Genomic DNA, 72,089 nt, shown 5'->3' on the forward strand with positions numbered 1-72,089 from the left:
GGATTTCACCGCCATGGTCATTTACACTGCACGGCAGGGTTTATTCTGGGTAAGAAAACTCTAACCCAACTTGGACCAACCAGCTTCGAGCAAACTGATATAAATCTGATGCATCAAAGTTAATCCTTTAGTGGTTGTAGAGGTGGCTTCACCGTTTGTGGAGCTCAGAGCGTAAATAATAAAGCCACTTTGAAGGGAAAGAATTTTAGGGACAGACACAATCCCCCTGACCATCTGAAAGATATGGATTTTCGGCAGATGGTATAGTTTATCTCTACCAGCTTCTTGAGCCGCATATTAAAAAGTCTGACATGCTGAAGCCGCTCTTATTGTACCACAAAACTGTGTGTGTTGCATGTATTGTTTTGCGGTTCTTTGCGAGTGGTACATAATTTCATGCGGTTGCATTATTCCTGTCCTAATATATTGTCACAAATTGATATTTAGTTGATTAATATTAGAGATGCACCGATGTATCGGCCGATACCGATTATCGTGTCTATCAAAAGAGGGCGGTAAAACACATCGATTTCGTGCTGTGTGTAAAGATGATGTCTCTTGTGTGGAATGATGACAAATCTGCAGTTTGTAATCTCTGTAATCTCTGCACCACTAAAATTTTACACCGGACACTGCAGCAGTGAAGCCGCGTCGAGTCTAATCCGCTCCTCTCCGCTGAATTAAATGGTAAATGGTAAATGGCGCACTTATATAGCGCTTTTATCCCTTTTACACTGTGTCTCATTCACTCATTCACACACACACACACCAATGGTAGCAGAGCTGCCATGCAATGCACTAACTTGTCATCGGGAGCAACTTGGGATTCAGTGTCTTGCCCAAGGACACCTCGGCATGTGGAGTCACGTGGGCCGGGAATCGAACCGCCAACCCTACGATTAGTGGAAAACCCGCTCTACCACCTGAGACACTACTGCCCCATTAAAGGGCCAGTACATGGTTGAAAGATTTAAATGAAGATGAGTGACAAAAAAAAGTAGTATATATTGCACAGAAAAATATATTTGTATAATATATTTCATATGCAGTTAATGTTAATGAGATAATATCATCAAAAAAAGGTTTATATTAGGCCTATATATTACCAGTTTGATGTCAGTGATGAAGTAGAAATGCTTGTGTTTGTGGTGAGTGAATGTGAGAGTAACAGGAGGTTTTTTAGACTTCAGTCAATGTTAATATGAATTAATAACATTCAATAAGTTAAGAAATCTTACTTTAATCTTCAGAATGTAGTTCATGTGTTAATGTTAATTAGAGTAATGTGTTTTCTGTTTATGAGACCAGTTACTGTGAAACAACTTGTTGAAATGGAGAGAATAAAGTTTTTATTTGCATTTCTTTCAGAATTGTGGAATTAATTATTATTCATTTAAAAGAAGGTATAAAAGGCAGAACTATCGGTATCTGTTATCGGTATCAGCCGATATCACTCCGAATAATCGGTTATCGGTATTGGCTAAGAAATATAATATAGGTGCATCTCTAATTAATATGTAATTAAAATAATTTACATTTATACTAAATGAAATGACATGAAATACATTGCGGTTATAAGTTTTCAAATCGTTTATTCTCATTGTGAGCCTATAAAAGTAAACTTACGCATTTACACAATGAGCAATTTTCCAGCGCTTTGGCCATGTTGACCAATTGTCCACGTTGAACGCTATTGGCTATTTGCTACAAACGTCTGGCTTTTATGCACACGCAGTAAACCTTGATTCTGGGTTAACACCTGGGTCGACTGAGAAAGTTGATAACCAACGTCATGAAACCTGTTACCCTTAATTAAAGCTTACTCTGCAACTCGCTTCATGAAACAGGCTTCAGGCAAGAGATAGGCAATCAACAAACAACAGGTCAGGCAAGAGCACGACGAGAAAAAACAGAATTTTAACTTCATCTGAAGCTCTATATACAGTTTGAGTCTATCGGCTATTAAGGGTTTAATGATTTTATCCACTAGCTTGACTATGACTCTGCTTGAAATATTATGACAGAAATATGTGTGATTAAGCTAACAAATTTATATAACATATAAAACTTAAATATTTTGACATTTTAATTTTTGGTGAGGTTTTATAACGCAAGTATGTAGTCATGTCACCAGAAATTCAGTTATCAGTGTCCCAATGTGTAGTGAGTCTTTAAGTCGTTACCAGTGCCCAAACGCGTGTACATAATATACTGATTCACCACCTACTGAACTAGGGAGCTGGTTGAGACATACCCAGTGTAATGGCTGTGAGTTGTAGTGCTCGGCAGCCACGTGTGTAGGCCACGCTGTACTCTGGGAATTGTAGTTTGACACCGATTCTGATGTTGACATGGCACATATAGACAGTAACCTGAGCTCAGGATCAAACCGGGGACCCTGGAGCTGTAAGGCAGCAACGTTACCCACTGCAACAACATACCACAAACAATCCTTAATGAAACTGTGAACATAAGTGAAACTCAACATAATTGCTTAAACAATTATAATGAGATAAAAATGTAATATTGTACATGGTTAAACTGGAAAAGTGAGTTTTAAGTGGAGATGAGAAGACCTTGTACCTAGTGTTGTCTCCTACTCCATCATTCATTTACAGCATACCCTTATATGGGCTTATATTATAACTGACAGTCAGAGAGAACCGCCTCCCTGCCTAGAAGTTTCCTGACTGTGTTTTTAAAAATGTAGGTGTTTATTAAAGAGCACAGGACAGTCACAGATGTAAAATATTTTTTACTGATCTCCTTAATTTAGGATATCAAATAAGGATGTCTGAGAACCCTGTTAGGTGTTATGGCTGGTGGGATTAAAGATTCTCCTAAAGTATGCACATCGACATACTCAAAGACATACAAAATACCATTTGACAAAACTGTACTGTATATAACTGCGCAATGGTCCATAAAAAACAACAATAAAAATAGTATTAAAACATGTTAAAAGGAAATCACAATATTTGCAATATTTACAGAGCAGTGCCTATGAACTTCAGTGGTTAAATTTTTTCGCCAGTAGTTTCAATGTGCTATTGAGCGTGTGCTTATAGGTCATGTTGACTCTGTGACGGGTTCAGCTTGGTCTGGAGTTTCTCCTGGAAGACACACACATGCAAAGAATAAGCATAAACTGTCTCTATATGTAGACTTTGCACTGCCGTGCGTGATAATAGCAGGATTTAATATTAAAGTAATACAATATTGTAGGAGTGTGGATGAGGGGCAGGTTTGATGTGCTGGCCTTCACACCCCTGACTGCAGGCATGTGAGCCAGAAGGAAATAGGTTCCCTCATCAGTGAATATAAATCTGATCATTTGTATTTATGATGCACAAGTCTACAGTGGTGCTTGAAAGTTTGTGAACCCTTTAGCATTTTCTATATTACTGTATAAATATGGCCTAAAATGACTTGGAGGAATTTTAGCCCATTCCTCAGTACAGAAAATTTCAGCTCTGGGATGTTGGTGGGTTTCCTCACATGAACTGCTTGCTTCAGGTCCTTCCACAACATTTCTACTGGATTAAGGTCGGGACTTTGACTTGGCCATTCCAAAACATTGACTTTCTTCTTCTTTAACTATTCTTTGATAGAACAACTTGTGTGCTTAGGGTCGTTGTCTTGCTGCATGACCCACTTTCTCTTGAGATTCATTTCATGGACAGATGTCCTGACATTTTCCTTTAGGATTTGCTGGTATAATTCATAATTCATTGTTCCATCAATGATGGCAAGACGTCCTGTCCCAGATGCAGCAAAACAGGTCCAAACTATGATACTACCACCACCATGTTTCACAGATTGGATAAGGTTCTTATGCTAGAATGCAGTGTTTTCCTTTCTCCAAACATAATGCAAGAAATTCTATTTTGGTCTCATCCGTCCATAAAACATTTTTTCCATTAGCCTTCTGGCTTGTCCAAGCAATCTTTAGCAAACAGCAGACAAGTAGTTTTAGGTCATATTTTGCAGATAAATCTAACAATTCTCACTCAATTCTCACAATCTTTCAAGCACCAGTGTATTTCTTTATCATGTTTGGTGTCGGGGAGGTACAGCGGGTAGCATTGCTGTCTCACAGCTCCAGCATCTCTGGATCCATGTTGAACATGGGTTACTGTCTGTGGAGTTTTGCATACCCACCTCCCAAAACATATTTAAGTGCTATACTATAATATACTATACTATACTATACTATACTATACTATACTATACTTAGCTATACTAAACTGCCCCAGGTGTGAATGAGTATGTTTGCATGGTGGTCTGTGATGGACTGGCATCCCATCTAGGATGTATTCCCCCCTCATGCCCAGTGTTCTGGGATAGGCTCCGGCTCCACTGCTAATCTGTCCAGGATAAAGCAGTTTCTGAAGATGAATGAATGGATAATTTTATTAAAATAACACACTCATTTGTATGTTGCACCTAGTTCCATTGTTGGTCATAGGTAGCAGAGGGAGAACTTACAGTACCCACAGTATTACTGATTACATTTACATGGGTTGGTATTTGGGTTAAATACAATCTTAAATTAGCATTTTTTCCATTTGTAAGAAACTTTCTCTGTACTTCTGTATAAAAGTGATTCAGGGAGGGTTACGTAAGGAATTCAGGAAGTCATTAGATGTTACCAAATAATACCCATGACTTTGGATGTACCACTTCTGAGGTTAGAGGAAGACATACTCAGAAACCTGCATGCTAAATTAACTAGTTAGCTAACTTGGCTAATGTGAGTGATATGAACAAAACAGTTTTGATTGTTATGGAATACTATGACAGGTTTAGCTAGCGTTAAATAAATTGCTGAGACTGTCACGCAGATCGAGACTCAGATACTGAAATCTCACTCATGTCCATCTTTAACAAAAGCTAGCTAGTTTACTAGCAGTTACCTAGCTAGCTAGCTGTTTGAAATGGAAGGAGAATGGCATATTCATGTAAATTCAAAGTCTAAAACTTGTTGTAAAGTCTAAAACAAGTTATTGTTTTACTTTAATACATTTTTTTTCTCAACACTGTTGAATAATAATAATAATATAATTATTATTATCATTATAATTTGTATTATTATTAGTATTATTATAATAATATAGGAATGTCTTATAGTTTTTAATATAGACTGTAAAGCACTTTGAGCTTCCTTTTACATGTATAAGCTGCTACATAAGTAAGTTTCTTAGTAGTAGTAGTGGTAATAGTAGTAGTAGTGTGTGTGTGTGTGTGTGTGTGTGTGTGTGTGTGTGTGTGCGAGTAAAAACAATTATTCTTTGTATTTATCTATGAATATCCATAAATTAAAAAAAAAAAAAAAAAAAAGAATGAAAGGGCACATCCATAAATAGTGTGCAGATCAGGTTGCAACTGATTGTCAAAAATCAGCACACCTCTTCTCTTCCTGCTGGCCTGATAAAAAAAAAAAGAGCCTCAGGGGAGAGAAAGCGAGGAAACGACAAAAGCTGGATCATCTCTACAGAGAAACAGATGAGAACAATGCTCTCTTTCAGTGGTCCCATACCAACATTTCTCACTGGCTCTCTATTTCTGTCCCTTCATTCATCTTCACGCACAACATAATGTAATTAAGCTGTTAGGGCACACCTAGCTCATCGCTCTTCACAGCTGAAACAAGGACACGAGGGAGGCACGATGTACTCTACACATAAAAAAAATATAGTGCTATAAAAAAAATTTGTGTCTTCTGACACGGTGTGTAAAAAAATGGCTAAGGTAACAACATGTCCTTTAATATTTTATTTAGTTTTAGTATTTAATACTTAAGTGCATTACTGCACGTTCTCTCTATATATGCCACGGTTTCTTCCTGGTTCTCTGGTTTCCTCCTACCCTCCAAAAACTTTCAAGTAGCTTAACAGACATCAACAAATTGTGCCTAGGTATGAATGTGTGTGTTTATTGTCCTGTGATGGATTGGCGTCTCATTCAGCATATACTGTATATTTGCTTCTCGTGCCCGGTGTTCCCGGGATAGGCTCTGGACACACTGTGACCCGGACCAGAATAAAGCAGTTACTGAAGATTCATGAATAAACATATTAGTTAAGTGCAAACGACAGAAAAAGAGAGGCTGATAAGGATGGAACTGTTTACAGCTGCTATAACATAAGTGATACCAGCAACTAAATTGTTTCACAGATGTTCCACAATTGGAACATGAGGCGTAAAAACACTTTGGGATGTGCAATTATTGGAAAATAATCCATTTCAATTTTCATTAAGAGTAACTCGGCTTTGCATTGTTTTGCATCACCTTCATTGATCGTTTTCCCATAACAGCATGTCTCTTCATGTTTTATTCCTTAATAAACATTTGCTGTAAGTGGTAGGTAAGGTTTCATTCAGATGTTGTCTTCTGCTCTTTGTGTTGTGTGTAAGTATGTGACTATTTATTATGTGTACGTGATATCTTTTATTCACTACTCCAGCCTCCAGATTTCCCCAACAGAATCAATCAAGTCTGTCCATTGGGCTATCCATCCATCTAACTAAGCCAAAATGACTAATAATTTGAGCAATCATGAGGGTGTTTTTTGTTGGATTTCATTAAAAAAATCCTTTCACATTTTTTCACATAACATTCACACCACGTTGATCACTGCACAACTCCATCACTACACTCTTTCATTCTTGATCTGAAGTGAGTAGAACTGGCATCCCAAGCAAAAAAACAAACAAACAAACATATACACTCTCTCACACAATTTGGTGTTACCTTTCATCAGCATCTCGGCAGCTTTCCTGTCCTCTTTGATATATAGGGCAGTCAGGAGGAAGAAAAGGCCTCCCAGAACACCGATGAAAGGGCACAGGATGACGCTGTACTCTAGACTGCGGAACCTCCAGTCAGCAGAGTCGGGTTTAAGCTTACTCAGAGCATCTGAGACCTGAATGGTAAAAGTCACAGACACTGGTATGCATTTCATAATTCTATGCATACATTTCTCATACTCTTAGGCTTTTTTAAATTTTATCCTATAAACTTGCAGTATGTATGTATGTGCAATATGTACTTACTATGCCAATAAGATATGGACTTCCTGCATCACCAAGTAGGTGACATGTTAAAATCTGTAAAGCTTCCGCTGTTGCCCTTCGGGTTGGTATGACAACATACTAAAATATAAAGAAAAGGAAAAGTTTTATTGGAGGTTTTTTTTTCCAACTCCACAATTTGTTATGCACCATGAAGCAACTCTTACCAGTAAGATGTCAGCTAGAATGGCCCAGTTCAGAGAAAGTAGGATTTCTCCAATACCAATAAAAGTCTGAAAGAAAAAATATGAAAAAATGCTGGTTGGAGATGATATACTGCAAGTGATTGAAAAACTGCGATTTATATGACAGTCCCTCCAGGATTCTGTGATTGCAGAAATGAATGCAAAATCAAGCAAACTCCGTAATATTCGGAGGAGCGTGCAATTATTAAAAATTACGGCAGATTTTCCACGGATTTGGGCCAAGATGTGTCGAGTGACATCATCACAATCTGCGTTCAGCCAAAGCAGTCTTCGATTCACATGCGTCGAACATGAGTACAGCTAAAAGGTCTCATTTCCAACAAACATCACTGAGAAAGACTGCGCAAAACAATTTTGTGCAATTGCAATTTAGCCAATTCAAGTAGTTTTTCACAAAAAAAAGGCACAATAAAATTAGCAAATTACATCACAAATTTTGAACAAAAGTTGCAGCAAAATCAAACATTTTTGGCCGCAACAATCACAAAAAACGCTGCAAAATCCTGTTTGGACAGACATGAACACAGTTCTCTAAAACAAAATTTTATGTGCAAATCAGTGAAGGCTCGTTAGTTTCAGAGTCAGACAAATTGTTTGTACGTGTTTCTGGCTACTAGCTTTAGAATCTTGAAAGTTACAGTTTTATTGGTTCTCGAACAGGAAAAAGAACTTTCGAACGCCGTGATGCAATGATGGAAGACATGGTCATTGGGTTGAAAAAACATTCAACATTCTGTCCTGTTTACTGAATAAATGTACCAGGCCCTCTCTCTCTCTGTTCAGGTCTGGCTCACAAGACAGTATAAGCAAACTGTTTGGGCCCCAGTAGCAATCTGTGGGCCCCCTACCAAATCTTGAGTTATGACTTTACTTTTGTCAAAAATTGTCCAGGCAGTTGGGGTCAGAGCACAGAGTTAGCCATGATACAGCACACCTGGAGCAGATGGGGTTAAGGGCCTTGCATAAGGGCCAAACAGTGGTAGCTTGACAGTGCTGATGCTTGAACCCCTGCCCTTAACCGCCGATCCACCAATGAAACCACTGAGCCACCACTGTTTGTGTATATATGTCCATAATTACATAATGGTACCTAATTAGCTAACTAGCCTGTACAAAAATGCTAACATTTGCTGAAGATACTTTACTTTACGATACCTCATATCTTTCTGAGGACCTTCCAAAAGACCTCCCAGTTAAGCCATCAGCAATGTTTGAAGTAAGCAGAAAAAGTTGATCAGGTCTAAGGTTACTTACATATGTGGCAGGAATGCTGATGGATGCCAGGACCATGGCGATGTACAAGCAAGGAGCAGAACTGAGCATTCCCACAGCACATATGAGAGGGTCAGCATTGGCCACTTTGTCTCTCAGCTGCCTAGATATTAAGGATCCGATGAAAACGCCAACAATACCCGTCACCACCGTGATTCCCCCAAAGACAAAACTGTGCCAACAAAGAAACAACAGAATACAAAAAAACCTCTGAGTGACTTTTGACCATGCACACTTCGATACACATTCTCAAAAGTCTAAAAAGTCTGACTTTACAACCCAAATGATTTATTTCATAACTTCATCATAACATGTATATTGAATGAAAGTTTATTGTAGCATTTTGTACGTTTTAATCATCATTAATACTTTACCTGAACAATCATATTACTTTTTGTCCCACTAAGGTTTCTGAGTCTTATTCTTCTTTTATACATGCTTACACTGCATTCAAAGGAGCTGCTTTAGAAGATGGAGGTCTTGATGTGACCATGCGTGTACCTGTCCGAAGGGTCACATGGTTCTTCTGAGCATGGAGGAGTGATGCCCTGGATGACTCGAGCCCGAGACATAAAGGTGGGTGTCCAGAAAGCCAATGCACCTGTGACGAAAGCCATGGCAGTCACTCCCAGAGTGGACCACACAAAGCTCCGGCTAATAAAAACAACAACAACAACAACCGCACACTCAAAATGGGTGATTATGGACCATCTGGGAACTTTTCATAACCTTTATGCTTTCATTTGTCTTTTTAGTTTTACCCACTTCCTGAGTAGATATTTGATGTCCTCTAGGTAAGACGTGTGCTCTATGCATGCTTCTCCATCTGTTTCGGAGGCGCCTCGTGGAGGGTTGGGGGTCAGGAATACTAGAAGTATCAACCCGGGTAGCGCCAGAATTGGGTTCAGCTGCGACAAAACACACAGAGCCTCATTCAATGCCAACGCTGCTCTAATGCTCCAATTTTTACTGCTTCTTACTATGTTTTCAGCTGGTAAACAAAGCTGTCAGTAAATCAGAGAAATGCATAACTTACTCTTAGCTTGCTACTGATGTTGGTACTTAAATAAAAAGACAAACATACAACCCCAATTCTGACAAAGTTGGTACAATATGGATTTTTTAAATTACATTCAAATATTTTTTTTTTTTCGCTTTGTCTTTATACATACATTTACAAATCACTCCTCTTTGTTTTTATTAGCATTTTCCATACTGTCCCAACTTTTTCGGAATTGGGGTTGTACAATATTATAATTCTAGAAGGAAAATAATGTTTTAAGAAGTGTCTTACCCTAAGGGCCCAACGCCAGTCTCCTGTAGCAGTAGCGATTGTGGCTCCCAGAATGTACCCAAGACCACTTCAGTTTAGAAACAATTTGGACAAAAGGAGAAATAACAGCGGCATGTTTTTTTTTTTTAATTAATCCATTTGTACTCAGACTAAGTTTCCTTCATTTAGTGTTCTAAATCTGAAAACAGAAGTTTTCCATAACAAGACATTGGAAAGAGTCTCCAGTGTCAACGCTTTGCTGTTGCAAAACTATTGTAAGAGGTAAAACTATCCCTTTAAATTTTTCAACACAGGAAAGTCAGAGCGTATTTCATTTTCTCTTTAACATAGAAGGCTATTTTTTTCTTTGCCTTATTAACTTCAAGAGAGAGGGAAAAAGCTGCTGTAACATAAGCGGTAAGGCAAACTAACTTATTTCATGGACATTCCAGAATATTAAATGTACCCATACACAGATGAAAAGTATGACGTTGTTCTTTAATTAATTTACACAAATGTTATCACAAATTGCTGTGATATAAGAGGAGTAAAACACTTCAGGGCGTGATGTTATAGGAAAATAATCAACTTTGGGGTGGTGGCAATAATGTTGTTTCACGTTGGGCCGCATCACACTACCTGTTGATTATTTTGCTATGACAACATGCTCTATCATGTTGTATTCCTTACACAGAACCACCTGATACAGATTACGACTACTATAATATACACTTCTTGAAACCCTTTCAGAAAGGAAAACACTACTGTAGGGTTACATGTAGAACCTTTAATGGTTCTTCTGGAAAGCTTCTTGATTTAACATTTTCTTTCTGAGTATTGTGGGCTTTCTGCTGTATTTATTGAGTTTTTCCACCACAAAATTCTACAGAAAACTATAATCAGTAGGCAGTATGATAAACAACAGAACAGTGTCCTGACACCTAATTTAAGTTTTTTCTTTTTCATCAGCCATTTCCCAGTCTTTGGGCAAAATGTGTTTAGGTACTTCATTAAAGCCTAAAAAATAGTATATTTTTATTTCGCACTTGTCAGGGCTTGCATTAAGATTTGAGGCTAAAACTGTTGGTTTAACATCTCTTTTTACATCTATTCACACATTATTTATAAAACCCTCACCTTCCAACAGGGATGAAGATATAGAAGAAGGCAATCATGAGGGTTCTTTGGGAGCCAGTGAACAGGTCTCCAATAATGGTTGGAGCTATTGTGCAGTAACTGGCCTCTCCAGTACCAACCAAGGCTCGCATGAGGACCAGCACCCAGAAATACTACAGGACATAACGGATAGACTGGTGTGATGAGAAGTTAATATATATTACTATGTCACCTGTAGTGTAAGAAATGTTGGTTAAAATGTTGCACAACATTTAAGAAAGCTTAGTTAAGTATGAGACCTAAACCAGAAGTACAGCTGTACCTCTGCCGTGACAAAAGAGCTGCCCAGTGTTGTGACAATCCATGCGATCATCCCGCCCACCATGATCAGTTTTCTGTTGTAACGGTCTCCAAGGTACCCGAAGACTGGAGCCAGCAGCATGAAGCTGCAAATAAAAACTGTAAATGGATCAGCATTTTGCCAAAGGAGGCCATGTTTTTCATGCAATTACAGTAGATCCCTGAGTTATTCATTTACAGCACCAAGCTGTACTTTCTATATCAAGCCACTCATATAAAACACATGGCCCATAATGAAAAATGTATGAAAGCACTGAACATATACAGTATGCATACTTTACTATGTTATATAGTGACAATATGCTCATTTTAATTTGAACTAAGCCTTGCTGTTAGAACACTTTGTCCACAAAAATACAAACATAACTGTACACACGAACACATCATTGCAGTTGCACTTGCAGAATGCTTAGAATTCTGAGCTTGACCCATTTTGCATCGTGTTTAATATCTACCCACAGATTTTCAATGGTGTTAAAGTCAGGGGACTTGTGAGGGCCATTCCAAAAATTTCAGCTTGAGTTTCTTGTAGTAGTGCATGGTGGATTTTGAGAAATGTTTTGGATCATTGTTCTGTTGGAGAAGCCAATCTCTTTTCAGCTTTGCTGAATTTGCTGATAATTACTGGAATCCATTCTTCCATCTACCTGTCCAATGTTTTCTGTACCCCTGGCTACCACACAGCTCCAAAACATAATAGATACAACCCCACGCATAACAGTTGGAAAAGTGTTCTTTTTATTGAATACTGCTATTTGTTTTCTACAACATACCTTTGGTGATTGGGGCCATTATTACATTACTACTTCACCAGTACACAGCACTTGTTTGCCAAATGCCTCTGGTTTATCTAGATGTTGTTCTGCATTCTTCAGACATTCAGTTTTATGATGAGGTCACAGTTAAGGATTTCTTGTGAAAAAATACTTGTCCATGCAGATCATGTTTGTGCAAATAATACTGCAGAGTAGAACAGTACACCACCGATCCTGCATCAGAGAAACCTTCCTGCAAGTCCTTAGTGTCAGATGGGGATTTGTTTTGCCTTTCTGCCCAGCATACCGGCACTTCTATCTGAGAATTTTCTTGGTCTTCCAGATCTTTGCTTGATTTATACAGTTTCCCTTAACTGCTATTTCTTTATGGCATTTCCTACGGTGGACTTTGTGAGCTGGAAGCACTTTGACATGTTTTTATAACCTTCCTCTGCTTTGGACGCATCAATTAAATTCATTTTCAAATCCGCAGTCAGCTGCTAAGAGGAGCCCATGATTGTGGAGTGTTAGCACAAGGTTTGAAGAGTCAGAGAAAATATTATTTATTGCTAATGACAATCCTTGACCTGCTTAACGAGTCCTAATGAGTCAGTTAAGACAATGGACATGTGCTTTTTTTGTTTTTTATTTTTAATGAATTGCAAAGATTTCAAACAAACTTCTTTTACGTTGTCATTATGGGGTATTGTTTGTAGAATTTTGAGGAAAATAATGAATTTAATCCATTTTGGAATAAGGCTGTAACATAACAAAATGTGGAAAAATGAAGCGCTGTGAATACTTTCCGGATGCACTGTATAAAGTAACGGTCCATTAACATTTGCAGAAAGATAATTTTAATATGCTGCAGAAAACAAAAATCAATCAAATATGTAATTTGGCCAGGGGTGCCCATACTTTTGCATATAACGGTATGGTTTGCACTGAATGGACAATAATATTTTAAGGACATGCAATTTTCTTGAAATCTAATTTCTTGTCAGAAAATGACTGTGTTACGCATTGCACTCAATAAACTTATTACAGTAAACCACCTGACAGTTTCATATCAACATTGCAAACATATTTGACTGTAGAAGCTACCAGGACTATGCAGACTGTAAGCTCAAACTGTATGCCCTACATCAAGCCACGTCATACTATGCATTGTGTAGGAGTTAACAGGAAGTGGTCTTGTAATGAGAGCTCTAACACCAGATACTGTATCACACCACACATTTAACAATGATAGGCTCTTAAAGGCACAGATAGATATTCTGTTTGATTGGATATGTAAAGCTGATACCTGTCTGTAATAGTCCAGATGTGCTGTCACTGATGCCAAAGTATTTCTGGAGGCTAGACAGAACTCCTGAAATCCGAAACAGGATGTGTGTTAGATATAAAGCCCAATGGTTCAGAAGCTTTTCAGTTCCTTCTAACTCTCCTAATACTTAGGAGTTGAGCTTCCTCATTTACCTGCGATCGTGTAGCGGTCCATGTAGTTGAGCAGGTTCACGTAGCACAGCACAGCCACGGCAATGTAAGATCTCCGGCGAGAGAGCTTGATGTCGTTTACATTGGTAGTGAAAGGTTGGTTCTCTTCTGGCTCGCTGGCTATGGAGCCATAGCAGCGGTTTGCATTCATGGATGAGCTCAAACTTATTTTTTCTTGAGGCCCAAATGAGCTTTCATGGGTTTCTTCCTCCATGTTGAAACAGTGTAACAGTTTTCACACGTCTGCTGGAGGAGAAAAGTTTAAAAAGCCTAAATTCAGTTTAAATGTGGTAGACAGTATTTAAAGGAAATTCCTCCTCCTTCTGAGCACTAATGAAACTGAAAAAGTCATGCCTTGTCCATTCCTGTCTGCTGACGACCGTACTGCAGCTTATTACCTTTGTGGAATGGAATTATTCATATATTCATCTTCAGTAAGTGCTTTATCCTGTCAGGATTCTGCAGAGTCTATCCCAGGAACACTGGCAGTGAAGTGGGAATACACCCTGAATAGAATGGCAGTCTTTTGCAGGGCACCATGCACATACATTCACACCTAGAGGTAATTTAGAGATGCCAATCCTTCTATCAACATGTTTCTGGAAGGTGGGAGAAAACCAGGGAACCCAGAGGAAACCCACAGTTCCATGCACATGGACCATGCAACTGGCAAATCTACCCACTGCACCACCATGCTGCCAAACATAATATTATAAATTTTACATTCTGTGAAGTAATCAAAAAGTATATCATGCCAATAATATTTTTACAAAGTGGGTTGATTTTCAAAAGGTATCAAGTAGTGATATTTGTAGGTAATGTTGGGAAGTGAGTAGGGTTTGATGTCATAGAGCTGTGAATCTGTAGTGACCTGTATGTTTGGGTTTTTTTTTTTTTTTTTTTTTTTTTTTTACAGCATTCATTTAAAACAGTTTGGAGCTGCTGATTGAGATCTGGACATGTTCATGTTCCTGAGTACCACAAAAACCATCAACAGTACCCCAACTGTGTGCTCAAGTGTTTTCCCCACAAAACACCACACAACACCATGCAATTGTCTCACTACAGCTCGACACAGAACACAACCGGTGTTTCAGTTTTTGAGATTTTGAGCAAAACTGTCAGATCAAGATCACATAATAAATAACATTACCAATAAATCATATGACCTGCCCAAGTGATACATGAACCCTCTGTTACAGAGTAATTGAATGTTAACGGATCTTATACAGGTATTTAACATTCTTAATCATAAATTAGCTACATAAATACACTGACCTGAGTGCAGTCCTGAGGTTGTAAATTTCATTGCATGTATTTTTTCATATGGCCTCTTCTTTAAGAGACTATGTGCTGCAGAGATGCCTCGACTGTGTGCGTGATATCCCTTCCATTTCAATAAACTACCTGATTATAAAGTTTGAGCCGAGCCCTGCCCCCACCTCTCCTCCTTCTGGTCACACGCTTGCAAACAGTTCCTTTTTGTGACGCAACATGCACTCGAAGCCAATTGCACGGGGTGGTTTTGTTTTTTTGGTTTTGTTTTTGCTTCCTCCTCTTAGTATTGGCAGCCACACACTCCTCAGACCTGTCACACAGCTTTCTTTTAGAAAAACTCTGGGGAAATGTGAACTTTTTGTCTGAAATGAAACGTATGACTTAGCTCAAGAAGATGCTATTTCTTCTAAAGCATGTATAACTTAACTCTGGCATTTGCATTGAGAGACATGCTGAACAGACCTTCAGTGTATTTTATTGTTTTGACTTTCTTGTTTCCACATTGTGACTGGAGACTGGTATTAAAGCAGAATCAGATCAGAGCACAAAACCTTTGACCGCTGAGCCAGTATAGTTCAAAGATTAATCACACTGGAATCGCAAGAGAAAACATGGCTCACCCCAATTTTTTTTTAAAGTTCTGCACCACTTTCTCAACTGGAATAAATAATTAATACAATTTCCAAGATGAGTTCTAACCTAACAGCAAACTAGGTAAATGCTTCATATTCAATGTAACAGTGATGGAAACTTTTGTTTGAAATAAAACAGCCTTATCTTGTTCCGTAACAGAGATGTGGACATCACAGATTATGGAAACACGCACAGAAAAAAGCCAATGTTGTGTAATATAGTTCTCTTTTCTATAAACCTAGTTATACAGAATTCTCAGTAGCATGATTTTTATTTGTGAACCAGACATTTTTTAAAAATACATAATTCTCCCCTGCTTCGCCGTAAGACGTTAATACTACGAGTCAGCCATGGGAAAGCAATCACACTTCATCAGGAACAGTTATAGCCTCTGTGATGATATTAAAGCTGTGATTCTTGTCATGCAATAGCAGTTGATTTAAGTGAGGAAAAAATGTCTTTGTTTCGAACTATGTTGTTGATTTATCTGAAACTGTGGTGATGCAATTAGATGTTGTATTATTTGAGTGTCGTAGTCTACTCAATAACTTACAATCTGTATAATTAACCACTGTACTGTACTGTAACTTACTTGTAGGTAGAACAATAGCTTAACATAGAAACCTGGCAAATTCAAAAAGAAATAAGGTGAAAGATGGGTGAAACTTGCATGCTTCGATTCTGTGCATAAAATCACTAAGGGCCTGTTCACACCGGGACATTTTTCGCAGTGCGGAAAACGATCCATTTTTTGCCGCGTGTTCACACCCACGCGCTGAATGAAAATGCATATTCACTCCCTGACAGGAGATGGCACTAATTGAAAAGCAGAAATACCCTGGTACATAAGGTGGCGCTGCACAACTTTCCGTTAGTGAAGAGAGCCAGCATTTACGTGTTTGCAGAAAGCCCTTCACACACTTTTTGTGAACTGTTTAAAGCACGCATGCAGTTTTGTGAAATGTAAGGTCTTTGGTGATTTGGTCACTGCAACAAATGCTTATTTAAAGCTAAATCCTTAAAGTTCTAATCTTAAACACTAGACTCTTTTTAAATAAGTAATGATTTGAAATATATCAAAGATACAGCAATAGCATTCACATACTTATTGGAAGACCCAGATTATTTTACTTATTTTTATCGGGGGTGGGTGGGTAGAAGTCAACTATATATATATATATATATATATATATATATATATATATATATATATATATATATATATATATATATACCCACACACACATATATATATATATATATATATATATATATATATATATATATATATTTATATATATATATAGACAGCCATTGGGGCGGTAAATCGACCGTATTTCATGCTGCGACAAACGTCTCAGTGTGAACGGGCCTTGAAGATAAATACATCATTCTGCACAGCCGGAACACCTGCTGCAGGGTTCTGCACCTGCAATTGCTGTTTCAGGACATGCTGTGATTTTACACCCTATTAGGTATCATCGCTGTGAATGAGTTATCTCTAATAACAATTTTACCATTCTATTAAAACATTTGTCTTAAGCACGTTATACACAATATGGCCAGGAGTTTGTGGACACTGTGGTGGAAATTCAGCTGTAAAATGAGAAATCACTACCAAACACTTGAATTTGCTCAAGTAAATATTTTATTCAGTCAGCAATTGCTCACGAGCCCAGGTAGCCACTCTTACCTTTTCCAATCGTACCATACCTCAGAGTGCTGCGAGCGTTGGGACAAAATACATTACATTCACAAATTATTCGCTTCATAGTTATTGTTATTCGTTTAGTAAAGAACAAATAAATTAACATCTTATTGGATGACAGAGTATCATATTTGAAAATAAGTGCCACCTCCTTGCTTCCTCACGATCATCTTCACCATCTTACCTCATCCATTTCACTTATCTATTTCTGTTATCTTTTTCTTGTCCTTGTATGTCTGGTCCTACCTGGGTCAAATCAGCTGCAAGAGCATTAGTGAGGTCAGGCACTGATGTGCAGGCCACTCGAGTTCAAACCATGTCCTTATGGAGCTCGCTTTGTGCACAGAGATGTCTTAAGACTGTTTTAATTCCACTGAAATTAATTTCTTGGGCTGGTAAATTCAGGTGGAGCAAGAACTCAATTGTTCTGCGATTACACATGGCGAGGTGTAATCAGTTCAGCACCTCATGTGCAACTCATGGATGGACTTGTGATTATCGCCATCTAGGGTTCATGAACTTGAAAGACCCCAAACTAGAATGATAGCTCTGTGTGTGTTGTGTGTGTGCATGGGGTGACACTAAAGCCCTGTCTGAAATTGCTCCTTCACTTACTTTCACTATTTACTATATGGCCTGTTAATGTAGAGCGCTAAATAAAATCACAGTATGATCTGTACAATTTAAGTGTGCCTTTTGGGGGGGTTGTCAGACAGTAAGAGCGCTGATTGCATGAATTTGTTATTTAAGCAGTTCTGTAACCAGTTATAAATCTAGCCATAAATGACCTTTTTTGACATTTCCACTAAAAGAAATGGGAATATGCATGATCCTGATGACAAAGATGACAAAGTTAATCTCATCTCGCCGAGCTTCTGGGCAAACCACCCAAACCTGAATAGTTAAAACAGCCCAGCAAAGACTCAACATGAAAACAAACATTTGAAACAAAGTCAGAATGAAGGAGCAGTTAGTGATTCAAATTCATTCATCAATGATACGGTCCAGCTCTACTGATGAAACCAGTTTTCCAACCAATAACACCCCCTTTAAAAAATAGTTTAATCCACTGTCCATTGATTGAGTGCGATGAGCCTCGCTGAGTTGCCATGAGAAAATATAAATAATGAATAAATAAATAAAGTAGAATTTCAAAAATGGTAGGAAAAAAAGGAAAGGAGTAGTGCTAAAATGTAAAATGTTAAACACTGTGTTTCTGAGGAAAGCTGAGCGTTTTAAGTGAAATAGCTAGTAACATGTTCATTGTAATGGCTTCTGGTGCTTGAGACTTGGACAGCTCCATTAAATAGAAGCCAGATAGGTCAGCTAATTCTTTTTATCTACTGGGTGGCTTATGCTAATAGTGGGTAGTATGCTAGTTGTGAAGTATTCTTACGTCACTCATCTTTTAAAATCCAGCCTGATATTCCAAGCAACACACAAAGATTGCAATGACTATTCACTATTGGGCTGCATTGGAAACTGTGTTTATGTGGACAACACAATTATTCATACAAAGTTAGCCTAGCAGAAAGTGTTAACTCATTCCTGTGTACACAGAGGACAGCATAGCCTGTAGCTCCTCCCTGTGGGCGGAGTCAGCAGGGAGCCCACAGACTTACGTTCACGCAATACTTTTTGAAGAAAAGGGAGCTAGGATGAAGACTACGGGAATCAAATCTCTTGACACTGAAGTGGAATCATTTGTGCACTCACAACACCTGCCCATGTCTCATACATTACAAAACAAAGGCAAACAATAAAGTGATAAGCAAAATGAGATTTCTCTCTACTGATGCAGCAACTTAACCTTGCTTTACTTCCACTAAGGGAAATTCCAAACTTTGATGGAGATCCACTGAGTTAGCATGATTGTATGTGCTCATTTGAGGAAGTGGTGGAAAAGAAAGCAAGCAGTTATTGAGATTGTTTGCATTTCCTGGAGCAGTACACCAGAGGGCGACCTAAGGAGTTTATCAGGAGTTGTCAACGTATGATTCCTTCACAAGGTTATGTAAAGGCAAAGGCTTTGCTCAAAGAACACTTTGCCAATTAAGTAAAATTAGCTTCAGCTTATATGGATGAGGCTCTCTCATGGAAAGTCATATAATCTGAAGATGCCAAGGCTCTGAAAAATTATGGTCTCTTTCTCTGAAGTCACTGCAATGTTATGCAGGACATTCACTACATGAATGAACTGAATCTTGCAACCAACTTGCAAGCCATTCTGGCAAAGCTTCCTTATAAGCTCTGAGATAAATGGCAAAAGGTCTACAGGAAAGACGCAACGACTCAGCTAAATGTCCAGATATTGTGGACTTCATAGAAACACAAGTAAAGGTTGTCATATATTCCATATGTGGAAACATTCAGGATGTTTCACCAGGTGGAGGCAGAACCATGAGCACCAAATTACCTCGCTCGAAACCCAGAAGTAATTTTGCTGCCACCATCACAACAACTCGGGCAGGGGAACACAACAGGACCCCAGGCAACAAAACCTGTCCTTTATGTGAAGGAGAACATACGTTGGATTCCTGTAATAAGATTGTCATCCAATGTTCAAACTGTCTGTAACATTTTGTCCTTTCAGCAGTTTCAGCAGAAGAAATCAGCTCTTGTCACTTCATACTCTGTATTGAAGGGACGGGGGACCAAAAGCTTTTGTCATTAAAAGGATTCAATCTTGTTATTTGTTAGTTGACTCTTTTCTATACTAAATTATCCTAGACTAGATCATTAAAGTAAAAAATATCCAACATTACTTGGGGCTTCGAGTTAGAATATCCTTCGTTTTCTCCTCTCGCAGGATTTGGGGCTGAAACCGTGCAAGGGGGAGTCCAGGACTCCTGAATAAAAAATTTCCTTTCTCAGTTTGCTGTATAGGAGGCCAGTCGTGCTGCGAGAGAGAAGCGACGGTGACCTAATCCTCAATGCAGATTTGGGACAGCCACCTGACGGTCAGTATTGTTTCCTTTGGGAGTCTGGGACTGCCTAGGAGTCAGGGGCTCCTTGTGAAACTGCAGTAAAGGTCAGGGACCTGTAAAGTAAACGTTTATGAACCATTCTTCTTTGTTACTTTTTAAGACAGTCAGGGACTTCAGTTTGGGTCTTAAGAGAGAAAAGGAAATTATAAGAAGATGGGTAACAGCATGAGTTCACGCCAGGACCTTTGGGGATTTGCAAAGCAAATGCAGATCAAATATGGGGACCATTCGGTCTGGGATCTAAAGAAGTGGAATAAGTATGGTCATTTTCCCGTTAGGGGAAGTTTGAAAATAGAAGACTTAGAAAAGTTAGGAAAGTTTATTTAAAAAATAATTTTTAAAAAGTTTCAGACTAAGAAGGATAAAGAGAAAGTGGGGGTGGTCAATTTTTATGTTGTGGAAGACTGAAGGAGAGATGATGAATAAGAAACAAGAGGGAAGACATAAAAAGATAAAATGCTGGTCATTATCACCGTCCACTTTATTAGGAACACTTGTACACGTGCACATTCATGCACATATCTAATCAGCCAATCATGTGGCAGCAGCGCAATGCAAAAAATCAGGCCAACAGCTTAGGTAACTGCATGAATGTGCCGGTGTACAGGCATTCCTAATAAAGTAGACGGTGAGTGTAAGTGTGTGTATATGAGTGTGTGTCACCTGTATTATGTGTGTGATCCATTAACAGTGTCGTCTTGATCAGACATTCTCACGCTTGGTGTGTAAACTGCAGCACAATGAAAACAGTGGTGTCCTTACAGACTCCAGATGTGTGTGTGTGGTCTTCAGCATCACACACACTTCATCCACACTGTGGAGTCATACATACACAATTGTTATATGTATGATATCCAGAGTGTGTGTGTGTGTCTGTGTGTGTGTGTGGATTGCTCTTGAGTGTGTTCACCAAGGCACAGGTGGATAGTTTGTGTTATGTCTGTGCTTTTCCTTCACACTTTTTGGCATAATGTTGCGAAATACACACAGAATCTTGCTTGATTCTGAAGCGTCCTAAACCTAGCGTACACACACACACATATGTGGTATTTGGTGAAAAGGCTACAAATAAATAATAAACTTGGGTAACACACTTTTGAATACTTTTTTGCATAAACCTGAAAATGCTGTTCTCCACCAGCATCATGTCTATAGGCTCCTCCCTTTCTCCTGTCATTGGCTCTCTGGGCTGGAACTTCCTATCCTGCAGGCCATATAGCCAGTGTTCATTTCGTTCTCAATGATGATTATTAACATTTTCCAAGAAAAATGCAAACTTACCAGTTGTTGAGCGGACTGGAAGCAGCTGTCAATCAGCACGTCCTTCAACAGCACTGGGACTGGGATCAGATAAAAAGTGTCATTTAGTATTCAATAAAAATAGAATAGAGTAAAATACTGGCAGCTGAGTTGCCAGCCACTTACAGTATTTTTACAGGACTACTTCTGTAATCAACATTTACAGTGTAGTACTGTTATTCGCAAATACAGCATCCTACTGTATTATCACATCATTTTCAAATATTAAACTGTGTTGTCTACAGCAGTACATTGTATTTTTACAGGGGAATATTCGAATTATTGATTTTCATACTGCATTTCTAAATTGAATTATTTGTCATTAAATACTTACAAATATACTTTTGCTATTTCCCATAGCAGTAGTGGCAATAGGAAATGGAAAACAACATAATCTTTAAACATTTATTTTTAAGAGCAGAAAATGTTTGTGAACACAAGGACTATAGCAGCTAAGCATGTAAATAAATGCCATCACAGTGTAGATGATAGATGGCATGGACAGGAAGGTCAACACAGTTATGCACTTTTACAAATGAAAGGACAATACTGTTTCTTTCTGTGGTGCATTAGTGTTGATGTGCAGAATGATTTGATTAGACAATCAGTGCTTTAAAATTTCAGTCTGTAAAAGGAAAAAATAGTCCAGACCTGCAATAGTACTTTTTATTATTTTTATATAAGGTGGTAGCTTAATGCTAGTTGCTAGATGCTAGTAATGGAAATGTTTTGGGTTCAAATCCCAGGGCTGAGAGAAAGCCACACTTGCACCCTGTCAGCTAACAAAAGTGTTACAGTTCTAGTAACTTTTCTTGAGACCATTTAATATGTCGACATTTATACAATATTCCTGCATCATTATTAGTTACATGTATAGGGACATTTTCACTAACCTTTTGTGTGAATGTTGTGTGAGAAATGTTCCAAAAACATTTTTATGTTTGTAACGTTACAGTCTAACACTATAAGGGGAATAAAACACTTTGGGATGTGACATCACACCACCTCATCTTTGATTATTTTCCCATAAAAGTGAGCTTTGTTCCTTACATAATCACATTCTCTGATACCTGATAGTTGGGTTTGAGCTCAGCTTCAACTTGGATTCTTTCTAAATAAGTCACTTTGCATGAAAGTAACCACCAAATCCACTAATGAGGGCTGACAAAAAAAAGCTCAAAAATGTAAAAGAAACAGGAATGAATCAGGCAGAAGCTTCCCAACATGGACATGACAATGTTACACACTGACAAAAGGCTCTCAGTACATGTGGTTTCATATTATATTATATTATATTATATTATATTATATTGCACTGAGAAAACAGATATTAACTGCTTCTAGATCATGATTGAAGTACTTTCTGTTTGTGACGGATGGTGATGGTGAAACTCGTCACTCGTCAAAGTTTACGATCATTTTATTTACACTTTGCTAAGTGCAATGTACTTTAAGTGACAGTGGTGTGAAAATATTCAAAAGTGTTTTAAAAGCTAGTTTTAAACTGACTCCTATCAATATATAGTTTAGGATCGACTTCACACCCTGATTTAGTATCAAAATAAAGATGGGTTCAGAGTGTATAAACTTTTTCTTAATGGAACAAGATATGATTACACAAAGCTTTTACATAAACACATTGGCTTATATTGATAAAAAAAAAATGAGTCTATGAAAAAAACACAAACAAAAACATTTGTATAAAAAACAAAGAGACGTGAAAAAAATATAATACAAACATACAAATATCTAAAAATTATTTATAAACATAACATTGTACATATCGATTATATATATATATATATATATATATATATATATATATATATATATATATATATGTATATAGCACTTTAATTAATCATGTGCGTGTGTGATTAATTAAAGTACAAAATACCCCATTATTATTAATATCAATTAATATATGAAAATTTGTTTTTATTAATTTACTAAAAATGGTAAACCAAAATCCAGAATCTCTCTACACACTGTTTATATGGATACAGTACTTAAATATGATTTACTATTTATATATTACTGAAATATAAATATATATATAGAGAGAGACTATATTATGTGAATAAATTATATATTAAAATTTTAAACAACTGCTACAATACTCGAGAAAGCCACCATTTTTATTTTCATAATATAAAATAATATCTATAAGACTGAATGAGTAATTGGTTCCGGGAGAAACAGCGCCTGCCATTATTGGATGTGACGTCAGAGATCATGGCAACGGTTTTAAGGCTTTTGCTTGTTCTTAAATGTTTGTTTTCAAATTTTAGAATGTTTATTTTCGAACGTTTAGGAGGGTATATAAAGCGAGACGGAGCGGTAGCACTTCAGTTCTAAATCTCTCAAACTCTCTCTGGCTTACATGTGCGATTTTCACTCTCTGACTGTTTTCTACACGGCGATCTGCAATCAACTCCTGAACCGAGTTACCGCTACGATCATCCCGGCACCGAGTCACCTCATCCCGGTACCGAGTCACCTCATCCCGACACCGAGTCACCGCTACGATCATCCCGGCACCGAGTCACCTCATCCCGGCACCGAGTCACCTCATCCCGGCACAGAGTCACCGCTTCGATCATCCCGGCAGCACTTGCGGTGTCGCAGCGATGATCTTTCGGAGAGAAGAACTGCCGCAGCTCCTGGAGGATGAGCCTGAGACCGGAGTGAGCAGACTGTCTAACAGCAACGGTAAGTTACCCCTTTTCCTTTCAGCATCACACACACTTCATTTCAGTTAAGCACAAGTGCTTTAAACACAGCGTTATCAAAATAACACTAAACCGGTGTTCTACCGTAGCGCAAAACTATAGCTAATATCTATGGATTCATCATCCTGCCACATCGAAAACTCCTACTGCGGGTTTCTGCTTCGCGTCTGTGACTTCGGAAAATAATTTAGTGTAACTTTGCAGAAGATTCTCATTAGCCAATGGTGTGGTGATTTTACACTGCAAAATACCGTATCAGACTGTCCTACTGATATAAAATAAACAGGTGTAATGATTTTACACTGCAAAATACCCTATCAGACTGTCCTACCATATAAAATAAACAGGTGTGATGAGTTTACACTGCAAAATACCCTATCAGACTGTTCTACGATATAAAATAAACAGGTGTGATGAGTTTACACTGCAAAATACCCTATCAGATTCCAAGTCCACGCGCAAGTAGTATAAAATGATGGGCATGTTGTTCAACGTCACAAAAATAATGCAATATTGATGTGCACGTGCGCAGTAAGCCCTGGAAACACTGATGGTAGGATGAAATGTCAGGACACCTGATTTGCTAGCGCTTGGTTTAACTTGTTTTTTTTTTTTTTAAATGTTACATAGTTTACTAAAAGTTTGCTAAGTTTTGATTCCTTTTTACGAAATGTGGAGATGTATCTCACTCTCTTCATCTCCCTTCACACAGGAGCATGGATGGAGGAAACTCCGTCTGACCTGCTGCTTGCCAGTGAGCTCCACTACAACACCGTGGAGGCTCGTGACAATGAGGAGTCCTACAGTCCTGATCAGGTAGGTATCAATTGTTTTGCAGGGGAGGATGTACACCGGGGGAGGAGACGGAGGGAGCAGATGAGTGAGGACAACACCGAAGAGGCCCCTCCTAGAAGAAGACAGCGTTTGGAGCAAGAAGATGAAGATGATGAGCTGATTGACTTCACTGGTTGGGAGAGGAGCTCGTCCCCTTCGTGGCACGTATCCCCTACATTGCCATTCGTACCAGCTGAAGATACTCCATCCAGCAGGGCGAATTTCTGGATGAGGATGAGGGAGCACATGAGTGAAGATGAGGACAACGATGAAGAGGACCGTCCTAGAAGTAGACAACATGAGGAGCAAGAAGACACTGAGAATGATTTGGAGAGGAGCTCATCCTCCTTCTCCCTTACTTTTCACTTCTTTCCCACTAAAGATGGTGCGATTTACGTCCTTCTTGTCGTTATCAGCATTCACAACGTAATTTTGGGCCCAACTGGACTTGTACCCGTTTCCACTGACATTCCTATTAGTTTTCTAGTTACTCTTAACTAGTAGTATGGTACTAGCTATTACCATTAGGTAAGATCCAGTCTTAGGATTTTACAAGTCTGGTAGCTATTTCACCTCTAGCCTCCAGCATGTCTTTCTAAAAATCTGTGTTATGTATTTTCGGACGCTGGCCTTCACTCAGTTCACTCATTTCATTTGTACAGTACGATTTGTATTGTGCATTTAGGATATAAGCATTAATCTAATGTATAGTTATCAAATTTATATATATTAAATGTGTAGGCTAGACATATTAGTGCTAAAATAGGTTATGTCTATTTTTATGATGTTTATTAAATACAATAAACGTTTTATTAATGATTGCATTTAGTTAAATCTGAAATAATCAATAAACAATTATTTTATTCATAACAAATATGTCTCAAGTGTCTCTTTCTTACACTATAACACTATAAACACTTCTCACTGGTTTCTCATATAATTACAGTGTAAAAATACACCTTCAGTTGAAACCTTGGTGTTCAGAAGTAATTGCACTGTTTTCCTCCCACAAGTATTTAACAACATGGACATTGTTTAAATTCTAATAAGTAAAAATATTCCAACCTGTCAAATCTACATCATTAATAAGCTGGTATTATAACACAAAATAAAAAGATCAATCCCAAGGTGCAATTTTACTGTAGAAACAAGTTCATTCTCACACGTGATTGCAGCATGTTGGTCAATTTATTAGTTTACAGGTGAAACAGCAGATATCAGAGAGATGCAGATAGATGGGAGTGTTTGAATAACCAGTGTACATTACATACAGGGGGTGACTTGGTCATGAACTATTTATGGGAAGTGCAATACCTATGTGGGACATCCATAGAACCCAGAAGAAGCATTCATAGAACATAGAAGTATTTTCACTTAATATTTTAGGAAATATGCTTAAGCAAGTTCAAAAACTCAACCTATAGGCTGATAAACAAACAAACAAACAAATAGATGTACAAGCTATTCATGGTGTGACTTACATTTCAGAGTGGTGAATGGCAAATCATAAGCCCAGAGGTCATTTTGCTTAGTACTGCGGTCATTCTCAGTGTCTCCGGCAGCGGTGTGTGGGACAGGGGCATAACGGTTGGCCCTATAATCCAGCATCTTCCACGCACAGGCTGCTTGAAAAGTGTCTGCTTGTGTGTAAATACAGTCAGGAAACCCTTGCTTAGTCATGATTTTAGCCCCTACTGAGGGAGCTTAAGATGTGTGCTTTGTAGTGAACTTGGTGCGTGAATCTCACTTTAGAAGCAAGACAAATGGCACAAGCTCAGAGTAAACATGCAGACCCTCACATCCACACAATATAGACACACAGAGTGCAGATTTTAATATAAATAACTCACCAGTGCATGCCATATATTAATATTATACACCCAGCACACTGTGGCAGTAGCCAATTAGTTTAGCTTGGGATCTTAGTGGGATTCAAGCATGCAAATAAATGAATAATAATGAAATACACTTACTTTTTGTTGCAATTGTGCAAACTCCCAGTGTAGTGCCTACCTTTGGTGAAGTGTCACACACTGATTCTACTTCATCTTGTAGGATATGATGCATAGGGCAGTGGAATGTCAGTGGTTAAGGTGTTGGTCTACTGCTCAGAAGGTCGTGAGTTCAAACCCTCAGTTGCTCAGATGTATGAATGATATAAATGTAAGTCTCTCTGGATAAGGGTGTCTTCCAAATACCATAAATGTAATATACACTGGTGAATTTTATATAAGATCGCATTCCCTCTAGAATGTTTAATTTTAGCGGCAATAAAACGGGTTTGTTGTCAAAAGTGGAATGCTAGTTGCGCCACCCATGTTACTGTTTCAACCAGTAGTAGGAACGCCTACCTGAGACTTCATATTAAAGCGACTGGTGAGTTGCAGCGATAAAATCGCTATATATGTGAACGCACCTTGAACGCACTTTCACTGTAAATCCTGGTTTATGGTATACAACGTGAGGGTGTTGTACATACAGTCGCATAGGTGTCTGCCAACGGAGTTGGGAATAACATGAGCTGGTCAACTTGGGGGGGGCAGAACATGTACAACTAAATGAAAGCCTATTCAGAGCCATTCCTGGGAACACTGGGTGAAAGGCAGGAATGCGCACTGGATGGGACATCATCTCAGGGCACCAAACACACACATTCACGTCTAGTGGTAATTTAGCATAGCTAATCCACCTGCATGTTTTTGGGAGGTGGGAGGAAACCCGAGAAGCAGGAGGCTCAGAGAGAAAATCAGGGAGAAACTCTACACAACCAGTAACGCGAGCTCAGGTTTGTACCAGTGACCCTGGTCCTGTGAGGTGGCAACGCTAGCACCTGCATCACCATGCTGCTCTTTAGTTCTTTCATTTTGTTTTATTTTTCTGTGTCCCAGTGGACAAGTTCAAGTTATGTGAAATTTGACGGAAGACGCGATCTGTGCACGACGCCTTCACATGTTTGCAGTTATGCAGATACAGAAGTGTGTAAGAATAAAATTAATTACACTTTAAGCTGTAATATTATTATTATTGCCAATTACAACAAACTCCTACTATGACAAGACTTTTAATGTGGCTCAGGGGTTAGAACGTTTGCATCGCACTACCGGGGTTGGGGGTTCACATCCTGTGTGCATGGAGTTTGCATGTTCTCCCCGTACTTCGGGGGTTTCCTCCAGGTACTCCAGTTTCTTCCCCCAGTCCAAAGGAATGCATAGTAGGCTAACTGGCATTTCCAAATTGTCCATAGTGTGTGAATGTGTGTGTGATTGTGTCCTGCAATGGTTTGGCACCCCGTCCAGGGTGTCCCCCGCCTTGTCCCCGTGACCCTGTGTAGGATAAGCGGTATGGAAAATGGATGGATGGATGGATGTTCCAGATAACTAGACGTTTTACCATTTAACATCATTTTTGTCTTTGTTGTCATGATGATGTTCTTTGTATGGGCTGTTCCATCATGCACTTTCTGTCTGTTGTTCTGTCTCCACCTTCTCTTAATTTGTGGTACAACACATTGTATGAGAAAAAGGAGGGTATCTTCTCCTCATCATTCTTCTCTTAATGCCAAGAGGTTTCTTCTCTTTTCTTAAGCCACATCCTATGGTTTGATTACTGCTGATCAACAAACTTTCCGTTTCAGTAATAAACCATAGATTCACTTCTTAATCAGGAGTCAAGGGTGCTGACTGAGTTTAGAAATGTGACTTTTCACTATTGGGGGAATTCCTAATATCTAACAATAACGGGAAAATCTATTTTTAGATTTTAAAATAGGGCTGCATTTCATATGTAGAGAAAAACAGACTCGTTTGTTAGTTTGTTTCTTTATTTATATTCAGGGTCAAGAATTTTTGTGATTGAAAAGTATACATTTTGTATTTTTCAATTTCATGCATAGTATGAAATTTTAATTTAGTTTCTTAACCAAATAAAATATTTTTAAATGCTGAATTTGACTAATTGTGTAACTAATTAACAAGACAATCCTGGGGGAATGCAATATATTAAATACCAAGTGTGTGGTTTCTTCAAATGAACTCAGAGTTCAAATAAAATGATTTTATAATATTTTACTGTTGTGCCTGTTTCAGGGGCAAGACACACACACACACACACACACACACACACACACACACACTGTATTTGATACTAAGAAACCTCCATGTAGTACAACTTTTGTTTTAATAAAAAAAAGGCCTTTTTAAAACGCTCCATATCATCTTATATATTATTAATAAACTTTCTAAAACATGTTAGGTAGCCTTGTTATTGTTTAGACACTATGTAAGATGAAGCAGAGATTCATGCTGAAATATGGATTTTTTATTGGATCTGTATCAACTGACATTATATCATTGATATCATTTTGATGTCTGATCGCTCAAAACTCACCATATCTCATGTATTTTTTTTTAATTAACCTTCATAAATCTACATAGTTTTGTTCACAGGTTTGTAGGTGTTACAGCAGACTTTACTTTAAGTAGTCTTTAAGTAACTTTTAAGCTCAAAACTATTCAAAATATTTATGCATATATAAAATTGTCATACATTTTAGTCAGAGGTGGGATAATAATAATAATAATAATAATAATAATAATAATAATAATAATAATAATAATAACAATAAAGCTGCTGTTAGTTAGCCTTAGCTAATGTTTTCACACTTGAAAGGTAATCATTTACCTCATAAAATCAGTGTGTGATTTGAGACAGATACCTTTTGCGAAACTTTCTTGTATTTTACTTTCTTACTTTTATACTTTAACCTTTATACTTTAAAAGTTCGTTTTTGATTCAACCTAACTTGTAAAACATTGTAGCCTAGTTTCTCACCAAGTTAGGCCACTACTTGGTTCACTGTTAGTAGGCTAATTGTGGAGATGCTAGATGATCAAAGATTTTGATTGAATAAGATAAAACAGATTATTTGTGATTGGCAGACATAGGTAGATGTCACAGTGCACACCCAGCATGTCCATCCAATATGCCCAGTCCAGAAGCAGCCATGCAAGCCTAAGCCATAACACTACCTCCACCATGTTTGACTGATAAGCTTGTATGTTTTGTAGGGCTCCAACTAACGATTATTTTCATAATCGATTACTTGACCGATTTTTTCTTTCTTTCTTTCTTTCTTTTCGATTAATGGATGGGGCGGGGCAAACTTTCAGTTTTCTTGTTTATTTAAAGTAAAATCCACAAACTGAGTGTTATAAATATAAACTTCAGAATAAAACTTTACACAACTGTTTGTCCAAAACAGAAAAGAACCCAATACACACAGACACACACCAGAATATATATTATTAATGTAGGACTGTAGTTTAATTGGGTGCTTTTTGTGCATCCATAAAAATAATGCATAAATACTATAAAATCAATTTTGTGTGTGTATATATATATATATATATATATATATATATATATATATATATATATATATATATTTTATAGTATTTATGCATTATGTTTATGGATGCACAAAAAACACAGACTTAAACTACAGTCCTAAATTAATAATAAATACTCACTTTCACTGCACCTTGTGGTTCACCTCATTGCCTTTAGGAATTTTATTTTACTTGTGTTTACTTTTGATCATAATGTTTTAATTAAACATTACAGATCTCACTCGCGCTCCCACTATGTATCACCACGTCTACACAGCACGTGATCAGCAACACGGCCTCGTTACTAACACATCACTTCCATTATAATAAACAGCAGAATTTACACTGCAAGCACGCAAATACAGCATATAATGACAATAAACTTAAATTAAACTAAACCTTTTAGGAAGCTTGCACCAGTTTCCCCTGCCCCTTACACACAGTGGAGCATTTTGGATATAAACATAAGTTTGTCCTCGTGCATCAGTTTGATTTCCACGGTGTTTAAAATGCCCCCCTGCCTTAGAGGACTTGGAGGTTACACACTTTCTTCCTCAGTCACGTGACGATTTCGCCGCCGTCTGATGGTAACTGAGGCACTGTTGGGAATAAAAGGTAAAGATGACAGAAAGTAAACTGAAGAAAGTCATTATCTGTGACTCTGGGTGTTTACTGATGCTAGCGTGCGTATGACGTCATGCGCCGTCATGGATTATATTTCCGGTTAGTAAAAAAAACCCGCTAGTGTTATATTTGAGATGATATTACCTTTCTAAAATCCACACACTAGACGGTAGTGCAGAGTGCATAGTGTAAGTGTACAGTACTTCATTTGGGACACAACTTTTAGTATTTACTCTCCGAAGTGTGTTGTCTGAACAGAAGTAACGTAATGAGTAAACGTGCCCGGTGCCGGGCGCAGACCAACTAATCGATAATGAGATTCGTTGACAACTATTTTCATAATCATTTATTATCAAATTTTATCGATTAGTTGTTGCAGCTCTAATGTTTTGGATCATGAGCAGGTCCTTTCTTTCTCCACACTTTGGCCTTTCCATCACTTTGGTAGAGGTTAATCTTGGTTCCAGATCCTTTGTGGCTCATCTCTGTATTTCTTTGTGAACTGCTGATGAGTGGTTTGCATCTTGTGTTATGGCCTCTATATTTCTGCTATTGAAGTCATCTTTGAATGGTGGATTGTGATACCTTTCACCCCTGCCCTTTGGAGGTTGTTGGTGACTGTTGTTTTGGGGTTTTTCATCACAGCTCTTACTGTTTCTGTCATCAGCTGTTGTTGTTTCCCTTGGCCGGCCTGTTTGATATCTGGTTGTTAGTACACCAGTGGTATCTTTCTTTTTCAGGACATTCCAAATTGTTGTATTGAAAACCAGTGACTACATTTCCCATCCTGCACTATGGCCTTCAAACATGGCCACTATGGACTGCAATTCCCAGAACACTCACTCACATTCATTCTAATCACGCACACCTCAATCAAATTCACAGCACTCACAACCACAGTATAAAGAGACTGTTTGAAAACAATGACTTGGCGAAGTATTGAGTGTTATCACCTTACCAAGCGTTTGTACCCTGTTCCTCGTTTTGTTTCATGTTCATTGACCTTGTTTCTTGTTTCTCGTTCTCATTTCTTGCCTTGCATCGTTTATGCCTGTTTGCAGATCGCAAACATTTAAATATATGACAAAATATACGATTAAATATAAAACTTTTCTAACTAGGCTAGTTTGGTGTCACTAGCCAAGGGGAGGCACAACTAAGCTATCATTGTCTGGGTTTAGCTGCTACAGTGCCATTCAAAATACATTATCTTTCCTTATTTCCATGTTCATGTAAACTGGAACTCGAATAGATACCCCTTGTTTTCCTGCTCAGCAGCGGAGGATGTTACTGTTTCAGTTTTAACCCTTTTACTGTTTTTTAAAATAAAAAATCTGCATATATCCAGTTTTCCTCACACTGACTGTGCGCTAGCGTTTGGCAGAATTGAGAGCTTCTGGTTAGTGTTTGGTCAGCCAATAAGACATGAGTGTTTCCACATGTTTTCCTGTAAATCCTGATTGGAGTCGCCTCCGTTCACTGAAGATATAAAATTACAGGCTGTCTTCTTTTACTGACATTTAGTTACTTAGTGACATACTGCTCCAAGTGATGAATTATTCGGAGCTAAAGGAAAAATCTTCGGGGCAGGCCTGAATACTTAGGCCAGCTTACGCACCTTGCAGTCCCGCTGTAATATTTTTGGGCTCTGGGTACCATGTGTACATGGGCAATTTCTACACAAGTCCAAAGCTCCTAACAGATTTGTTTGCTATAAAGTTTGGTGGTTGTGTAGGAAGGACTGCCCAAGGAATGCCACAAATTCACTGACCAAAAAGTCAGGAGATCCATCTGGAAGGACACTTGTGTTTGTGAAGTGGATGGACACACAAGAGGTGTCTGTCTGTTCCACTATCCATGCTGCCTATACAGGAGACACTGTGCAGAGGAGGGTGAAAGCACAAGATACAGTTCTGTGAAAAAGATTTCTTCTGTTTTTGTGTATATCTCATACTACATAGTTTTAGATCTTCAAGCGAAATACAATATAAAACAAAAGCAACCCAAGTAAACACACAATACAGTTTTAATAATTTTTTTAGTTATATTATTGAAGCAAAAGAAGTGATCGAACTCCTATAAACAATGTTAAAAAAACGAATTGACCCCTTAAGCTTAAAATCTGTTTGCGCCACCTTTAGCAACAATAACTTTAACCATATGCTTCCAATAACTGGAGATCATTCTTTCACTTACTTATAAGTCTAGGATTTACTCCTATGCTTTGGAGCATTGTCTTGCTGCATCATCCAGTTGCGCTTGAGTTTCAACTTATGACCAGACATTCTCATTTAGGATTTTCTGGTAGAGAGCAGAATTCATGTTTCCCTCAATTATTGCAAGTTGCCCAGGCCCTGAAGCAGCAGAGCATCCCCACACCATCACACTTCCATCACCATGCTTGACCGTAGGTATGATGTTCTTTTCGTGGAAAGTGTTTGGTTTATGCTAGATGTAACGGGACTCCTGTCTTCCAAACAGTTCCACGTTTGACTCATAAATCCACAGAACATTCTCCAAAAAGTTTTAGGATCAAGGTGTGTTTTGGCACAATTCAGACGAGCCTTAGTGTTCTTCTGGGTTAGTAGTTGTTTTCACCTCGCCACTCTTCCATGGATGCCATTTTTGCTCAGTGTCTTTCTGATAGTGGAGTCATGAACAGTGACCTTTATTGATGCAAGAGAGGCCAGTAGTTCCTTTGACGTTGTCCTTGGCTCTTTTGTGACTTCCTGGTCATACTCATGTAGTTGCTGTGCTCTTGGAAGAAATTTGGAAGGTCTCCCACTTCTGGGAAGGGTCACTACTGTGTCGAGTTTTTCCATTTGGAGATAATGGCGCTCAATGTGGTCCTTTGGAGTCCTAGAGCCTTTGAATTAGCGTTGTAACCCTTCCCAGGCTGATGTATTTCAGTTACCTTCCCCCTCATCATTTCTGGAATTTCTTTCAACATATTGAATTTCCGTGTGTTACTGGATAAGACTTTTAACCAACTTCACACTGTTGAAAAAGTTCTATTTAAGTGTTGATTTGATTGAACAGGGTTTGCAGTAATCAGGCCTGGTTGTGTCTAGTCCAGCTGAACTATATTATGAATGCAGTTCACAGATTTGGGGAATTAGTAACTACAGGGTCAATTACATTTTCACACAGGCCCAGTTGGTATTGGATAACTTTTTTGCATCAGTAAATAACATTATCATTTACAAACTGTATTTTTTATGTTTACTCAGGTTGCCTTTGTTTTATATTAGATTTTGTTTTCATTTCTGAAACAATTATATATGAGATATATACAAAAAATGAAGAAATCAGGAAATACTTTTTCACAGCACTGTACATGGAGGACAAAGACTTTCCCATGTCATGCACCTTTTGCTGCATACAGCCAACACATGGGGGGAGGGTGGGCACTAACCGATCAGCTCCTGCAGTACTACACTGCACAACACAAAACCATGAAGTGGTACAGTAGGATCTTTCTACACTTCTTGGACGTTGCTGCCACCAACGCTTTCATAATGCACAAAGAGCTATATGGCAACATGACCCTCAAGGAGTTTATGGAACAGCTTATTGCTGTGGTGTGTCACAGAAAGTAGCCCCAAAACAGTCCAGTAGTGAACATGTGCCAGTTCCAGGAGCTTCGCTGAGCTCAGATGTCAGAAATATTGCCACTGCTGGTCGCTGGATCTGTGTGCATTGCAAATTGGTGCACGCCAAGAAGCAGAAAACATCTGGGAAATGCCAGGCATGTGACGTTAACTTCAGTTAACCAGGAACTGTTTCCAGGAATGTCACAAAGGTGTGTGACTGTGTTCAAATCTGTGTGCTCAAAAATGTGCTTTTGACCCTCATTTTTAATATTTTGATTATGTTGTACACTTGTTGTTGTGCACATGTTGTAAATAATCTGCAAACAAACAAAAAACATTCTTCCTTTTAGTCTCGTCAAATTCTTTCTTTTAGTTTCCACAGTGGCATTCCACCTCGATAGACCTATTAGAAGCTGGCGCGTTATCTCCCTAGGTGTGAAAGACACAAATACTCATGACCATTAACACTCCCTCACATACAGCCTTTCTAAAAACAAAAAGTGTCACACAAAAGTTAAATAAATGTATTGTTTTATGTGAATGAATGAACAGGAAGGTTTTCACAACATGTTGTAACAAAGTCTCTGGTCTACATAATCCAATGCTCAAAAGTATGAGTTTTATGGCCCTATCTCAGTGTCCTTCAAAATATTTGTGTACTAACCAAGTTTAAACTTGATTTCCTCAAAAAATACAAACATCCACATACACACTGCTCACATATTATTGTAGTACAATTTGTGCTGAATGTAGTGTAATAGGGCTACACGATCATGATTATTAAAAATCAGGATTTTTTTTATCAATATTGAGATATTGAGATCATGATTATTTAACACGATTATTCAGTGATTTTAGGGACAACATATTTTTATTGCACTTTCACATTTAAATAAACAGACCACTGCTTACACCTTGTACAAATCTTTACATTAAATTAGACTGGTTCTTAAAGTGCATCATCTCGTAGAAGCAAAATATAAATAAAACTGTACCCAAAATATAGGATAAGTAAAAATAAAAATGCCATCAACCAAATGAAAATATGCAATCCAATATAACAATATGCAACCAAATGAAAACAATTCAGGCGTATACAGAAAAGGCAATAACAGTGTTTACAGGAGGAGAGATGCAGCCAAATCACCCAATAGAGTGGTGCAGGGATGATGACATTTTGTACCGGAACCCGGAAATTAGCATCACACCAGTTCCCTCCACAAAAACCCAATAGGATTTTCCCATAGGCTTTTGGATTATCTAAAAAAATAAGCTCTGTAATCAACAAAAGTTTACAATACTAACACGTTTTGTCCATCAAGATCATTTTCACAAAAGAACACAACTTTTATGATGCTTGAAGGCTAAATACAATCGCCAGAAATAAACAGCTAACTGTAAGCTATAAACGAACTACACCACAGTCGCTCGACTTCAACATCACCATCACCAAGCTTCCAACAACTTTTCCAAACTTTAAAACATTTTTCATAACGCTGTGGATGAATCTTCATCCACATTTATTTTTGGTATTGTGCACAGCATACCTGAACCAGTTTATCTGCAAAGACTTTTCCTGTTCGGCGTGATGACGTTTAATGTCCCCGACAACATCTGTAGTGCCATTTAGCAACATGTTAGTGTCATGATTTCCCCTCGCGCATAGTGCTGGAGCACACTCTGAAGCACTAAAATGCTAACTCGTTTCCGGGTTTTGGCGTACAAAATGACATCTTCCCTGTGCCACTCTATGGTGATTGGCTGTAAGTTTAGGAAGCGCTTGACTTGATCTGCAGCGGAGTTTTCTATGAGTGGAGGACGAACTTTAAATGTCAATATCGTAGTCGATCATGTTCATGTTATCGTGGGATCGATATCGAGATCGATATTCGATTAATTGTGCAGCCCTATAGTGTAATGAGACTTTTGTCATTAATATGCTATATAATAAGTAACTGAATTAAGAACAAATGTAAGGTCATGTCAAAATACAAAACATCCAAAAAAAAACACACCTCAGACTCATATATATATATATATATATATATATATATATATATATATATATATATATATATATATATATATATACATCATATACATATATGTATGTAAACATCCATATGCATTTATATGTATGTACATATACACATATACATATATGTTTAACCTTACATAAAAAACAAGTTAAATCTGAACACTGGGTGCTTTTCTTATCATAAAATTTAATTATGTATTGAATTATTTGAATATTTGGAATATACAGAATAAAATCCTGTACTGATCTCCACAAATAATAGCGACACACTCGTTCGTTCGAACGAGTCCGAAATTGACATTGTTAAAAAATATATATATTTATTGATTTATTTATTGATTGATTGAATGAATTTGCTCAGCGCATGCGCAGACGCGATGCCCATAAGTGCCCTCGAGCTCTCTCTTTTTTCTCGTGGCTTCATTGGAGGTACTGCGCATGCGCGCACCGGATCAGAATGTTGAGATAAACGGACTAGGAGAGACTGACAGTCAGCGACGAATATTTATAGACTGCGCTTCTTTTTTCTTAGTTTAGTTTGAACGCGAATTAAATTCAAAGTACTCTAGCTATAACGATGACGGAGCCCCAGTCCGCGCTGTTACTCAGGAGACAGCTGGCAGGTAATTCTACAATGACTCCTGACGAGTGAAATGAAAGTGGCTAAGCTAAAAAAAATGCTAGCTGGCAACCGGTAGCGTGTTAGCTAACAGACTTCTTCGCTCGCGCTTCTGTTATAAACCTCTTTGTTTTGCTAAACACTTTAAACTAATAATTAACAGTTGATTTAAAAGCACACTGAGTCGCTCTGGTGTGAGTAGGCACATTTATTGTTATTATTTTCGCGTTTAAATGTTTATAAACGTTACAGTCGGGACGTTTGTACTGAATTTCTGGCCTGTTCAGCCGACCGGCAGCGTTGCTCAATGCTATTTAGCTTGCTAGCATGACTGCTTACGTATTGACGTCTATGAAGCCACGTCTAGCTAGAAGCCTTTCCTTTTCTTCATTCCTTCTTGCTTATTCTTTCGCCTTTTTATTTTACGGTCACTGAAATACGAATGTTACGATACAACAGGGTAACTAACTGTAATGTTTGTTCTCGTTGCTGTACCAGTGTTTAATGGGCGACGTGTTTGTGTGCACTGCTGCTGCAGCAGGGTAATCATATCCCTTTGTTTTTTCCCCCTCAGCTAGCCAGCTAAAGTTAGCATGCTCTGTTAGCCAGCTTCTAGCCAAGGGGTCACACGGCAACATCAGCAATCCGATCTCACATTAGACGTGCTTATGAGCGTGATTAACACGCACGCGATGTACTTGTACTGTTGTTGTTGTTTTAAAATCGTATATACGTGATGTGCTTTCTTTCTTTCTGCTCTTTTGTCCAACGCTAGCAGTGAGCAGGACTGATATCTCTCTCTCAGCCTGATGCATGAGTGACAGCTCACTGCTTTGCTTTGGGGTCCCATGATGTGCACATTAAGGTCATCATAACACCATAATTTCAATACTTCAGTGATCTCAGTGACCGATAACAAAATGCCAACCCAAAAAAAAAGCACATGTCATTGTCGCATGTTTCCAACAAATGCAGAATAGGTTAAAGCAGTCTGTGTTTCCAAGTGCACAAGCTCACATCTTAATAAATTACATTTACAGCATTTAGCAGGTCTTTATCTTTAGAGTGGTTTGTAATCTCCAGCAAAAACCTCCTCGTGCTAATGTAAATGGGTCAGGGTCTAAAAATACTAGAGACGTTACTACAGGAAAAAATAACCCTACACAAGTCATGAATTTTGTTTGTTTGTGTGTGTAAAATTAAATGTATTACTTGTATGTTTTAGTGGTGTTAATGGCGCTGAAAATGGAAATTGTTGGAGAAATTAAGTGAATAGGTTTTTGGTGTGTCTTTGAAGCACATTCTAAAATTCATAATAAAATAAATAAAGCTGTAAACAGTTTTAGTAAATAGCTTATGTGCTCAAACAGGACATGACTCCAAAACTGAACCGAGAGATTACACAAACAAGGTTCTCCCAACTGTTTTTACCCTTACAGTGATTTGGCCCAAAAGTGTAAGTGTTGTGCAACGTTTGCTGTGAAACACCATACCCCCGCCCTTTAGAGTCAGCATAGAGCACCCCCTCCAAAAACACTCACACACACGCGCATACATAAACAGCTAGAACATTTGTGCCAAATGTTCACAGCTGAGAGCAAGCCTGTCCTGGCACCATGCCAAAGATCCTCCCGATCCAAGGACTGTAAAGAGATCCTCAGGACCCCGTGTGGACTGCTCGACTCGTCCTCTTTCTGCCCGGAGCCGATCGACCGATTGGAATCGATCGTGTTATGACCACTTTCTCTCAGCACCAGCATAATGAATTGCTGAACCGCGATTATGCTCTGAGCGCTCGTCTGGACCGAGGAGAAATAAAAGGCTTGTGCACACCACATCATTTTAGCCCTGATTCCCCACTTGCCGCCAGATTTTGGGGTTCTGCGAGTACTCACGGAGTTCTAGTGTGGTGTTAATGGTTCAGCGATGCGATTTTCTCAGTCTGCAAGCGATCGCCACGGCTATGATTAAGTCTGTAGAGTGAAACCATCTGCGAGTAGTTGGGAGTACGACGATGAGAAACAGCCAGTGAGAGTCTGCTAGAAAATCTTGTTCATCTTTTGAAATGTGCAGCAGATCCCTGAATCCGGTTTGTCATCTGTGTGTTTGTGTGGGACGTGGAGGGCGAAATGTAAGCACAGTGGGGCTTGTCACAGCCTTAGTCACTGAGAAGGTCTGTATGGCTCTGGTTGTGTTAGGCAAGCATGCCTGAGTGGTATTGGGTGTAATGCATTGCATGTAAGAGCATGCATTAACGGTGCCAATGGAGAGGCATATTAGGGATGGGCAATATCTTCTCGTTTGTGATATACCGGTAGAAATTCTCCCCACAATAAGAATCAATCTTTCCACGATAATAACAATAAATCCTGGTTAATGACGTATTTCTGTGAGCAATGGTCTACGACCCATTCGAACCTCCCATGCAGAGCGAAAAGAAGTATGGCAGAACACGGACGTGAAGCTGAGGAGGAGTTTACCACTAAACGAGAAGCTACCTCTACAATCTGGAACTGGTTTAGTTACAGAAAATCAGTTTTATTTTTAGATCAATGTTTGTGTTTCTGAGGCACTCAAGATCACAGCTGTCACTTGTAGCCAAAAACAGTGGTGCGTGGTACTATATTTATTTCATCACTGATATAGTTTCGCAATAAATACCAGAAAATATTGTGATGTAGTTTTAAGTCCATATTGCCCATCCCTAAGGCCTGTATGGTTTTGGTTGCGTTAGGCATGGTGGTAAGGCTGAAGGAAGAGTGGGAATCCCATGGGCACCGGAGGAAGTGTAACAAGTGGTAATGCCGTAGCAGGTCAACATCTACCTGTGTAATCAATCTTCTTTAAGAAATTATTTAGCATGGTTGTTAAGGACCAGCCCTCCAAAAAAAAGACATGATTCCTGCCAGCGTGAACCATCAACTATAACTCCAGTTCTCTTTGCAGTACATACAGAAGGTCACAGAAGTCAGGACTGTAAATAAGCATAGAGGGTTATTTCATTATAAACAGCTTTTAATAAAATGATATAAACCATGCATGCCTATGCTTGTGGTGAACAGTAGCCCTGATAAACAACACGGCAATTTTCATTTACTTTATAACCCCTTTTGTGTTTTGAGAGGGTAAACATTCACTGCTTTCTCTGTTTGGCAGCACAGACAAGGGAAGCTAAGGTATATCAGAGAAAGATGTCGTGTTGCTTTGCTCTGAAGTCCGACAGCAGATTGTTAAGATTCCTATAGGCTGCAAACTGGGCGAAAAGGAAGTTTCTTAACTTGATAGCCATCGCAGTATTTGGAATACGTTTGTGATTGCTGATGCTGTCGTCCCAAGCCAAAAACGACAAAATAAAACAAATGTTTTGCTTTAGTAGACAAAATGGATGGGGAAAAAAAATTAAAAATAGATGCAATAAAGAATTATTTATTAGTTTGTGGAAATGTTGCATTGAAATTTGCCTTCTGCATGTCTCTGTCCAAGAACAGTCATGTGGTTCTGAAATGTTTTAAATATAGGTCGAGTAATACCCTGTACCCTACCCTCTATTTTGCTTCATTGTTGAAATTTAGGATAAATCTTTGATTACACACAAACACCTCTGTGTCTGAGTGCAGATCAATTTGTGCATTTTCGCAGAACTCTTACATGACACTTGGTGTCACATGAAGAAATATTTCAGAAATTAAGTTGATCTAGTATGAAACATGGCAAAAATGTCTGTCAGAGCTGAGTGATTTGGTATTATGGCAGTTTCTGCAGTCTGAAAATGTAACCAGTTTCTGAATCTGCTTTGTACACTGTTTTTGTTGTAGGTCAGCTTTAGCTTATGTGCCCTGTGTAATAGTCTTACCCTGGCATTCACTGGCAAGTCGGTTAAAGGCCAGTGAGCTTTTACCTGCAGGTCATTTCCTGGACATCAGATTTGATTTATAAATGTCCCTTGTCCTCGGGGTGGTAAAACAAAACCCGGTTTTTAAATTGACCAGACAACTTATTTGAACGTTTAAAAAAAGAAAGAAAAAAAAAGATTCCATTTCATGTTTCTTCTAAATGGTTCTGCTTTGTATAATCAAGTCAGAATGCTTGTATGATTCATTTGCTTCTAAACGCCGACTCCACAGGCAGCCAGTTATTTCATCAACATGTTCTGTGTTCCTTCAGTCCTCTGTGATTGTTTTGCTGCGCTTCGTAAGCAGATCACATGCAGAAGTCCATGCCAGGCAGGTCCTTATAGCTCTCACGGACAATCAGGCACCACATGTGCTCTTAGATTTACACTCCGTGCCTCCAGCCCTGTGCCGTTTAAATGGGAGCGCGGCCACAAACAGGAACCTGAGCTGCTTTTCATGCTGATCTGAAATCAGGTCTGCGCTTTCCATTAGTGGCTATGTTTAGGACATGGACCGGGGGTGGGGGAGGGTGGTCCACCTTCCTTTCTGGAGCTTCAGAGCAGTCTGCAGTTTCCAGGCATTCGTTTACCTGTAGGAGAAATCATTTTTGTTTATTCTAATGGATATTCTAAGTCTTTTTAATTGTCTCATTGAGTTTGTTGTACGTTTCTTATGGGTTTTCCCTTTAATCTGAACAGGATGGCAGTAATAAACTTCAATCCTGTCGTTTTAGTGAAAGTGTGCTTTAGTCATTTTTGAAAAATTTGTACCACGTTCTAGCTTAAATTGATTAGTTTCTGTATACATCAATGTATAATATGATGTCTGTTCAACTTCAAATGGATTGTATTTATTGTCCAATATTTTCAGTATCTTTTGTTTCCTTATTGAACAAGTAGCAAATCCAAACTTAACTACACATTTATATTAGCTACGTTTAAATCCAAGTTGCACATTTAATTTGTGCAACAGCTTGGAATATCACATCATCGAGAGAAATGGTCATTGCTGCAGCCGGGGAAGTCACTGTAGCTCTTTCTTCCAATACGATACGTTAAAAACGCCATCACAAACCTCATCGTTATCTTGCGATCGGAGGTGGGTGCCTGATATTTGGGAACAGAGTTGTGTGTGACAGTTCAGTAGGAATGTCACGATACCAAAAATCTAGTAGTCGGTACCGATACCACCACAAGTACACGATACTCGATACCAGAGTCGATACCACGGTGTGGTTTAAAAATAAATAAAATTAAATAAAAAAAATCTCCTGTAGGACATCCTCCTCTGGCTGATACTGGTAAGGGGGGGGTATTTTAGTTATCAAATACTCTCCGACAATGACTAATAAAATAGTGGAGGCTACAAGTGCTAAGGTGCACTCCTAAACACACACACACACACACACCCCTTATACCCTGAATGCAAGTATTAGTTTAAATTCACTGATATGGTGGCAGGCCAAAAAGATTTATTAAAAGTATGCACATGTGAATAATTATTAGTGACATTAGGCTACATTTAGCTGACAGGACACGGGCTGAATGGCGATGCATGGTGGCCCATTAGGAGGAAGTGTATAACATTGCAACACGATAGCATCGTTAACAAATAACTGGCTATCACAAACATTACATGGAGCATAACGTTAGCTGGTTTCACAGCAACAATGCCAGCTGCCTCAAACAAATATAATATAGAGCCCGTCTTTCAGGTGCTTCGCCAAATTCCAGGTGTTTCCTTGCTTTGTTTGAAATGAACAATAGCATCGGTTACACACTGGCTTCAGAGCATCGATTATGCTTGCAGTCATGCGCCTTGAATGCGAAGTATTTCCATAGTTAACTCTTACCACCTTTCCTCTCAACGAGTTGGGGCGGAGCTAAACTTGTCACCATCTTCTGTAGTCCCCCCCCCCCCCCGTGCTTGTAGGTGGTGTTCTTCTTTACCACTTGTGGACCGACTAAAACACTTAGGCATATTTGCTGCCCCCATCAGTTCCGGAAGAATTGCAACCTCGGTACCTTCATTGCCAAGGTACTTTCGCTACTGCAGAAAAACAAGCAGAGTCACATTTTAAGAATGTTGGTACCGAAGTATCGGTTCTCGTGACATCCCCAAAGTTCAGTACATTTTGAAGATTTTATTCGCATCTGGTGTTTCCTTCCAGTGTATTAAAACAAAATAATGCAATATCCACATTTAAAATAAAAATACATGTATGGAGACACAGCTATTGTCCTTTAAATCCATTTTTTTGTAGACATGCAGGAAAATAAGTTTGCTGTTTGGCAAACCACACCAGGAGTGAAGAAACACTGCTTTCTTGTTAATTGAAATAAACAAACAGGATGTTTTGTGGTTTGAGAATGAATCTCATCCACTGTTAGTGTTTGTCATGCTGTTATTATGAACTGAGGAAAGGTGGTGCGTTGTGCAAAATAAGTGTGTAGTGCTTCATTTTTCTGCTGGTCAGCAGTGCTATGTTCTTCTGTGTGATTGATCAAGTTATGGACGTGCTAGGAATGACAGCAGAGGTAGCAATGTAACGTGTTTATTATAGGAGCGGATTACACAGTCAAAGGTTCTCTGTTCAGTCTGTGACGAGCTGCTGGAGCAGATTAGAAAAATGAACAGGTAGAAGAAAATGCATTTTTAATCAGTATTTTGAAAAAGTCTGCGGTGGGGTACCTGGATGATCATAGACCATGACAACCCTTGCTGTGATACAGTGATGTGGTCTTTTACCTGTAGCCTTCATTGCAGCATTAGAACAATTACACAGTAGTTGGCTTTTTATCATCAGTGTGAAATAAATTTTTACATTCCTGTCTCAGTAACACTTCATCACATGAATTCGATCTGTAATCCTTTAATGGCTGCGCTGGATATGAGAGTAGAAGAGTGTCAGTGAAATGGAGATGATGCAAGAGACTTTCAGGTAATGAGCGACTTCGCGTTGTGCGCTTGTATAGCGTGGCGCAGGGATGACGTCATTTTGTAATACCTGGGAACAAGTTAGTGTTTTAGCCCTTCTGGTTCCATTGTCACGAAGTTAATGGGTTTTTTTTAAAATAGGATTTTGATTAAAAGCCTGAAATGAGGTCTGTGATGAACACAAGCTCAAAATATGTTCAGGTTTTAATCTATAATATAAAATACACCAGTAAAATACCCAGCCCCCCCCCCCCCCCCCCCATTTTTTTTTCCTTCATTTGTGAAAATTCTTGATGGACAAAACTTGATGCTAACTTCCGGGTTTCGGTACAAAATGACGTTGTCCCTGCACCTCTCTATTGCGCAAAGTGTGAATACAGTAGAAAATCCTGTTTGGGATTTTTTTTTTTTTTTTTTTTGGTCATTTAGTCCTTTGCGCCGTCACATCATGTTCTGTCTATACCTTAACAACAATTGCAACCGGTATACTGGATCAACCATCAGAAATCTTTTTTTCTCTCTCTTTTCTCTCTTTCCTGCTCAGTGTCAGGTGTACTGTTTAGTTACTTACAGTAATCACAGTAAAACCAGAGATCAGTTCCAGCCTGAAACACATTGCTCCATCATTAATACCTATCTTTGTCTCTCTTTCAGAATTGAATAAAAATCCAGTGGAAGGCTTTTCTGCAGGACTGATAGATGATAACGACCTCTACAGATGGGAAGTTCTAATAATCGGTCCTCCTGATACACTCTAGTAAGTACAGTCCCTCTCCTGCGTTTCCCAGCCCTGACCTAACCGCACAGAGTAGGGAGTTTATGGGATCAGACAGAATCTAATATTGAGTACTTTTCTGACCTTTATCAAAGGTTAGAGCCCTAGTACAGAGTCAGCTGTGAAGTTTATGAATTGAATGAATGCCTTTTATTGTCACTATACATATGTACAATGAAATTAAGAGCCACTCCTTTTTGCTCTGTGCAAACATGTACATTCAATACACAAGAAGAATAAACAGATAATACACAGATAAATAAACAAGATAAATAAACAAAATAAATAAACAAGATATACAAGATATGCAAGATAGATATGCAAGATAGATAGATATTGGGGTGGATGGGGGAGGTACTATGAAATGCACCGTTTTGAGACACTATATACATATGCTGTGGACTCACCACATGTGTTTGTTTTATGCACTGGTTTACCCCACATTCAGTTCAAGCATCGCTCTGTCCAAACCAAATATACACTCCATTATCACGCTTGTTGACAATCAGATATCGTTTTGATGTTGTTCAAGTTATTTGAGGTTCTTGCTAACATGCTCCAGTGGTATTTATATACAGGGAGTAGGAAATGCATGTACATAAATGAGAGAATGTTGGCTAGGGGTGTGGAGAAGTAGGCAGTTTATTCAGATTGCACTTTGTTTTAAGATGATTGCTCCAAGTGCATAATCTGGTATAATGCCGTTATTGAGCAGTGTAAAAAACCAAAACTAATAATCTAATTGAAGGTATAAAATTTTAACAGATTAAAAAAAACTTTCCAAAATTATGATGTTGAATAATTCCTAAAATGTAAAATAGCACATCTGTAGTTGGGTTTAATGTTGTTACATGTCACTGAATAGCCTTTCATGTGATTTGTATTCTGCCGCTGGTTTTCCTTTAATAAAACTTTTAGTTTGGGGGAAAATTTTGTATTTTTTAGATGCAACAATAGACACTACATGACAGGAGATTTGTGTCTGAAGCTCACTCTGTAGAATATGTGATGTAGGTGATGATCATTGTTTCTGGTTTTTCCTGCATTTTTGCACTTTCTAAACACACATTTTGTGTCTACAGTGAAGGCGGAGTGTTCAAAGCCCATCTCACATTTCCCAAAGACTATCCTCTCAGGCCTCCAAAAATGAAATTCATCACAGAAATATGGCACCCAAACGGTAAGCAAGGTTTCAGTTTCTTAAAAATTTAATTTCACTGATTAGCCATATACGGCTTGTATTGCTTATTTTCTTTCTCTGTATATATAATCTGGTAGCACTGGGAATTCTCAAGAGAAAAGAGAGATCGTTTCTTATCAAATATTAAATCCATTAGTATGTATGTCTTTTTAAAAACACTGGACTTTTTAAAGCGCTCTGCTGCCTGTGTGGCAAATTTTGGGGAAAAACTAGGGAGTTAGTTTAGTGGTATGTCTTCTGAATTTATATAATTGACACCTGTTGTTAACATGTATCCTGGGAGATATGATTGCAAGAGGACAGTACTAAATACAGGTGTAAACGGGGTATCTGATCACTCAAACCGCATTTTTAGGTAGTCTGTGATGTATACGACTACACAATGTTTGTAGTGTGCACACACACTTCTCGATGCAATCGAAGGACCAGCAAATCGAATATTACTTAATCAGTGCAGGACTGTGTGGAAGTTGTGCTGAATGGTAGCGCTCTCCAACACTAGGCTAACGGATAACGGTGACGCTATTACATCAGAGAAGAAAGCAGCTGCGTTTCATGGCTTCTTTCATCATCTCATTTCTAAGTTTCGTTGGCAGACCACGTGCTTGAAGTGTTTGAAACAGCCCGTACAGGTACATGAGGAAGGATTCGTTGGACATTTCTATCTGAAATATAAATGCAGCAGGAGACAGGTGTAATAAATGTGCACGGCACCCTTCCTCCTGTGGAAAAGACGTACGGAATCCAATTACCGTGAAAGCAGTCACTGGAGATTCGTTCACATCGATAACGCCAGGTGTAAACGACTATGCGTTTCGGCTGTCTCCTTGTGATCAGATCACTCGAGACAGATGTTAATACCAAGTGTGAACCAGGACTTTGACACAGCTAGCCACACATTTAATTATAGAAAAGCAGCCTGTATGATGTGATCTATCTTTCACTCCAGAGTTCACACGTTCTAATTTCTTGTTCTTGGTCTTGTTTCCAGTTGACAAGAACGGTGATGTTTGTATTTCTATTTTGCACGAGCCGGGGGAGGACAAGTACGGCTATGAAAAGCCAGAGGAACGTTGGCTTCCCATTCACACAGTGGAGACCATCATGATTAGTGTCATCTCTATGCTAGCTGATCCTAATGGAGACTCCCCTGCCAACGTGGATGCAGCTGTAAGTCTCTCTTCACGAAGAACCCTGGTTTAGAAACAATTTTACTTTACTTTTCATATAGTCTGCTGGCAGCGAGCTGGTGGTGACGTTAGTACTACTTGGATTGCAATGAAGAAAAAAATCTGTCCACTTTCAACTTCTTCTAAAGAAGACTGTTTTTAAAAAAACATTTCAGAAAGAGTGGAGAGAAGACAGACACGGTGAATTCAAGAGGAAAGTTGCCCGCTGTGTACGAAAGAGCCAAGAGACAGCCTTTGACTGATCTTCATCCAGCAGCTTGTAGCGTCACTATTTTCAGGGTAAGTGTTGGACTTTACCCGTGTGGTTTTACAGCCAAGATCCCATGACTTGTTTATTTTGGTGTATTCCGCTAGTCTTGCTAAGCTGTATATTCACCGGTGAGGAACAAATAAAGGTTACTAGAGCATATTATGCAGTAAGAAAAAGATTCCTGCCTTTAATCTGGTACATTGTGCCTTAGTCCTAAACCACATAAACAAAAGCTGATGAGTGGGGCCTGGTTATTCAGAGGTTGTTAGTCATTTTGTGTTTGTGCGTGAGTGTGTTGTTGGCACTAAGCTTTTGTGTCATGGGTAACCTGTTTGAACAGGTTCAGGGGAGCACAGTTGGGTTTCCATGCACAAAGAGTTAGTGCAGAAAGTATGCCTTTTTATTCTCAGTTCAGGATAATATTTAGGTCTTATCTGACCTAGAAACAAGATAAAAATCCACTATTCCAACAAAGTAAGGCAACTTTATTCACTGTATATGCGCACTACAATGGTTAATGGAGCTGTAGGACTGCAGTTTTACGATAATACTTATAGGAAATCATCTACTTGTATACAGACTGGTGACCTATTAAAGGAGAACTGATGACTCTACTATGCTGTTATGTGTGGTTTGAGCCCTCTTAGAGCAGGGGTTCCCAAATGACAAACCAGTAAATGTTCCCAAATGGACATTAAGAATTTTCTTTGAATCCAAGCCTTGACCACGTTGCATTTAAAATAAATAAATAAAAAATAATTATTTATTCCAGATTTATATAACAGGACTATTGTAACATTTGTTAGTAACATGCGTACATGTACCGCAAGTGACTAAAAACCAAAGGAATCTTCACTCTGGGGCGGCGTTATGCAACCTGACGCAAACTAGAAGAGTCTGGGTTATACTTGATCATGACTTTACTTGCATGTACAGAAGTGGCGGTAGCGCGTGGAGAACTGTTCAGACACTCGCTGTGTATCTTAAGTACAGCCGGAAGATTTAAAAGCGGCATTTGCTCGGTGGAACGTCAGCGAATACATCCCAGGTGTAAAATGTGGCGTGACCTCACACTGATGAGCTCTGTCTCTCTTAAAGCTTTCTGCTGCTATTTTGAATATTGTTGTGGGCTGCATCTCAAAACTAACTCTGACCTTAAAAATCATTAGTTTTTAACAATCTAAAACAGACTTTTTGGTAGGTTTGAAAGCAACAGGAGATTTTTAAAATGTTAAACAGTAACTGTAGTAGGAAAGCCTATGAGGTAATGGGTGATTTTAGTAATCGGAAAATCACAGCAAATCAATGCAAAGCTCCTCAGACTAATCACCTTTATTCTATTCTGAAACATGTCTATCTTGATGCGTCTCTTCCAGGATGACCCCGCCCCATCTACAGGGCACAAGGGCTCATGGAATGGTTTGATAAGCATGAAAATTACATATAAATCCTATTTTATGGCCTTAACAATCACCAGATCTCAACCTTATTCAGGAAATATGGGAGAATAAGGACTAATGTGTAACAGTGCTTGAACACCATAGTCAAAACACCAATTGAGGGAATATATTTTGGAAATTTTACAAACGTTTCAAGTGCAGTTAATTCTTTGTCATGCTATACGTGCAAATAGACGACTGCTTGAAGCCGTGGGCTGCGTCCCAAACCGCATACTTACCGTCTATATAGTAGCTGAGACATGTATTTCACCTACTATATAGTAGGTATGTATGTGGTTTCGGACGCAGCCGTGCTCTCTTGTTTGCCATAAAACAGTTGAGCACTGCTGTGTGTGCGTGTGTGTGCGTGTGTGTGCGTGTGTGTGCGTGTGTGTGCGTGTGTGTGCGTGTGCGTGCGTGTGCGTGCGTGTGCGTGCGTGTGCGTGTGCGTGCGTGTGCGTGCGTGCGTGTGCGTGCGTGTGCGCGCGTGTGCGCGCGTGTGCGTGCGTGTGCGTGCGTGTGTGTGCGTGTGCGTGCGTGTCCAGTCACAAAATGCAGTGAAAACTCCAACACGATGCTAATAGTGTGATTAAGGTGTTTACGTGTCTGTAATACACGTCCATAATGTGACTAAAACATTAGTACTCCACATGTCTTACTTCGATTTGTGTTTACTTCGAGTATGGCTTTAGCCGGAATAAGGTAATAAAAAAAATTGCTGTTTACATGGTAGTTTCTTAATCAGAATATTGTCTTAATCGGGTTAATATCGGATTATTGCTGTCCAAAAATCTTACCTTTTTAGGACATTTTGTGTACTGCTGGTGAAAAGTTGAAATGGGATCTTGATCTTGTGTCAAGTTCCCTTACTATACATTTGCAATGGAATAACGTAGAAATAGCTGTAAACTTCTGTTGATTTTAGAGTTTAATTTTTATATTTTTGTCTTTACCAGGTATCCAGTCGAGAAACAACATGGCACTGTTTTCCTGCACTCTACCACCCTATTGCCAGATTCTTCTTGATTGAGCGTTGGCAGAAACAAGCTGGCATCAATAGGCTGCAACAGAACAATAACGGCTCGTACAGATACGGACAGAACGTGCCAAGCAAATGCCAACATCCAAAAAAAGAGAGAAAAACCATAACATAAGATGATTACACATTTTTACGCAAGTTTATGAACTGATACAACATTCAGGAAAGAAATTGTAAAGACCTGTAAATAGCACAGACATAAAAACCGGATAATATATAAGACTCCTCGTATCCATCCAGAGAAACAGTTAGTACCAAATAAATAGCGCTTTCTGTAGGTAGAATTTGACTCCTGTTTAAAAAAAAAAAAAAAAAAAATCTTAAACAGAATGGTTAATTTCCCCTTTCCTCCCCTGCAGCAGCTTCTCATGTAGTGTTCATCAATTCTTTTACAGGTCACATTGAGGGAGATGTGTAGCAATGAAAAGGGCCTTCCCTGCCACTCGTAGATTTTCATTGTCTATGAGCCTCACATTGACAAACTAGACACAAACAAGCCAGAAAGGTGTGTTCTTTATTGGCATGTAGTATTTGAGGGAGGGTTTGATGGAAGGGAGGGTAGTTGGCGCTACTGATGTTCAGCATGTCATGTCATGGGTTGGACACTTAGGGACATTGAAGTAAAATTAATTGATGGGAAAAGATTCTTTCTGAAACAATCAATGATCAGTTGGATTGGTTTTAACTTTAGGGGTGGGACTGGGACTGGGGGCATGTCCCTGCTTTGGCTGTAGAAAAGTTCTACTCAACAAGCCTGCACCTGTGCTTGGTTCTGCGGTGAGTTTTCAGCGGTGGGACAGCTGACGAGGAAACCCATCAGATGTGATAACCTGCATGTTTAAGCTCATAGGTTTTAATTTGTCCTTTTTTGTTTGTTTTGTTTTTTTTTTCAAAAGTGCCTCCGATTGAAATTGCTTGGCTTGTTGCACCTCCTGCATTGGATCTGGAGCTAAAAAAGGGGAGATGTTGAGAAATCTCTCTGTGCTCCTTCAGGCTCGTTTCGATGTGTGATGATTTTTTTTTTCTTTTTTAATCCTTTGTACCAGCAGTAATGGATTATTAAAGATAATTTGGTGTAGCAATAATGGCCCCTTTGCCCAGCTGTGTGTGTAGTGTGTCCTATTTCCCCCATGATGTATGAAGTTTTAATATTGGGATAAAATTTAGAAGCAGGTAAACATTTATGCATAAACTTTTGCCCATCGTTTGAGAGAATTCCTTTGCAGGGCTTTGTTTTTCTTTTGTGTCGTCTCTGATAGGATTCGGTAAGCATGCTTTAACTGTAGGTTTCTCACAAGCAGATTCTTGGATTTTGTTCAGAGGGTGTGTGTGTGTGTGTGTGTGTGTGTGTGTGTGTGTGTGTGTGTGTGTGTGTGTGTGTGTGTGTGTGTTCGAGTGTTGCAGAGAATATGTTTCACCATCCTGCTACTCCCCACAATCCTTTATTCTCCGTTAATTTTATTACGGCTCCGACAGACTACTGCAGTTCTCTTGCCTAATGTACAAAGACAAAATACTGATGTATATTTTTCATGTTATGGAAGTTGTCTCCTTCTCTAGTGAATTCTTCTAAAATATAATTTTTTTTTCCAATACTTGTGGTTTTCCTGTATTTGTCTATTAATTGTTACATTTTGCATACTGCTTCACATTAGGACTTAACAAATATCACCAGAAAAAAATTAATGAGTTGGTCAGTAGTCGTAGTGATTATGGAGAAAATGCTCCTGAATTTTTATTTTTAATTTTTTTATATATACATATATTTATTATACACACTAAATTAAATACAGAATCCCAATGTGTGTTACACTCCAAAAACAAATCTAGTGAATCTGAGTAAGCGTAAATTGCTCCTTACATCAAGGGTTGTCGAACTTTTTGTAAACAATGACTGGCTTAATTTAAGCCTTAATTAGGTCAAGCACTTTACAGTTAAAGCAATCAGTTCATAAAAGAGCCCAATAGTTTATGATGCACTATATGGACAGAAGTGTGTGGACACTTGACCATTGCATCCGTATGTGCTTGTTGGACATGCCATTTCAAACTTGGTCGCTGCATTACTCATAATAACCTCCATTCTTCTGGGAAGGCTTTCCACTAGGTTTTGGAGTGTGGCTGTGGAGATTTCTACTCTTTCAGCCACAAGTGCATTAGTGAGGTCAGGCACCGATGTCAGGTGAAAAGGCCTGGTGTGCAGTTTGCATCCCAATTTATCCCAAAGGTGTTCAGAGGGGTTGATGACAGGACTCTGTGAAGGTTACTCTGGTTCTTCCACACAAACAGTGGCAAATCATGTGTTTATATAAAAGGTGTAGGCCCTTTTAGTTCCTGTGAATTGTAATGCTACAATTGAGTGCTTCCAACTTTATGACAACAGTTTGGGGAAAGGCCCATGTGACAGTCAGGTGTCTACATACTTCTGGCCTTGTAGTGTAAATTTTGATCATGATTACAGTGGGTTGGGATTTTCCACCACTGTATCAAGAGTTGAAGAAAAAAACCATTGACCCCTGGCTATGCTTCATGCACCCCTGGGGATACCAGGACAACAGTTTGTGAACCATGGCCTTACACCATGGGTTCTAGTTCATACGGCAAAACACATCACAACACTTGGAAGACTTTTTTTTTTTTTTAATAAAACATGATGTACTGTATATTGTTACCTTGGTATTACACTTCTATCTAATTTAAGATAGAATGGCAGATAGCAGCTAATACTTAGTGTGAGCAAATAAGTATTGTCGAATACAAAAACTGACTTCAATAAAACCTAAGAAAATATTTAGGAGGGAAAATTAAATATTCAGTCCAAAACTATATTAATGTTTAGTTGGTAAGTGTAAGTGATGGAGGAGTTGGTCAGTGTGAAAATTTAAGATTCAATCACCATATAATGGAGCATTATAGGATGAAATAATGGCTTCTATACCTCGTGTAGTGTGTGTGTAATGCCTTAAGCCTTTACACAGTGGGCAGGAAATTTAAGATAATATGCACAATTGAGTGTAAAAGTTTGCCGTTGGCCCACTCAATCTCCACACCTGATTTAAAAACGGTAGTATATGATCTCTCTTAGAATTATAAGAGATGTCAGGAATAGATATCACTGAGGATCTAAAAGCTGCTTTGAGGATACAGAGAGATTGGAGGTAGTTACAAGCTCAAATGGAAGTTATTCAAAAAGCGTGGTACAGATATTTGGAACTGAATTTATATTTTTCCCATTAAATATTTTAACACTACATGACTGTTACTTAGTTTGTTATTTCATTAATAATTGACATTAAATGGAATATATCCTGAAAGTATGCACATTTTTTTGCACTCAACTGTCATGACTCCCCAGTTGTGCTTTCAAAGTGAGCTCACCATTCAGTACCCTGATATCCTACTATCTAAAATAAAGAAAAATGAGTGAGAAAACCTACTTGTTTTCACTTGGATGATGCAACATCCTGTTGAATATGTAACTTGTATGAAACATTTAATAGGGGTGAAGGGTTGAGTGAATGTTATGGGGCAATAAAATATGTTTTTCTTACCCTTTCATGGAAGAATCATGGGAAAGGATGTTTCAATATCAGCTGTTAAGTGAACATACATTAATGCAGTAATAAGATTTTTTTTTTAAGTAAGGTAATATACAATTACTGCTAAGTGCTGTAGAGGTTTTATTCATCATTTATTATTATGCCCCTATGTACAAAGTGACGTCCATAAAGACATGGTTTGCCAAGGTTGGAGTGGAAGAACTCGCCTTATAGTGTATGTAAATGCAATATCAGTGGGACACAAATGACGTGACAATAATGGAATCGCGCCTAAGCCTGGTCACTTTAAATGGATGGGTTTAAACTTTAATCAACTTAAAACAGATATTTAAACAACATCTTAAACCAAACTGTAAATGTACAGTTTGAAACTGAGAAAGGTGATACGACTCCTGGCAAAAATGATGGAATTACCACACTTGGAGGATGCTCATCCAAATTTTTTACTTTATAGCAAATAAACAAATTGCAGATATGACACAAAATTTTTGTTTAATAGCTATACTTTCTGGCTTCATGAAACATACCTTAAACAAATTCAATTCAATTGTTTTAAATAATGGCATATTTTTTCCAGGTCAAGTAGAGGAAAAAAAAATCACAATTAGTATTTTGTTTCTCCTCCTCTGGCTTTTATGAGTTCTTTGAGGCATGGACTTCACTAATGAAAAACAATATTCTCCATCAAGCTGATTCCAAGTTAGAGGCTTTCAATTGGATTGAGATCCAGACTGTTTGCTGGCCATTTCATTGAGTTAATATGCCTTTCCTGAAGAAAAGCTTTAACACTCTGCTCTGTGGTAAGATGCATTATAATACTGAACAATGACTTCATCACCAAACCTATTTTCTATTGATGGATTGAGAAAAGTGTCCAAAATTTCAACGTACGCCTGTGCATTGACTGTTGAGGTCTCCCCTGGTCCTTTACCTGACATGCAACCCCATATCATAAATGAATGGGGAAATGGGATTGTTTTTTTCAGGCAGTCATCTTTATATGTTTCATTAGAACGGCACCAGACAAAAGTTCCAGCATCATCTCCTTAGCCAGTGCAGATTCATGATTCATCATTATCACTTTCCTCCAATCATCCACACTCCATGGGTGCTTCTCTTTCGCCCACTGTAACCTTGATTTCTTCTGTTCAGGCGTTAGTGCTGGTTTTCGTTTGGTTTTTCTATATGTAAATCCCATTTCATTCCTCCGATTTCTTACAGTTCTGTCACAAACATTGATTCCGGTTTCTGTCCATTTGTTTTTCATATGTTTTGTTGTGCATTTTCTATTTTTGAGTTTTCTATCCTGACGCTTTGACGTCGTTCTTGGTCTACCCGTATATTTTCCTTTTATAATCTTCCCATTTTGTTTATACTTGCACCAAGTATTTGTATTTGCACAGTATTTGTTTTAGAAGGTGATTCCATGATTTTTTGGAATAATTTTTGACCACTCTGAAAGCACATACATTTCTCTGAGAATCCAGGATAAATTTACCTTTGATCAAATTTACATAAATTCTATATTTTTGATATAGTCTAAAAAGACTAAATACAGACTTGTATTTAGGGTTCTGCATGTTTTAATTTTGTTTTTGAAATTTTTGAGATTTTCATAAAGGGTTCTGTTTTTCCAATTATTATTATTTTAAACATTAAGGCTCTGATTTTATAATATCTGAAATCTTATCCTTAGCAATTTCAAAACAGGGAAAAAACATAGGCAAATATGTAACTGTATTAAATACATCACAGATTTTTTCTTGTACTTTTATTTATTTGACATGGATATACTTCAAAATCTTTTTCTCAGCTTCCATACTCCATATGTACCTGGCTAGGGTTCCAAGAGTGAATTAAATATTTTAACAGCCCCAGTAAATTAATATTATTCAATATATTTTCCTCATCTGCCTAATATTCTACAACCCAAATTCCGAAAAAGTTGGGACAGAATGGAAACTTAAAAAAAAAAAAAAAAGAGTACCTGTGCTATATTGAAAACACATTATTTAGGGTTTTACCTTGTGAATTTTATATATATGTGTGTGTGTGTATATATATATATATATATATATATATATATATATATATATATATATATATATATATATATATATATATATATATATATCTCAGTCTGGTTCGGTACACACAACCACAATCATGGGGAAGATGGAAGTAAATGTTGCATTTCATTTGGAAATCAAGGTTCCAGAGTCTGGAGGAAGAGTGGAGAGGAACAGAATCAAGTTGCTTGAAGTCCAGTGTGAAGTTTCCACAGTTAGTGATGATTTGGGGGCCATGTCATCTGATGGTGATGGTCCACTGTGTTTTCTCATGTCGAGAGTCAATGCAGCATCTACCAGGAGATTTTAGAGAACTTCCTGCTTCTATCTGCTGACAAGCTTTATGGAGATGCTGATTTCCTTTTCCAGCAGGACTTTGCACCTGCCCGTGTCAAAACTACTAGTAACTGGTTTGCTAACCATGGTATTACTGTGCTTTATTAACCAGCCAATTCACCTGACCTGAACCCCATAGAGAATCTACGAGAGAAAACAGACCCAACAATATAGAAGAGCTGAAGGCCGCTATCAAAGCAACCTGTGCTTCCAGAACACCTTAGCAGTGCCACATGCTGATTGCCTCCATGTCATGCCGCATTGATGCAGTAATTCATGCAACAAGGTTAACGCCCCAACCGAGTATTGAGTGCATAAATTAACATACTTTTCAGGAGGTCACGGTGGCTTAGTGGTTAGCATGTTCGCCTCACACCTCCAGGGTTGGGGGTTTGATTCCCACCGTGGCCCTGTGTGTGTGGAGTTTGCATGTTTTTCCCATGCTGTGGGGGTTTCCTCTGAGTACTAAGGTTTCCTCCCCAGTCCAAAGACATGCATGGTATTGGCACCCTGTCCAGGGTGTACCCTACCTTATGCCCGATGCTCCCTGGATAGGCTCCAGGTTCCCTGTGACCTTGAAAAGGATAAGCGGTAGAAGATGGATGGATGGATTTTTGATTTCCATGAGCTGTAACCTGTAATCATCAAGATAAAAAAAGGCTTGAAATATTTTGCTTTATGTGTAATGAATCTAAAATATATGAAATTTCCACTCCCTGAATCAAATTATTAAAAATGAACTTTTCTATGATATTCTAATTTTCTGAGATGCACCTGTCTGTGTGTGTGTATATTGGCCTGATATAAATTTTCCAACAAAACGTTGCTGCTACGCTCCTCCTAAACCCCCTCCTGCGTGTCTCCGTCCTCTCGCGATACTCACCTCTTCTCGCGAGAACACACAACCAGCCGCGGATCCAACATGGCGGAAGGTATGAAAATGATTTCTTGCATATTTTCACGTCCTTTCCCCCCCCCTTTCTCTTTCATACCAATTTCGTCGGCTTAACTGACAAGCGTATACGTCAATACATTTGCTTCATGTTTTGAGTTACGCGAGAAATTAGCGTTTTCATGGACTAGATTAATATTGCGTCTATTTTTTTGGTGTCGGTGAGTAAGGTGGTGGGTTGGGCGGTGGTTGAAGTGAAAATCGACGAAAATACATAATAAAACATTTCACCTTTCGAATTTTTGGCCAACTTGCTGTAGCTGGCTTGGGTTAAAGTCTTATTAGCAGCAGCATGAGCCTGTCAGGCGACAAGGGTGGCCTTGTGTCTGAATCCTAGCTGAAATAGTGAGATATCAACAATTGTCATTAGCTCACGCACCTAACGGTAATCCGTTTGGTCACTGTGGCTGTGTCCTAAATTGCTCACTATTGGATATATAGTGCGCTACATAGGGTGTAAACACCAGTGCGTTATATATATATATATAATATATAGTGCACTCTTTGGGATTGAGATAACGTTGATCTGTGTAGGGAAGCAAAGCTGTCGTTATGTATGATGTGATCACGTGATGGGTGTCTTAAGTCTTTCTCTTATCTATTGGACCAGACACTTGAGGCAGTTTCCTTTGTCAGAGCGAAAATATTGGCACCCAGGCTGCTCATCTTGCGATTTCGTTTTTTTATTTTAATTTTACAGCTTCATGATTGTGTAATGTGTGTGTTGTGCTTTCTCATAGGCTTTTAAACTGCTTTATTGTGCCTTTTGACCTCCTGAGAAACAAAGCTGCTGACTCGATTGTTTATCGTCGTGGGAAGAAAGCTACATGCCTTGCTCGAATAAATTACCCGGATTTATAAAGATTATAAAGACTAGTGGGAGATCTCTAACACTGTAATTAGTCCTGGAGTTAAAGTTGGTGTTGGTCGAGCGTTTATTGTCGGTCATGTGGTTGGGTGTAATAACTCCTAACTCGTGCACCAATCACCGTGAGCACACACAGTCCCCCAGCAAAGACAAAGTGTCTCCTCTGCTTTCTTGGGCGAGCTCGTACCCAGAGTGGTAGTAAAGAGGAAGGAAGCTCGGCTTGCAGAATTTATGCTGAGCTGTCGAATTCCAGTGTCGCCCGGCTTCAGGAGAAGGAAGCGCACCAATCATGGGGACATAGAGGCACGCATGTTTAGACCAATCTCGGGGGAGGTTGTGAGATTTAGTCATCAACCTGGTTTGTCTTAGTAATAGTGTGAAATACGAAAAGGGTATGGTTACTGTACGTTCAGTGGCAGTTAATCCCTACAGGAAAGTCAGTGTGTATGATCAGGAAGTAGCGTCCAGTCTGCTGTCTCAGCAGATTTGTGTCATCTTTCAGATTTTTTTAAAATTAAACTCTGGTGATACCTGTTTCCACAGTCTGTTGCTGGCATTTCTTGTGTGAGTCTTGATGCGTGCGTGTGTGTTTCTTTCTGTGTGTGTATGTGTTTTTGTATATGAGTGGGTTTGAGCACCAGACTTTGTGTGAGTGTGTCTCCATGTCTGTCTGTCTGTGTGTGTGTGTGTGTGTGTGTGTGTGTGTGTGTGTGTGTGTGTGTCTCTCTCTGTCTGTATTTCTCTGTGCATGCGTGTCCCTTTCACTCTGTCTGTTTGTGTGCGTCACTGTAGGTCTCTATGCATGTGTATCTGCGTGTTTGTCTGTGTATGTGTGTGGCTTTGTCTCTTTTTATGTGTCTATGCCTGTGTGTGTGTTTTACACATGTGTGTCTGTGAATGTGTGTGTGTCTGCGTGTGTGCATTTTTGTCTCTTTGTCTGCGCGTGAGGGTGTCTTTGTCTGTGTGTGCATCTTTGTGCGTGTGGGGGTGTGTGATGACCCATATCTCACACACACTCTAGTGTTTTACATTTATGCCCGTCATTCCGTGTCTCTAACCGTGATTATTATTTTTACTTCCCTGCACCCCTCGTTATTTCTGCTGGCTCCCCTTCTGCCTTGTTTCTTTTCCTCCCCGATCCTCTCTCCTCCTGCTGTACAGAGGAGGTGCAGAAACTGCAGAAGCACCTGTCCCTGCTGCGGCAGGAGTACGTCAAAATGCAGCAGAAACTGGTGGAGACGGAGAGGAGGTGCTCCCTGCTGGCGGCGCAGGCCTCTGGTCACGGCTCCTCCTCGTCCTCCTCCTCACAGCCCAGTGACTCCTTCATCAGCCGCCTGCTGGCCATCGTGGCTGAACTTTATCAGCGAGACCAGTACAGGTGCATGCTGGGAGCTGTAGCTGTTATCTTTTCTTAAGACATAAAGGATAGATGTAAAGTGAATATACATGGGCTTGGGAGATATTAAACAAGCTCCTGATGTGTCATTTTAGCTTCAAACCGTCTGAGATTAGACAAAGGTTCATGATGTTTTACTGTTCACCCGGTGCTTTTTGTGCGAGTCTGAACGTGAGGTGTCGTGCCATGTTGCAGTGACCTGAAGGTGAAGGTTGGACAGGAGCAGCTGAGTGCCCATAAGTTTGTCCTGGCAGCACGCAGTGATGTCTGGAGCCCAGCCAACATGGCGTCCACGTCCGAGCTTGACCTGTCAGGTGAGACTCAATGAGGTTTTTATGATTTTCTACAGCATGTGATTGGAGACATGAGATGGAGAAGAAAACAAGCCTCTCCCACTCAAAGAGCAGGGCTGTGTAGAGATAGTCTTCGCTGCAGAACCAAAAGTCCAAGGGGTGCAACTAGATCTTATCCACCTCCTCCTATAGGCCTAACCCCTAACACACAATGTTGTACAGCACAACACACTTATCCAGTCCAAAACACACTGGCTTGTCTTCACCTCCAACTCTGTTCCATCCAGGTAGGAGGAGCTAGAACAGGTCTGACTCCACCCCATGGACTTTTTTGTTCTGAGGCAAGGGTTACTCAGTTAATTATCGGGATTCAAACTGGTCATCTTCTTTTAATGGAAAATTTAGATGCGTCCCTCAGGAGCCAGACTGTTTATATCCGACCTATAACAATGATTTGGATATTAAAGTACACTTCCTTCCTTGGAACACCCCCCCCCCGTTCTTTTTTCAATGAATGTGTCTCATCCTCAGAGGCCAAGCCAGAGGTTGCCATGGCAATGCTACGCTGGGCTTATACGGATGAGCTAGAGCTGTGTGAAGACGACACCTTCCTCATTGACCTGATGAAGCTGGCCAACCGCTTCCAGCTTTACCTTCTACGAGAGAGGTGGGCACACGGAGGAGCGAGGGTGGCTGCAGGTCGATGACCGTATTGAATTTGAGGAAAAAAAAGCAAAAACTCTGGTTTTGTCCGTTAGCCCATGTAAAGAAAAAAAAAAAAATAGGGCGCTCCCGTGGTTCTGCATCCATTAATGCATTTTAGATAAGGATGAAAGAACTGACTGTGGACACGGTGGCTTAGTGGTTAGCACATTAGCGTCGCATCTCCAGGGTTGGGGGGTTTGATTCTCGCCTCCGCCTTGCGTGTGTGGAGTTTGCATGCTCTCCTTGTGCTTCAGGGGTTTCCTCCGGGTACTCCGGTTTCCTCCCCTGGTCTAAAGCCATGCGTTGTAGGCTGATTGGCGTTTCCAAATTGTCCGTAGTGTGTGAACATGTGTGTGATTGTGTCCTGCGATGGGGTGCCACCTCGTTCAGCGTGTCCCCCGCGTTGTTCCCAGAGTGCCCTGGGATAGGCTCCAGGTTCCCCGCAACCCTGTGAAGGATAAACGGTACAGAAAATGGACGAATGAACTTACCTGCTGTAGGTATGGACCCAAATCTAGACCGGATGATATTGTACATAGGAGCTTTGCATTTTAACATTTGCGTCTGCTCCTGTTACAACTGAAAAGAAAAAAAAGTACACCAAAAGAGCTTTTGTTCTTTTTCATGATCTAAACGACAGAGGAGTCAATGGACATATGAAATGATTGACAGTTACGCAGGTGTTTTGTGCTCTCCAATATTAACCGAAGCGCTGTCTCCTTTCCCTCATCTCACATCAGTAATGTTTCGGCCAACTACACGTTAGTTCACAGGACTACACGTTAAGGGGCGGTCGCACTAGGCTTCAGCGCTTCATGACTTCCATTCAAATAGCAGACTGGAAATGCAAGCTTCATGCGTAGAATTTTCGTACTGCGCTGCGTGACGAAGGTTCAAATTTAATGAACTCTGACCTGCGTAATCGTATCACGTGTAGACATGTGACCAATAGATGATCGTGACGTCACTGCGTGACCTTTTTAGTAAAAAAAAAAAAGAGAGAGAGAGAAATTCAAAAATGGAAGCACACATTTTAGCGGTATCGAGCTGTCCTGTACTTTACAACACTGCTTTTAAAGATTATAAAAACAACTTAAAAAGCTTTCAACGGCGTCTCAACAATATAAGTGCAAGCACGTCAGAATCCATCTCGCCTAAAATATAGCCCAATGTTCCTGACGTGTGAAAAATGCAAACTTTCGTCCTGTAACCTCAGTCATATGTTTGCACTTTGTCCCAAATTGCAGAACTTTTGGAACTCTTTCTTCAAAACTATGTCCGACGTTCTTAAAGTCAAATTAGATGTCTGTCCTTTAATTGCCATCTTTGGTGTTCCATCTCAGCGTCAACCTCTGAACCATAAACAAGCTAGTGTTGTGGCCTTTGCATCGTTACTTGCTCGGCGCAGAATACTGTTGTCTTGGACCTCTCCACAACCCCCCTCTATATCAGTCTGGCTTAAGGATTTAATCTTCTTTTTAAAACTTGAAAAAATCAAGTACAACATCAGAGGCAGGGGTGACTCTTTTTTGGGAAAATGGGCACAATTTATTACCTACTTCAATGATGTACGCACCCTGGTGGTGGACTGTGATTCCTGATCATCTTACCCCTTTTTTTTTTTGTTGTTGTTGTTTTGGGTTTTTATGTTTGTTAGTTTTTTTTTGTTTGTTTTTTTTGTTTGTTTTGTTTGTTTGTTTTTGTGTTTTGTTTTTTTTTTCTTTGGTTGTTTGTTTATTTTTTTTGTTTGTTTGTTTCCCCCTTTCTTTTGGTTTTGGCTGTGGTTGTTTGTTGGGGTTGTTGGGTGTGGGGTTATGTAAAATGTAAATTTTCAATAAAAATTCTATGATCAAAAAAAAAGAATCCATCTCGTGTGAAGCAGCGAAAGTTTTGACGGATGATGTCATATCCTGTCATATCCCGCCCATATTCGCAGCGGCGTCTGACAAAAATACACATGCGTAAAACCTAGTGTGACCGCCCCATTACTCCTTTTCAGGGATGTCGCGTCTGAAGCTGTATCATCGATGATACTGTTAACGTTGATGTTTGTAGTGTTTAAAAGTGTTTTTAGACCTAAGAATAAAAAAAAAATGCCTTGATTCAGAAGGACCTGTAGTAATGTAAAAGTAGTAGAAGAGCTGGCTCATTATTTTATTCTCTCTTTTCTTTTTCCTGTCTTTAAAATAGCTCTGCCCTAACTGCCTTGTTCCCCTAAAAAGCAACTCATTAGGCATAAGTTATTTGAACAGAGGAGCTGGGGTGAGTTTTCATTGTAACTGCAGTTCACCTCACAGGCACCCAAGAGCTGTAAAAAAAAAAAAAAAATGACCAACTGCTTCTTTAAAATGATGATTTAATCCTAGAAGCATTATGCTGACGTCTACATTTATATATACCGTTTAATGTCATTCTCCCGATTTAAACACTTGCGTTCCTCTCCGCGTTTCTAGATGTGAGAAAGGAGTGATGTCGTCAGTAAACGTGAGGAACTGCATTCGGTTCTACCAGACGGCCGAGGAGTTGGACGCCACCACGCTGATGAACTACTGCGGTGAAATCATCGCCAGCCACTGGGTGAGTCAGGACGCCGTGAGTCATTAACGTCAAGTCTTCAGCCTCAAATCGTCATTAACACGGTGTGGGGGACGGTGTGTCTGTCTTGTCTAGCTGTGTGTGTGTCTCCCTCTCATATGTCTGTATTCTCTCTATAAGCCCGAATCACATGATTCTTCCCAGAACAACACATATTGATATGATTTTTGTCTAAAAAAAAAAACAGGAGACTTTTTATTTTTAAATAATTGACTTCAAGCGAAGTTATGACCTTTCCCGTGTGCAGGATCATTGATTTTGCTGTTCTGTATGGATGTGCTGGTTCTCTGTTGTCTGTGCGAGTCAGTGGCTGACAGTAACTCCCCTCCTGCTGTTTCTCCTGCAGCAGGAAGCAAATTTTGATGAAGAACTGTCCTTGGTACTCAGGGCTTCTTTTTTTTTTTGATTTATGATTCCTTATATTCTCCCTTCATAAATCCCTACAGAGCATGCTCTCTGATCCTCAAGGAGATTTTCGCGAATAGGTCACAGAGGCAGATGATAATTATTCGCCACTGTTGGAGCTGCAGATTCGGTCTCTTTCTCTGCAGTCATTCCCACCCATTGGGGTGTGTGTGTGTGTGTGTGTGTGTGTGTGTGTGTGTGTGTGTGTGTGTGTGTGTGTGAGTGAGACAATAGTCACATGCAAGACTAAGCAAGGGTACCAGTGGGATGTTTATTTCTATATAATGTCTAAAATAATTTAATTGACATTCCCTGATGTGAAAGGTTTATAGAGGTACATGTATGCTACGTCCTTCCCGTCATGTCTTTCCCACTCTGCTCGGTCACAGGACGATCTGAGGAAAGAGGACTTCAGTACAATGAGTGCTCAGCTGCTGTATAAGATGATCAAATCCAAAACGGAGTTTCCTCTACACAAAGCCATTAAAGTGGAGAGGGAGGATGTGGTCTTCCTGTATCTTATCGAGATGGATGCTCAGGTACAGTAGGTCAGCCGTAAACCTGAAAAAAAAAAGTTAAGTATTTGAAGTAGGTCTTCTCAAATGTTTTTACTGGGAAAAAAATCTGATTGGTATAGTCCAGACTACTCAAATACGTACCATCATATTTATTTATTGCAACCAGATCCCAAACCTGTTACACCGAAATAAAGTATCTGAATGTTTTTTTGGGGGGGGGTTGTTACATAAGGAGATTTTGTAGTTTAATTAATAATAATATACATACATATATATATATATATATATATATATATATATATATATATATATATATATATATATATATATATATATATATACACACACACACATATATATATATATATATATATATATATATATATATATATATACACACACACACACACACACACACACACACATATATATATATATATATATATATATAATGTGTATATATATATATATATATATATATATACATATGAGATTGTCATGATAACTATTGTTCCAGAAATAATTGCGATAAACTATAGTCCTTTCAAGACCATTTTATGCCACTGATATAATGATAATATAACGACTAATAATGCTAGTACGCCCTTTCAAAGAGCAACAAGCTTTTAATAATCAAGAATATTAAGTCATTGGATTTGGAGTATCAAAAAATATTTTTTTGTCTTCGGTCAGAAATATCCTTTAAATTTAGACAATATTTAATTTGCCAGAGCCATATCTCCCTGTAGCTCTCGCCTGGTTTCCCAGTGAAGCTAAGCAGGGCTATTTCCTGGAATGGGAGACTGCTGGAAGTTGTATTAGTGAGGCCAGCAGGAGGCGCTCACCCTGTTGTCTGTGTAGGGGCCTAATGCCCCAGTAAAGTGATGGGAACACTATACTGTAAAAACAGTGCCGTCTTTCGGATGAGACGTTAAACCGAGGTCCTGACTCTCTGTGGTCATTCAAAATCCCAGGACACTTCTCGTCAAAGAGTAGGGGTATAACAACGGTGTCCTGGTGAAATTCCGCCACTGGCCCTTCTCTATCGTGGCCCCGTAATAATCTCTATCCCTGAATTGGCTAAATCACTCTCCTATCCTGTCCACTAATAGCTGGTGTGTGGTGGGCGTTCTGGCGCACTGTGGCTGCCGTCGCATCATCCAGATGGATGCTGCACACTAGTGGTGGTTGAGGAAGCGATTGCTGAAGCGATTTACTAACTCTCCCAGACACACCCTATACACATGAGATTAATCAGACATATCTCCAACCCATTACCAATAAACATCCAAGGAGTTATGAGTGATTTAGCTAGTGACTAAGCATATGCCTTGTTGACCGTTGTTCAGATCAGATCTGCATTCCGGGTAGGCAAAATTCCTTTTTCTTTTCCTTCGCAGCTGCCAGGGAAGCTGAATGAGCTGGACAATAACGGAGATCTGGCTCTGGACCTGGCCTTGTCCAGAAAACAGGAGAGCATCGCCACAACCTTGGTCAACAACAAGGCAGATGTAGACATGGTGGATCAGAGTGGCTGGAGCCTCCTGCACAAAGCCATCCAGAGAGGTTTGTAGCACTGTTGCCTTATAACATCAGTCTGTTCAGTCTCTGATGCCGGAGGTAAAATAAAACAAAACCATACGGCAACTCCTTCCTGCGTTGTCATGTTGAAATACAGAATGCTCTCTTTTGATTTTTTTTTTCTTCTCCTTCCACTGTGCATTGCGTTGACATAAACCTGATTCTACATGTGAATTATTTTCTACTTGCCCATGTGTGACTTCAGGAGATGAGTTTGCTTCCACCTTCCTGATCCGCCACTCAGCTCAGGTGAACGCAGCTACAGTCGGGGCAGTGGAGACGCCGCTGCACTTGGTCTGCTCCTTCAGCCCAAGGAAACACAGCGCTGAGGTGATGAGCGGCATGGCCCGCATCGCAGAGGCCTTGCTCAAAACCGGCGCCAACCCCAACATGCAAAATAGCAGAGGACGGTGGGTAATGTAGAAACCGTGTTCATCGGTTTCTTTCAAAACATTATTGAAGTGATCTTTATTTTCATGTCAATTTCTTTTTTTAGAACACCTTTACATGAAGCAGTGCTGTCAGGAAACGAACCCGTGTTCAACCAACTCCTGCAGTGCAAACAGTGAGCATAAAATTCCTTCATCAGACAATCAGACCGACAGTCATACATGTACATACACTACTGGTCAAGTTTAGACACACTCATTCTTCATGTATTCCCCCCCCATTTTAGAATAATAAAGTCATCAAAATTCTGGAATAACACAAATATAACTATGGGAATTATGTTGTGGTTAAAAATCAAAATAAATCAAAATAATTTCATATTTAGCATCTTCAAAATAGATGTTTTGCCTAGAAATTCCAGAAATGTATTCTTGGCATTTTCTCAGCCAGTTTCTTGAGGAATTTCCCTGAGATGCTTTTTAAACAGTATTAAAGGAGTTCCCACCCACGCTGGACACTTACTGGCTGCTTTACGGTATATTTCGCTCCAAGTCAACCATTTAAAAAAATATTTTTTTGTAAATAAAATGTTAGTTTTCTAATGAAAGAAATGAATATGTTGGAACAATTATATTTGTGTCTACAACACCGATTTCAGACATTTAATCATACAGCTTCAGATCAAAAGGTTTTTAAGATCATGAGAAACATTTCAGTCGCGGGTCTCCAAACTTTTGACCGGTAGTGTACATTTAAAAAAAAAAAAAAAAAACTAATTAAGATATACTAATCTTTTTTTATTATTTATTTATTTATTATTTTATTTTTTTTACGTTCAGGCTGGACATGGATCTGAAAGACCATGAGGGGAATACCGCTCTGTGGCTGGCCCTGCAGTACATTACAGTAGCATCTGATCCCTCCATTAACCCCTTCGATGATGACGCCCCCATCGTTAACGGCACCTCATTCGATGAGAACAGCTTTGCAGCTCGGCTTATACAAAGAGGAAGCGACCCCAATGCTCCGGACGCCTCAGGTAAGGACTCGCATACTTCATACACGTCCATGCATTCTACACGTTATTGTCTCAAATCATAAATCAGTACTTTTTATATATATATATATGTGTGTGTGTGTGTGTGTGTGTGTGTGTGTGTATGTATATATAGATATATATATCTCGTAAAAATCTATGTAAATTGGTAGTTGGTCTTTTCTTTAGGAAACTGCCTCATTCAGAGAGCAGCTCTTGCAGGAAGTGAGGCAGCTGCCATCTTCCTGACCACCCATGAAGCAAAGGTCAATCATACCAATAAATGGGTGAGTGTTTGAATAAGCAATTGTATTTTTATTCCAAACCATGGTTATAATTTTTTCCCCCATTTTCCTGCATTGGGCAATGTATAGGAACTGATTGCATGTGAGAGCTCTGAAGATGTGAGCGTGGAACTGAAACACATCAGCCCACATGTGCCATAGGACTGATTTGAGCAGTTGCTTGGATTTGACGCTTTACCGTGTCATACTGAATTTGCATAGAAATGAGAAATTCTCAATATAAATGTCACGTTATCTCTTTGTTGCTTTCCACTGTCGGTTCGCGTCACGCATGCGTATAGGTAATAAATGTTTATATTTTTTGTCTCTTGTTTGTGTGAATGTAGGATTATGCATTTGATTTGCTTTGGTGCGCGCTTGTTAACTCCAGTGTCCTCTGTTCTTTCGGTAGGGAGAAACTCCCCTGCACACAGCGTGTCGCTGCGGATTAGCAGCTCTGACGGCTGAGCTTCTGCAGCAGGGAGCCAATCCTAATCTTCAAACCCACACTGCCTTGCCTGACGCAGGGGACCGGAGCCATGGTGGCTCCTTACAGAGCCCTCTGCACATGGCCATCGTTCACAACCACCCAGACGTGGTGTCTGTCATACTAGAGCAGAAAGGTACTACTGTTGTTCTTTGTGACAGGGTGTGTTTTTACTCTTACTATAGGGATTGTGATTCCATTCTTCCTTTCTGTATCACAGCCAATGCGCTGCATGCCACCAACAACCTACAGATCATCCCAGACTTCAGCCTTAAAGATTCCTTGGGCCAGACTGTGCTCGGACTTGCTCTCTGGACAGGTACTACTTATTACGAGTGCTTTTCCACTGCATGGCCCAGTGACAAATCTGAACGGCAAACTATTTATCCAAGTATTAAATATAGATGAATATAATTCTTCATAAATAATTGTTTGTCAGGAATGCACACTATTGCTGCACAGCTCCTGGGCTCAGGGGCAGCTATTAATGACACCATGTCAGATGGCCAGACTCTTCTCCATATGGCCATCAAGAGACAGGACAGCAAGAGTGCCCTCTTCTTGCTAGAGCACCAGGCAGACATCAATGTAAGGTATGTTGCTTCCAGGCAGTAGAAGGGACGATTCAACAGAGGGCTTAATTTAATACCGTATTGGCAGTATGGACATCGGATAATACTCATACTGCTCTGGCTTATTTGGGTTGTTGTAAAGCTTGTGTACCAATGAGTTTCAACATTAATCTCATATCGAGCCAGTCTTTAAACGTTCTTTCGTCCCCCAGGACACATGAGGGTCGGACAGCCCTGCAGCTGGCCATCAGTAACCAGCTCCCCTTGGTGGTGGATGCTATCTGTACACGTGGAGCAGACATGTCCGTGGTGGATGAGAAGGGAGATCCTCCACTGTGGCTTGCCTTAGAGAACGGTCTGGAGGATATTGCCTCAACATTGGTAAGGGGGACCAGGAAATTGGTCGTCTTTTCCCGTTGCAAAGATTTCTCAGTGTTTGTCTTTTTGTATTCTAGGTTTATTTTTAGCTAGAATTTTTGATATGATTGTGCTAAATCATTGGAATTCTTATGGTTGTACTTTTGTGATGGGTGTTATGTCCTCAGCTGAATAGCTATTTGACATTTTATTATTTGAAAAGATTTAGATCTGTTAAATGATTTTTTTAAATAATTTTTTTTCTACCTCTTTGTTCCGGGTCCTGATAGGTCAGGCATGGTTGTGACGCAACATGCTGGAGTACGGGACCGAGTGGGTGCCAGCAAACGTTGCTGCACAGAGCCATCAATGAGAACAACGAGGTCTCCGCCTGCTTCCTTATACGCAGGTTTGCACATACGCGCTAATCATATCAACAACACTCATGCTCATATGGATAGTATTCAGTTTCAGTCTTGAAACCTTTGGGTCCCTGAAATCTGATTGGCGTGACTTAAATTACAGGCGTGGCAATAACGGAACCAAAACCTCTACTGACAGGTGTATATGGGGCAGGATTGTGTAGATATTCCTCAGTATCATCAATGTGGCTCAGACTTTAGATGAAACCTTACATACACCACCGGTCAAAAGTTTAGAAACTCTCATTCTTTATTATTTTATTTTATTTTCCACATTTTATAATAATAGTCATTAAAAAACTCTGGAGTAACACAAATGGAACTATGGGAATTATGCTGTGATAAATTAAAAAAAATATATATATATTTTAGTATCTCCAAAGTAGACACACTTTTTGCCTAGAATTTCCAGAATGTATTCTTGGTATTTTCTCAACCAATTTCTTGAGGAATCCCCCTGAGATACTTTTTAAACAGTATTAAAGGAGTTCCTACCTACGCTGGACACTTATTGGCTGCTTTTCGGAATATTTCACTCCAAGTCGTCCATTAAAAAAATATTTTTGTAAATAAAATGTTAGTTTTCTAATGACATAAATGAATGTTTGCATAATTTGGGTTCAAACTAACCCTTAGTTTATTAAAAAAGAAACATTTAAATGTTAGTTTGTTTACTTTATGCTGATTACCTGGGTCTTCCTGGAAGATGTTTTAATTGCAGTCGTGTTTACCTTTTCTCATTGTGTTTGTGCATGTGGTTCTCTTGCTCTCAGTGGCTGTGATGTGAACAGTCCTCGGAGGCCTGGTACAAACGGGGAGGGAGACGAGGAGGCGCGGGATGGTCAGAGCCCTCTGCACCTGGCCTCCTGCTGGGGCCTTGATGAGGTGGTGCAGTGCCTTCTGGAGTTCGGAGCCAACGTTAATGCACAGGTACTAACATTCTAATACAAATCTGTTAAATATTTTCCTTTGCCTAATCTTCTGTTCAGAAATGTATTAAGATATACTGTAGGTAATTGTTGGTAGTACAATTTCTTTAAACTATATTGTATTATATAGGGTGTCCCAGAAGTGTCCATACATAGGGTACAACTGATGTGTATGCCACGTCGGCTGTGCCTTCGACAGTGGACACTTCCAGTCTTTTTGAATTTGTGAAGTTTGGCAACTGTGTGTGTGTGATGTGCTTGCCATGTTTCCTGTTAAAGTCTGTCGCAACCTGTTAACTGCTTCCTGATCCAGCCTTGAGAATTATTTCAATATGTTCTTCTTTTGTCAAAGGTGTTCTTAAAGGCTATCGGGAAAAAAATATGATATAAACAAGTATGAAAAAATTTTGGAAGACATTTTGCTAAAAAGTGTTAATTCCCTGTATGTATGCTGACTTTTGGGACAGCCTGTAGTACTGTGTGTTTTAGATGTGTACAGATCACACTAGAGTGCAATCCTAGAGTGTATTTCTTCACATTCTTGTGTGTTCCTGCTCTGCTGTTACGGGTAGGATGCCGAGGGCCGGGCGCCAATCCACGTGGCCATCAGTAACCAGCACAACGTGATTATCCAGCTTCTCATCTCACACCCAGACATCCGGCTGAACCTGAGAGACCGACAGGGCACGACGCCATTTGCCTGCGCTATGACTCACAAGAACAACAAAGCAGCAGAAGCCATCCTCAAAAGAGAGCCTGGAGCAGCCGAGCAGGTGAGATAGGCAAGGGGGAGACAGAGGAGTGATAGTTAATAATGTTATATCAGTGTGTATTATTATTATTATTATTATTATAATAATAATAATAATAATAATAATAATAATAATAAATATATCTTTAAGTGAAAAAGGATTTGCCCCATCCTGATTTTTCTGATTTTGTGTACATCATATTAAATTATTTCAGAAATTAAAAAAAAATCTAAGAGAACATAAAGGCAACCTGAGTAAACACAAAACACAGTTTTGAATGATGTTATTTATTGAAGCAAAAAAAGTTGTCCAATACCAACTGGGCCTGTATGAAAATGTATTTGCCCCCATAGTTACTAATTCCCCAAATCTATGAAACTGCATTTATAACGGGGTTCAGCTGGACTGGACACAAACAGGCCTGATTACCGCAAACCCTGTACAACCAAATCAACACTTAAATATAACTTTTTCAACAGCATGAAGTTCATTAAAAAGCTTTATCCAGTAACACACTATGGCAAAATTGAAAGAAAAAAGAAATGGGGAAGAAGGTGAAATAAATCAGTCTGGGAAGGGTTACAAAGCTATGTCAAAGGCTCTTGGTCTCCAAAGAACCGCAGTGAGAGCCATTATCTCCAAATGGAAAAACTCGGCACAGTAGTGAACCTTCCCAGGAGTGGGCGACCATCCAAATCCCTACAAGAGCACAATGATGACTCATCCAGAAAGTCACAAAAGAGCCAAGAACAACATTGAAGGAACTACAGGCCTCTCTTGCATCAATAAAGGTCACTGTTCATGACTCCACTATCAGAAAGACACTGGACAAAAATGGCATACATGGAAGAGTGGCGAGATGAAAACCACTGCTATCCCAGAAGAAAATTAAGGCTCGTCTGAATTTTGTCAAAACACTCCTTGATGATCCTCAAACCTTTTGGGAGAATGTTCTGTGGATTGATGAGTAAAAAGTGGATCTGTTTAAAAGACAGGCGTCCCGTTACATCTGGCGTAAACCAAACACAGAATTCCACAAAAAGAACATCATACATAGTCAAGCATGGTGGTGGAGTGTGATGGTGTGGGGATGCTCTGCTGCTTCAGGGCCTGGGCAACTTGCAATAATTGAGGGAAACATGAATTCTGCTCTCTACCAGAAAATCCTAAAGGAGAATGTCCGGTCTTCGGTCTGTAAGTTGAAATTCAAGCGCAACTGGATTATGCAGCAAGACAGTAATCCAAAGCATAGGAGTAAATCCTAGTCTTAGAAGTAAGTGAAAGACTAATCTCCAGTTATCGGAAACGTTTGTTTACAGTTATTGCCGCTAAAGCACAACCAGATTTTAAGTTTACGGGGGCAATTAGTTTTTTAGATAGGTGTTGGATAACTTTTTTTTTTTTTTTTTTTTTTTTGCGCTTCAATAAAAAAACAAATAAAACAGTATTGTGTGTGTACTCGGGTTGCCTTTGTTTTATGATGTATTTCGTTTGAAGATCTAAAACTATTTAGTATGAGAGACAGAAAAACATAAGAAATTAGAATGGAGCAAATACATTTTCACAGCACTGT

At 39.2% G+C, this 72,089-nt stretch overlaps 4 protein-coding genes across 5 annotated transcripts in view; 3 read left to right on the forward strand and 1 right to left on the reverse strand.

The window, feature by feature from the left end:
* Window positions 1-1,133: 1,133 nt before the first annotated feature.
* On the reverse strand, window positions 1,134-15,119 carry spns3 (SPNS lysolipid transporter 3, sphingosine-1-phosphate (putative)). Of its 2 annotated transcripts, none has more exons than XM_053618426.1 (13): window positions 14,832-15,119; window positions 13,536-13,796; window positions 13,363-13,428; window positions 11,264-11,400; window positions 10,963-11,114; window positions 9,847-9,913; window positions 9,318-9,460; window positions 9,054-9,206; window positions 8,535-8,724; window positions 7,242-7,307; window positions 7,057-7,155; window positions 6,755-6,926; window positions 1,134-3,113 (listed from the first exon to the last, which is right to left on the reverse strand). In XM_053618426.1, exons 2-13 carry the CDS (start codon window positions 13,765-13,767, stop codon window positions 3,070-3,072), a joined length of 1,521 nt encoding a protein of 506 aa, XP_053474401.1. In that variant the 5' UTR covers window positions 13,768-13,796; window positions 14,832-15,119; the 3' UTR covers window positions 1,134-3,069. The 2 variants fall into 2 exon arrangements, with proteins under 2 accessions (XP_053474401.1, XP_053474400.1); XM_053618425.1 differs by having other exon boundaries at window positions 13,536-13,799.
* Window positions 15,120-23,780: 8,661 nt separating this feature from the next.
* On the forward strand, window positions 23,781-25,841 carry LOC128603860 (uncharacterized). The gene is made up of 2 exons (XM_053618598.1): window positions 23,781-24,170; window positions 24,903-25,841. The coding sequence occupies exons 1-2, from the start codon at window positions 24,089-24,091 to the stop codon at window positions 25,523-25,525; spliced, it is 705 nt and encodes a 234-aa protein (XP_053474573.1). The 5' UTR covers window positions 23,781-24,088; the 3' UTR covers window positions 25,526-25,841.
* An 11,258-nt stretch (window positions 25,842-37,099) lies between these two features.
* On the forward strand, window positions 37,100-51,604 carry ube2g1a (ubiquitin-conjugating enzyme E2G 1a (UBC7 homolog, yeast)). The gene is made up of 6 exons (XM_053618322.1): window positions 37,100-37,289; window positions 44,770-44,872; window positions 45,973-46,070; window positions 47,083-47,261; window positions 47,437-47,560; window positions 49,927-51,604. Exons 1-5 carry the CDS (start codon window positions 37,244-37,246, stop codon window positions 47,521-47,523), a joined length of 513 nt encoding a protein of 170 aa, XP_053474297.1. The 5' UTR covers window positions 37,100-37,243; the 3' UTR covers window positions 47,524-47,560; window positions 49,927-51,604.
* Window positions 51,605-56,837: 5,233 nt separating this feature from the next.
* Window positions 56,838-72,089, forward strand: part of ankfy1 (ankyrin repeat and FYVE domain containing 1) — a 23,652-nt gene continuing 8,400 nt past the window's right edge. Inside the window, exons 1-18 of the mRNA XM_053618603.1 lie at window positions 56,838-56,906; window positions 58,956-59,172; window positions 59,386-59,504; window positions 60,015-60,150; window positions 62,642-62,765; window positions 63,578-63,727; window positions 65,107-65,272; window positions 65,493-65,697; window positions 65,784-65,852; window positions 66,517-66,716; window positions 66,903-67,000; window positions 67,410-67,620; window positions 67,705-67,803; window positions 67,924-68,077; window positions 68,269-68,437; window positions 68,704-68,822; window positions 69,609-69,765; window positions 70,337-70,537. Coding sequence (XP_053474578.1) covers window positions 56,897-56,906; window positions 58,956-59,172; window positions 59,386-59,504; window positions 60,015-60,150; window positions 62,642-62,765; window positions 63,578-63,727; window positions 65,107-65,272; window positions 65,493-65,697; window positions 65,784-65,852; window positions 66,517-66,716; window positions 66,903-67,000; window positions 67,410-67,620; window positions 67,705-67,803; window positions 67,924-68,077; window positions 68,269-68,437; window positions 68,704-68,822; window positions 69,609-69,765; window positions 70,337-70,537 — 2,604 coding nt within the window. The 5' untranslated portion in view covers window positions 56,838-56,896. The remainder of the gene's footprint in view (window positions 56,907-58,955; window positions 59,173-59,385; window positions 59,505-60,014; window positions 60,151-62,641; window positions 62,766-63,577; window positions 63,728-65,106; window positions 65,273-65,492; window positions 65,698-65,783; window positions 65,853-66,516; window positions 66,717-66,902; window positions 67,001-67,409; window positions 67,621-67,704; window positions 67,804-67,923; window positions 68,078-68,268; window positions 68,438-68,703; window positions 68,823-69,608; window positions 69,766-70,336; window positions 70,538-72,089) is intronic.

Source organism: Ictalurus furcatus, chromosome 28 (assembly GCF_023375685.1).
Source record: "Ictalurus furcatus strain D&B chromosome 28, Billie_1.0, whole genome shotgun sequence".
NCBI lineage: Eukaryota > Metazoa > Chordata > Actinopteri > Siluriformes > Ictaluridae > Ictalurus > Ictalurus furcatus.

Coding starts and splice junctions, on each gene's coding strand:
- spns3 (XM_053618426.1), bottom strand. CDS start 13,767: ATGGAGGAAGAAACCCATGAAAGCTCATTTGGGCCTCAAGAAAAAATA. Junction 13,429..13,535: donor GGACCGCTACACGATCGCAG/GTAAATGAGGAA, acceptor TTCGGATTTCAG/GAGTTCTGTCTAGCCTCCAG. Junction 9,914..10,962: donor ATCTTCATCCCTGTTGGAAG/GTGAGGGTTTTA, acceptor TCTAAACTGAAG/TGGTCTTGGGTACATTCTGG.
- LOC128603860 (XM_053618598.1), top strand. CDS start 24,089: ATGATCTTTCGGAGAGAAGAACTGCCGCAGCTCCTGGAGGATGAGCCT. Junction 24,171..24,902: donor CAGACTGTCTAACAGCAACG/GTAAGTTACCCC, acceptor CCCTTCACACAG/GAGCATGGATGGAGGAAACT.
- ube2g1a (XM_053618322.1), top strand. CDS start 37,244: ATGACGGAGCCCCAGTCCGCGCTGTTACTCAGGAGACAGCTGGCAG. Junction 37,290..44,769: donor ACTCAGGAGACAGCTGGCAG/GTAATTCTACAA, acceptor TCTCTCTTTCAG/AATTGAATAAAAATCCAGTG. Junction 47,262..47,436: donor CTGCCAACGTGGATGCAGCT/GTAAGTCTCTCT, acceptor AAAACATTTCAG/AAAGAGTGGAGAGAAGACAG.